The 56,049-nt window shown below is 27.2% G+C and overlaps 2 protein-coding genes across 3 annotated transcripts; both read left to right on the forward strand.

Moving 5' to 3' along the window:
- Positions 1-1,106: 1,106 nt before the first annotated feature.
- On the forward strand, positions 1,107-22,768 carry LOC129967126 (thioredoxin reductase 1, cytoplasmic-like). Of its 2 annotated transcripts, none has more exons than XM_056081812.1 (16): positions 1,107-1,474; positions 2,233-2,293; positions 4,560-4,777; positions 6,302-6,374; positions 6,457-6,525; positions 7,302-7,352; positions 7,596-7,738; positions 10,159-10,274; positions 11,754-11,979; positions 13,041-13,127; positions 13,565-13,641; positions 14,440-14,593; positions 16,094-16,201; positions 18,154-18,249; positions 20,542-20,676; positions 22,099-22,768. In XM_056081812.1, the coding sequence occupies exons 1-16, from the start codon at positions 1,376-1,378 to the stop codon at positions 22,159-22,161; spliced, it is 1,776 nt and encodes a 591-aa protein (XP_055937787.1). In that variant the 5' UTR covers positions 1,107-1,375; the 3' UTR covers positions 22,162-22,768. The 2 variants fall into 2 exon arrangements, with proteins under 2 accessions (XP_055937787.1, XP_055937788.1); XM_056081813.1 differs by lacking the exon at positions 1,107-1,474 and adding an exon at positions 2,988-3,085.
- Positions 22,769-26,758: 3,990 nt separating this feature from the next.
- On the forward strand, positions 26,759-39,460 carry LOC129965899 (traB domain-containing protein-like). Its single transcript, XM_056080167.1, has 9 exons — positions 26,759-26,886; positions 29,162-29,674; positions 31,077-31,294; positions 32,136-32,276; positions 32,362-32,472; positions 33,105-33,244; positions 33,633-33,805; positions 34,776-34,881; positions 36,168-39,460. The coding sequence occupies exons 2-9, from the start codon at positions 29,248-29,250 to the stop codon at positions 36,319-36,321; spliced, it is 1,470 nt and encodes a 489-aa protein (XP_055936142.1). The 5' UTR covers positions 26,759-26,886; positions 29,162-29,247; the 3' UTR covers positions 36,322-39,460.
- Positions 39,461-56,049: the final 16,589 nt, after the last annotated feature.

A 56,049-nucleotide genomic window follows, 5' to 3' on the forward strand; every position in this document is an offset into this window, starting at 1 on the left:
ACTCAAAAATTATAACTTCAAATGTAAACAAAAAATCCGCTTCATACTTGGCGGAGAACGTTAATGGCAGACTGATCGACGAGAGCGGCGCGGATGAAACTTAAATGCCATGCGCAAGAGGTACATGACATGTGACTTTTACGTCACATGAATTGACCCCATTGAAAGACATTGGGGGTAAAGAACTTTCAACCCCTGTAATTACCAAATAAATATAAGGGAATAGACCTCATATCTTCGAGGTCTTGGCCTTATCCAATAAATCTATGCCTTATTGTTAAAAACTACTGATATTTATTGAAAAAAAACAACTAACTGTTCAATATTAGAATTGACAGCTTTCTGGGAAAGTATTTTCTTTCTGTGATTAGATTTCTTTCTGAAGCCTAAGAAAATGATTGTTTGTTAATTTGGAATACTATTTGAAGGAAATTTCACATCTGATAAATAGAAATAATTTATCCCGATATTAAAAAGAATTATAAAAAAAAAATTCTTTCAGAAACCCCTTAGAATGAGAATCCAGAACCCCGGTAAGCGTGTAGATATTGAATTGTAGTATCGCCGTTTATAGGATCACAACCTAATTAGGTTAGAATTAGTGCATAATCAAATATTTTTCTAATGAATCCTTTTGAAATTTTACTGCGAAATCAAAGTAAACAAAAATAAACTGAAAAGGAACAAAGTCATATTTTTATTTTCTTTAGTTGGTGAAATTTATACATTGCTGTTTCTTCGTTTCAAGAGACGAGCTTGAGCATTCGTTGTATCTAGAAACAAATTTTTTCATATAAATAATCTCTAATAAAACGTATTATAAAAATAATTTAATACTGTCAAGCATTTTATTTTTCTCTCATTAATTTGATTACGTAACGAAATAGTATTTTCTGATGGAATTGATATTATATTATCATGAGAAAGTAAACAATAAGAAAAGAAATAAATTCTTTTTTACCTCATATTGGACGCATTTAATTAGTGGTTGATCAATTTCCTTTCTATCAATACGTATAGCGGAAAAATGGGCTAGTCATCATTGATAAGACGTAATTATTACGTCAGAATAGTTTTACGGCTTTCCAACCATGATGCCGGAAATGAGGATTTACCCTACTATTTGGAAATACCGATGTAACCGTAACATCAGATTCGGTTTTAGGTTTGAATACAAGCAGGCGTGCGATGTTGCAGCGCAATTCAATTGTATAAGCGAAGTGTAAATTTTTTTCATTGATTCTTTGAAGTATTTATGTTCCTTTAAAACAATGGATTTATAATCACAACTTCTCACTATAGTTCTTCCCCTTTGAATAATTTTTGACTGTGCAAACACTTTATACTTTAGTATTTTTTAAAAAAAGTGTTTACCATGGCTCCCATTCCAGAATTAGTGCAAGAAGTTAATAACTATATTAATAATAATAATGTGATGATATTTAGTAAAACTACTTGTCCATTCTGTAACAAAGTAAGTACTGATATATTTTAAACTCTTATTTATATGAAATTCCAAATATTGCGTACTTTTACCTTCTATATACGTTTGAAATACTTCCTACTTGTTTTATAATTATGTCATTGGATCATATGTCTATACTGTGCATGTGGCTTGTTGTACCTTGAATTTATTAAAGAAACTATTCTGAAGCTTAATGATCATTGTGGCCTACTTTTATCTGGAATTGGCAATTCAACCGAACAGTTAGCTAATATAGACTTAAATGTCTTAATAGTTTAAATTTTCGATTTTATTTTATTACAAATAAGTTTTTTTAGCATAAATCTGAACATACTGTTTGTTTAGCTATAATAAGTGTTTATTTAAATATATAATTATTCCATAAATAAATATGCGGCAGAATATATAGAAATATTCGACATTTCGAAAATAAAGAGCATACTGAAAAAAAGCATTTCTGCGGAAACGCAGATATCAGATTTTCAGAATCGAATTTTGTCATTTTTGAAATTAATTTTTTATGTAATAATTCTATTATATTTTAATATCTCAAACACTTTTTGTATAAATTTATTCATTTTATTTTTAATTTAATCACACTTAAGGAAATTCAGTTTATTTTGTTTGGAACCTGTGTCATGTCTGTATTTTGTATTCTGTACAGATCTTGTATTAAGCACATCATCAAGTATTTACTATTCTCTTTATAATTTTTTTTCTTTCATTAATTTTATGTTTTGTATTTATATTTTGAACTACTTTTTTAGGTTAAAGCATTAATTAGTTCATTGGGAGTCCAGTTCACTGCTTTAGAATTGGATACATTAGGTAAAAAAATCTTTTGATTTTTTTAAAAATGTCAATGTTTAAATGTTTTTTTTTCAAATTTAGATTTATAAATCAGTTTAGGAAAAAAGGTGAATTGTTATAAATTTGATAGTATAGATTTAGATTTGCTATGGTATGATTTATGTAAATACATGTTCCAGGCATATTTACTTTTTTTTAGTTAATGAGCTGCAGAAGGGAGAGCTAATTTACTTCAACTAAAAATACAGAACTATTAGTTATACTTGTAATTGTTTACTAAATTCAAAAAGGCATCTGATGAAGCATTTTATGTTAATTGTTTTTTGATTGAAATTTAAAATCGTAAATTTCAATCGTAAAATATTTTTTTGAAGATTATACAATGTTTTTACTAAAGTGTTTCTTCAGCTTGGAAAGTTTTTAAATTGTGCAATTAGTTACCAAAATGAAATATACGATGAAAGTAAATGTCTACAAATAAAATGTGTTTTGGTACTTTTGGAGACTTTAAAGAAAATTATTCACTTAAAAATAATTTGAAATATAAAAGAAAAGAACATTTGTAAATTACTCATAACTTAAATTAATTTTGTTTTTAGTGTGTTAAATATCAAAGTGGATATTTATTTTTAAAAATTATCATTCTTGTAATTTTAATTTACATGTTAATTTTTCAATGATAAACATTTTACATATGGTGTTAATTTTATAGCTTAGTGCAACAATATTCAACTTTTCTAAAGGTTGATATGATCAGTATTAGAAAAAAATTTGCTGCCTTTATATACAGTATCACATTTAATATTCTGAGTAAGTTGAACTAGTATTTTCATATTTTATGAAATATTTTTAAAGCTTACTGTACTTTATAAAAATAAGCTATTTCTTTAATTTGTAATGCAGTTCATATTAGAATTCTCTTTATTTAATACTAGTCACCTTTGGCAACTAGCTAATTCCCTGGGAATATTGGTTGTGTTTAATTTCAAGTAAATGCTTTAAATAGGCTTGATGTTTATGATTCGTTCTAGTATTTTTAAGCATCAAATTGTGAAGATAATGGAGCTGTATTATTTCAGTAACCTTACACGTCTTATTTATTTTGTATTATTATTAGCTTTAAAAAAAATGCTGTTAAATATTTGATTAAATTATTAAATCTGGATTTTTTTTTATAGTAGTGAAATCTGTTGTTGAAAATTATGCACAAAATATTATCAGGAAGTGTTTAGGAAAGGATTGTGGTCAATTAAATTAGCTTGGTATCAATAAAAGGATAATTTTTTTAAGATATTATATTTTCATAAGTTATCAGGAAAATACCAAAAATTGACTTAACATTTATTTAAAATTTCAACTTTTCTCAAGGGTGTACATTTTTATTTCCCAAAATATATTTATACTAAATTTAATAGTGTTAAGTCAAGTGATCTGACTTTGATAGCATCAACATTCAATATTAGATTTTTAAAAAATCTTTATCATGAATTTTCTCATTAAAAGATTCTTTTATCATTTATTTTAAAAGGGCTTATTTTTCTTAAATGAAAAATTTGGGAAGCATCATCTGTCCTTAAAAAAGCTTCAAAAAATAACAGAGAAATTATTTATAATTTTCTAGGTCAAAGATAACTAGTGCTACTTGTCTGAAACAGAAAAAAGAAATATTGATCTGACTTTAACTGTAACTTATTTCATATGTTGCCATAGTAACCAAACATTCAAGAATGCCTAAATTTCTTCCTCAGTGTTGCAAAATTGATGTGATAGGTTATTTTCCTTCATGTTCTATATACTTGTTGGATTCTTTTTTTAAAGTTTTATTGAATATAATTTTATATTCCAATTTGATCTATATGATGTAACTTGGATTTTCTTTTATTATTGAACAATTAAAATTTTAGTTATTAGTCTTATAATTTCTTTTTATTCTTTGAAATTGAAATAAAATTTAAATAATTTAAAATCTTAATTTTTTTAAAGGATACAATTAAAAATAATTATTCCTTAAAACATCTATAGAATTCTGTAAACGAATTTTTAAAATTTATATTTTTACAATTTTTAAAGCAATGTATTATTAAATATATTATTGATTCTCAATTAAAATTTATTTATTAGATGATAAGCATTGTAGATAATTTGTCTTTTGTACTTGTTAAGAGTTTGATCTAAGAAAAGAATATATTTCTTGAATCTTGCCCAGTTATTAATATTTGTTCACTTTAAGGTCATTAGAAGAAATATACATTTATTTTACATTTCATTTTGGTTTTTAATTTAGAAAATGGACCTGAGCTGCAAAAAGCAATGGCAGCAAAAGTTGGAAGATCAACTGTTCCCCAGGTTTTTATTCGTGGGCAGCACGTTGGAGGTTGTGATGATACTTTTGCAGCACATTGCAGTGGTAAACTACAGGAGATGCTGTTTCGCGAAGAAGAGAAATATGATTATGATTTGATTGTTATTGGAGGTGGTTCTGGAGGATTAGCTGCTTCAAAGGTAATTTCAATTGATTCACTGAATTTAAATTATTATTGAATATCTCTGTTTATGTAGATTAGTCTGTGGCTTCTACTGTTCATTGTGAAATGTTGCAACAGATTGATGTTCTTTATATTTGCATGAAATATATTTCATTTTTAATTGAATCAAATCATTATAAGAAAAATTTATATTTTTATATGTAAAAATACAAATGATGCCATTGATTTTATATAAACTATTAACTATATTACTACAGAATATGACTTTAAAAACATTTATTCTAGTGATCCCTTTTTAATAGACAAATTTTTCGAAGTCCAATTTTTGAAGAGTTTGTTTTATTTTGACTTCAAAATTATATATTACACATAAACATAGAGTATTAATTATTGATATAATTAAAATAATTGAGTTAATAATTTAAAGTTTGGTTTAGAAGAATTTTAATGAAATAATTTTTTTAAAGATTATTTTGGGAAACTTCTTTTGCTTATAAATGCTAAGAAACATAAAAGAAGGGGGGGGGATTTGGTGATGTTATTATCTTTTATGATTCTATTTGAAGTTTGTATTCATAGCTTCAGACACTTTGTCTGAAGAAATCAAAGTTCTCTACTTCTTGAGATTTAATTTTTTATTATTGTTTCAAATACTTTTCTTGCCAAAATACCAAGCTTATTCTGTAACAAAGTACCTATATTTAAGATAAATACAAGGTGACACAAAAAATGGGAATTTTTGAAATGTGTAGTGGTAGCCAGTGGCAGCACTGTGGAATAGTGACTTTGAGCAAATAAACACTTTGCCATTTTAGTAACTGCAGATCAGTTTTAACGGGCAATAGCGCACGTTCGCCATAAAATGCTTTACGAAAATAGTGATAGTTTGGAAGCTGTGCAGAGGAAGTTCCAATGGTTTTAGAACTTGGGACGTCATGGTGCCATCCCATCAAAACACACGATAAAAAGTTGGATTAATAAATTGGAACAGACTGGATCTGCCCTAATGAAGAAACCAACAGGATGACCAAGAAGTGCTTGTATTCTATAGAACACTGAAGTTGTATGCAATTCTGTCCTACGGAGCCCACAGTGTCCAATTCATAAGCAAACAGCTACAGTTGAAATATCCCAGAATTCTTTATTTAGATTTGAAATTTCAACTATACAAGCTGCAGATAGTACAATAACTGAAGGAAAACAATTATCAGTTGCAATTAGAATTCTGTCAACAAATGATAACAAATATAAACAAGTCTAAGCAAGTTGTGGATGTCAAATGAGGCCCATTTTCAATTTTTTTAATAATATGTGTGATCTATTAATTTTCCAAATGGAATTTATCTGAATTTATTTTTTAAAGAATTATCATTTTTAATTATAATCAATCATTTTCAAATTTAAAATATTTATCTTTTTTAGTATATTATTCAGAAATATATATTTATCAACTCAGTATTCAGATTTTGTAAAACATTTTATACATTTATCTTTTTGTAGAACTATCTATTTAGTGATTTGATGTTCATATCTTTTATAGGAAGCTGCCAGACTTGGGAAAAAAGTAGCAGTTCTCGATTTCGTTACTCCTACACCAGTTGGCACAACTTGGGGTACAAATTCATTTTATATGTATTTTGCTCTCATGTATGTTGTAGATATTTCTTCTATAAATAATGAAATACTGTTTTCCAGGTCTTGGTGGAACTTGCGTTAATGTTGGTTGCATTCCAAAAAAATTAATGCATCAAGCAGCTATCTTAGGTTAGTATTTTTGAAAAATATGTATTCCTTCATTAGTTTTTCAAATGATATTTAACTTATTTAATTTTTGAAGTAGTTAATGTAATTTAAGTAGTGTAATCTTGAGACAAGTCTAAAACTTGCTAATTTGTACAAACACCCAAAATTTGTAAAGTGAAATTCCCCCAAATATTTTTTTTTCATTCAATGTTATGATATACTGATAATTTATATCTTATTTCTATTTTATGTAATTTGTTAAAGGTAGTGAGTTGCCAGAAAGGTAAAAATACACATGAAATTGGAAATTAGATGAAGACTTTGTTTATGTTAAAATAATTTTAAAACATTGCTTAGTATAGATTTGTTATGAATTATTGATTTGATTATTGCATAAAAGTTATATAAACTTAAATTTTATATAGAATATTAATATATTATTGATAATAATATATATAATTGATAATTAATATATTATTGATATTGATGTTAATTCATTATTCTATAATTGATCATTGTATCCAAAATGTGCAGATGCTCTCTTGTAAAACCATAATTTGTATAGATTACATAGTCTTTAAATTTTTTATAAAAATTCATTAATATGTCTGATTAATGGGATTAAAATTTTTATTTTTGAATATTGCATATTTTATTCAAATACATTTCATGGAATTTCCTTATGGAAAAATACTTTTAAATTTAGGTTCAGTATCTACTATTTTCTTAATATTTGCTCAACTGTATTTGATTAATAATTTATAAATTTATCTGAATTTTCAAACATTTCTTTAAAGGCCAGTCAATTAAAGATGCAAAGAGTTACGGTTGGAGTTATGAAGATAAAGGTATGATTTTAAATATATTATTTTAAATATCTCATGCTCAAAGGTTGATAATTTTGTACTCCAATGATCTGTTTTCTCTATCAGCATTTGTAATAAATATTTTATATAAATTATGTTTGATTTTTCATTAATGTTGAAAACAAAAATATCACTTTTATTTTTAAACTCTTGTTAATCTAAAATGTTACTTTTTAATATATTTTTAGAATGATGTAATTTTCAATAGTTTTTTTTTTTTTTTAGTGGAGCATAATTGGGTTGTTATGCGTGAAAATGTACAGAATTACATTGGCTCCTTAAATTGGAATTATAAAGTTCAATTGAGAACAGAACAAGTCAAGTATATTAATGCTTATGGTCAATTTGTAGAAGACCATAAAATTAAGGTAAACACACTTTTAAATAGTTTTTGTCATTAAACTCTTATTTCATTGATTTGGTTAAATTTTTATACAGTTTGAAGCCAAATTTATGTGTTATTATCAAGAAAGAGTTTTTAAAATATGTATCTTATAGGGAAGAGGGTAAAAATCAAATAAAAGAGACTGGATGGAATAATTTGAATACATAATTGTGTATTTATTAAAATTTTAATTCTTAAATTAAAAAATTTTAAATTTTGATTAGCAGCTATATATTTATAAACTAAATAAACGTGAACCATTTGACTCTCCCTTGCAATTTAATGTTACTTTTATGACAAATAAATTTTATTATTCTGATATATGCTTAATTGAATTCAAATTACTCCAATGATGGGGGAAAAAGTGTGTGTAGTATGACGTATTCATTATGAATAAATTTGAAATATTTTGTAATTTTCATGCACTAAGGAACATATTATGATATATGTTCCTATTATGTTATAAATATTTTCAGATTTCTTGATTGTTTCAGTCAAAGTTAATTAGTTTGGAGGTTTTTTTAATCATTTAATAGTATAATTTCCATTTATTGCTTTTATTCAGGGCATTTTGTTAATATGCATTTTTCTTCAATGTTTTTCTGTTAGTGCAGTTTTAGCCAATATTGTCTTTTGGGCCATACTCCCACATCTGCACTTCAGTATTTTTCTTTCTTGCATTCTTGGAAGACTTTTCAGCTAATCAATGTTGCACCAAAATTTCCCTGCATCACTTAATTGAATTTACTTAAACTCTTTCACATTTCTTTAGCATATTTATATAATGCTAAAGAAATGTGAAAAAAGGGAATTCTAATTTCTATATTCATTACTAACCAGCTTTGCAACCTGTTGGTTTTCTAAATTCAGTGGTTGCTAAAAATTTCAATAAAATATTTTCTATTATGACTTTAATGATTGATTTCCTCAGTAAAATATTGTGAAAATTCATATTTTGATTCACATATAACTACTTTTGCAGCCTTATACCATTCTGTTCATCTTGTCATATGTTTTCTTTTCTTTCTTTCTTATTTATTTTTTGTCTATATGCATCCTATTAAGTCATGGAAAAGAGTAGCAGTGCATAAAAATTGGGGCATTTTAGAAAGTGTTCATTATTTCTCGATTCTGAAGTTAAATCTATAATATAAATGCAATTAAATATCAAATTTCATTAAAAACAGAAGACATAACCTCTTCAACAAGGAAAAATGAGCTGAAGATCTATAACTTGATAATCAACATTGTAAAAAATCTGGGATGAAATATTAATTGCAATATTGAAAATGATTTGGGTTTTACTTCATTAATGAAATATATTGTTTCAAATCATGCTTAAAATATTTTTTAAATATAGAAAAAAATATTTGAAAAAAAATTGTAATTTGATAAAAAAAAAAGTTAAAATTTCACTTAAAGAATTCTTTGAAATTTTACCAAAAAATTGAGATGTATATTTCTACCTTCCAAAGTATATCTGTACTAAATTGATTCTTATAAGTTTAAAGTTCTATCTTATGGACTGCCAACACACAAATACCCATACACATTCTCCTTTATTATTAAGTAGATATTTTTTTATTAGAGAATTTCCACCAAACATTTTAATCTGAGTTTAATGCTTCCTGTAAAGAAATAAAAGTAATTATTATTAAACAAATTTCAAATATAAAAACCATGTTATTTGAAATACAAATAGACATTATAATTAGCATTAATGCTTTAAAAAATAATAATTTATTTTATTAATGAAATATGACTTTAAACTTTAATTACAAATACATTTAGGCAAAAATAAATAAATGCTAGGTTAAACTGTTTCTTGCATTTCCAAAGTATCTTTAATTTTGAAATTTCAAACTTAATTCCAAAATCTATATTTAGAATGATTACTTAAGTATAAAAAAAATGGCAAATTAAAGGGAAATTTTTCATTTTCTGTTATGTGTATTTTTAAAAGTAGACTTGCATTTTTGATATTTTGTGGAATCTAACGTTCTGAATTAGATATTTATTTTATGAAATTCAATTCAAAATTTGATGATTGAAAAATATGTTAAGACATTTCATTTAAAAACAAATTGCATAAAAAATAAGTTGTTAAAGATTCCTAGAAAAAGATTAAAGTTTTCTGAGAATCACAATTTCATATTTTTATTCCAGACTTTATTTTTCATTTAGTATTAACACATAATAATTTCAATTAATTTAATAATTTCGACATCCAGAAGTAGCATGTGAATTTCATTCTGTTTATCTTTGCCTTGAATCTTATTTTCTTGTAACATTTATAAATTTTGAATACTTTCGTTGTGAAAAGTATGTAGAAATTTTTATTTAATCAAACATAAGTGTGAGCTGCATTTCATATATTGAATGTTAATTTCAATTTTGTTTAAGGCAGTGGATAAGAAAGGAAAAGAAACTTTAATGTCCTCCAAGCACTTTATTATAGCCACTGGAGAACGTCCTAGGTATCCAGATATTGAAGGGGCTAAAGAATATGGTATTACTAGGTAAGTGATGCAATGGAAATGCTTCTTTGTTAGGTTGGGAAAAAAATCAGTTCAAAGTTTTTATAACCATATGCTTTTAATCTAAATATCTTCCTTAATGTTGAATTGAAATCAGTTTCCTTATATATTATTTCCTTATTTATTTGTTATTAGAAGTGTGTATTAATAAAAAATATATATTTATGTTATAAAATCAATTTATTTGCATTATTAAAATTTTATAACTATTTCAAAATTCTTATTTCTCCAGTTTCTGAGTTGTACAGACACATGTCTATTCTTTTCTGTTCAAGGTTTAATTTCTATAACCTCAATTATTCTGCATTAAGCTGTAATATCACATCAAAAACTAATGCTTGCTCGGCTAAATTTTAACAAAATTCATGTTTCCTCTTTATGATCTCTAATTTCCAACATCCTCTTTTTCTGATTTCTGCCTTGCTGTAGCAAAAGTGTCATTTCCTAATCATAGAATGCTTTTAAAAGGAGCTTTTAACAACTGCTAAAAAACAAGCATTTTACTGATTATGTAGAAGAATAAATTTGATTTTTAGACTACTTCTCTATTCTTTTAATTGAAGAAATATTACATATATAAAACCTTAGTTAAATAAGGTTATGTAATATCTATCCATACAGGAATCCTGTGTAAGAAAACTAATATAATCTCTTTAATAATGGTGTGTATGGGGGGGGGGGGCTTTTGGCTTCAGAGATAGAAAATTAAAAAATCAAAGCATTCTTTAATGACAATTGAAAGAAAATTTAATATTGGCTGCTTAAAGATTAATTGATGATCCTATTATTAATCCTTATAGTTTTCTTTTTAAAATGCCTTAGTTTTAGGGGAAAAGGTATTTAAGATGTTCCGTTTGTTTGTCTAGCTATTCAGTATTAATATCATCCACATAATGTAATTATTGTTACATATCTTGCAAAATGGCAAGGGCAATTAACTGAGATGCTTTAATAGGCACAATTAATAAAAGTAAATATCTTAATAAAATCATTGCCATGCTGAATAATTTAAAATTAATTGTAAAATATTATTAATCATCAAAAAGCAGCTCAAATATTTGCTAGTAGCTTCATATTGTTTAGTTAAGTAACTGTACACATATAATGACTTAAGTCTTTGGACAAATTAAGTGAAGGTGATCATATTGTTCACATATATTTATAGAAAATACTAAATTTAAATTTATTTTGCAAAACAGTAATTACACATATTGATCTGCATTTTTTTAAAATGTCAGGCCAAAGAGTCTTAAATATTTTTTTGATTCAAAATTTGTTCAACAGTATAATTAAAAAAGTATTTTATATTTATAAAAGTATTTTATCCTTGTAAAAAACTTTTAACTGGTCATGTATCTTTTAACATTTTTGGTTATAATAATCTTTTAAAAAAAAATGTCTGATAATTCTTCTGTATTGTTTTATTAGTGCATGTTAATTGTAATGCCTAATCTTTTGCAGTGACGATGTTTTTTCTCTTGAGAAGTCACCTGGTAAAACTCTTGTTATTGGAGCTTCTTATGTTGCTCTAGAATGTGCTGGATTCTTAAAAGGCATTGGCTTGGATGTAACAGTCATGGTCCGCTCCATATTGCTTCGTGGTTTTGATCAAGATATGGCTGAAAGAATTGGAAGCTATATGCAATCTGAAGGCATAAATTTCATTCGCCCTTGTGTTCCTAAAAAGGTAAAGCATGTATTATTATATTTCTGTTAAGAAGAATTGTGCTCTTCCAAGTTTCATAAAATTTTAATTTATCTACGACACACTGCTTCAGACATAATGTATTGTACATTAATACTTTTAAAAACTTTTATGGAGCATATTAATATAAGAATGTGTAAATATTTATATTATGAAATTTTGAACTAATAGATTTTTTTTTTGGTGGCTAAATGTGATGCTTTTTGTTATTATGCTATCTGAAATTGGATTAAGCTGAGAAATAGCTATATATAGAAATTATATTGATTGTTCTTTGCAACAGTTATGTGACAGTTTGTTATAGTTACCTTGTGTAAAAATATCAAAAATTGGTATGGTGGAAAAGTGCAGAATCATGACATCCGACTTTGATATTTAGATATCAAATCCAAATCTGATAATTACGTTTTTAATGATATTGTGATGTTATGATTTAAACACCAATGCAAAATTTCACATATTTAAATAGTAAAAACAGGTGTAAAAGTATTAAAATAATATGGCTATAATGTTTGCTGCAATTTGATGCTTACAAATACTTTAAGGGAATCAGAAATATCAAGTGATATATAAGCTATTTCATTGAAATTATTCACCATCTATGGTAAACTGATCTCTCAAGACATCTAATATTTGAGTAAACTGAATATGGCATAATATTGGTAAATGTCTATTTATATGGCATTGCCTTCTCTGTACATCTTGATAAACTATTTTCTATTATTTTCCAGAAATCCAGAATTTTCTAAATTTATTTGTGGTTTGTTGAAGTGCCATTTTCTATTATATTATATATTATATTTTATGAATGTAGCTGTGATAATAATAATTTATGTAACTTTTTATGGGCAATATTTAAAGTTTTAAATTTTATTCTTCATAAATTAAGGAATTCGGTATGTTATAGTTGCAAAAGACAAGGCTAGATGCAAAATTAATTTTACTGAAGAAAATTTGATGCATAAGAATAAAATGGCTATTTTCTAATTTCAATTATTGCTTGGTTATTTTAATATAATTCATTGTAACAATGTACATTCCAGGTGGAAAAAATTGAATCGGGAGAACACAAATTGAAAGTAACTGGGATCATGCAGTCAGGGGAAGAAGTTGTTGGAGAATATGATACTGTAAGAACTAGTTTAATGCATTTGTTTAAAATGATTTTTTTTTATTATATGTATTTATATTTCTTTAGCTATTGTGGGATAATCTGTGGGAACAATAAGAAAAAATTGTACCACTTTTAAAAAAAAGAAAGAGTAAGGCTATATCTTCTATGTTATATCTTCAAATAGACTGGCTTAGCTTTATATGTAGCTTATTTTTTAAACAACTTTATACAAAATTATGTAAATTTGAGTTAATACTAAATTATATTAATGGATATAATTAAAATAGTAAGATTGATCAAATCATCACATTTTAATGTGAATGAAAATTTTAAATATGGTATAGTCTTTTAAGTTAAGTAATTTTTCTGAAGTTGAAAATTAGTTTACATTGTAAAAAATTGTATGGATATTTAATTTGGTCAAATAAAATTGGCTATATTTTTTTTTTTTAGGTACTGTTTGCAATAGGTAGAGATGCTTGTACCAATAATATAGGATTAGACAAAGTGGGTGTCCAAATTAATACCAAGTATGTCCTTTTCTAATTGTCTTTATGTTGATTTATTGTTGCAAGTTAATTATTTTTAAAAGAAAATTAAAATATTTAGATATTTTAGTCTTGAAGTATTAATCTAAATGATATTTAGTTTCTGATAAAACTAATTGAACTGTATATTGAAAATATTAAGAATTTTTTTTTTCATTTTGTTGATATTTATTTTATTGAGTATCCATAGTGATCAGATATTGATTCATTTAGAATGAAAAGCTGGAGAAAGGAGCAAGATAAAAAATTTTACTGAAAATTCTAAATATGTTGAAATTTAATATTTTACTACCGTTTAATCATTCATCAGAAATATTAAAAATTATTTCTGAGTATGTTTTTGAATTTTGACTTGGACTACAGAATAGTTAAACATTGTAAAATTGAATTTTTTATGACTATGATGCAATTTCTAGATGGAATACTAAATCTAAGAAATCATTAATCTTTTATTTACTTCTAGTTCTATTAAAAGGATTTAAATTCATTTTTTAAGAATTGTTTAATGTGTAGAAAATAAACTATGAATATCAAATTTAAGCTCTGTGTGTTAAAAATAAATCATACATTGCATTTAAAATACTTCCTTGGATTATTATAATTTTTTTCTTTTATAAATTTTTAAAGAAAACAAAATTTGTTTTCTATAACAACGAAATCAAAACTTTTTTTAGAAGCCTAATTTCTAAAATTGTTATCTATGTAGACTTTATTTGTTGCAAATTCTATTCTCTGTTTGAATCTTCATTAATTTTGTGTATATATTAATATTTCGTTCAGAAATGGTAAATTGCCTGTTGTGAATGAACAAACAAATGTTCCTTACATATATGCCATTGGAGATGTACTGGAAGGAAAACCTGAATTAACACCGGTTGCCATTGAAGCCGGTCAGTTATTAGCTCGACGACTATATGCAGATAGTGTTATTCAGGTAACAAAACTAGTATTCGTGTCTTATTTAATTTTATTAATCCTGGATATACCTGAAGTATATATATTGTTGCTGTTATCGAATTTCAACTTTAGGAAGATTGTTTTTTGCTCTTACAGTAAAATTTTATTAAAAGTGTACAAGTTATTTAATGAATGATTTCTGATGTTGGATTGTTTAAGAAGCATTGTTAACAACTTTCTTATTTGCTCATATAAGTTGTAATACTTGCTACTAAAATCCTACTGTAATAATATGCATAATAAATTCTTAATTGGTTTTTTTGCCTGTATTAACTGTTGGTAGCAATTATTTTTTTGTTTTCTTAAAAGAAAAAATTAGGCTTTATATCATTGAGGACAATAGTAATAAGTAACGTAATTTAAACAAAATAAGTGAATAATTTTATTTGTATACCTGCAAGAACTAATGGTATCTTATATTACTATTCATTGTTTCTGGAAAGTATTTACCTTCAAGAAATTGTAAAATAAAAATCATTTGCAATGATTGCCTATGCTGATTACTGAGAGTGATAAAAATCCAAAAATCTGGACAGGATTTCTTAAACCTTTACCATTTGTTACAATTTTTTGAATTCCTCTTCTCCCTCAAAATTAAACTGTTGCTCCATTAATTAGGTTTGTAATCCTAAATATATATATTAGAAAAATTAAGACAGCCAGAAGAAATAATTGTGAATAATAAATGTTAAAATCTTCAACTAAGATTGTTAGTTAATAAAATATTGTAACAAATATGGGTTGTTCATTTTTAAAAAATAAAACTTGAAAAGTCAAATGAAAGCCTTATTTTAAAAAATTTGTCACCACTTCTGGAATTGTATTTAGAATTGGTATATCTGATCTATAATTGTTATTTTTTATAATTCTAGATCAAATATGCCAATATTTTGATTTATTGCAAAGATTAAAAAATAAAAAATCATCTGAATGACATTTAGCCAAAAGGCATTTGTTCTAGTCATCAATTGAAAGCATTTAAAAATTTGTGAAAGTTTCTTGTGGTGCAATGTCTTATATATATCTGGCATTGTATTATATCTAGCATCAAATATAATGATTTATAATTCATTAATAAATATCATTTATGTTATATCTTTTATTCTTATAGAAAATCAAAATGACATATCTATAATGAATCTAATTAACAGTTATTCATTGAATGAATTGGTTTATATGTACTGTGCTCGGATTTCAATAAACTGACCTGCTTCATATGCTATAGATTTATGAAGCTTTTTGTGACACAATTAATTTTAAATGTTTAAGATTTGTTAAATTGAATTTAATTTTTAGAGACAATTTGTTTCTCAAGTTTTCCTGTAAATGATTTCTTTCTATATCAGAAATTCTTTTGTTGTTTTTTATAATCATTTCCTATTAATTATTTGAAATGTTTTATTAATTTGTATTTTTTTTATATTGCATGTAATTGATTTTACATGTGTACATTTTATATAAAACATCTTTCTTTCAGTGTGATTATGATTTCATTCCAACTACTGTTTTCACTCCATTGGAATATGGCAGTATTGGATATTCTGAGGAAAATGCTATTGAAAAATATGGTGAAGATCAAATAGAGGTAAGTTACTTTTTCTAAATGCCTCAATTACTACCTCGGAACAGTATTTTTTGTTTCATTTTTTGCTGAGATTCACTTTTTACTTATTTTGACAATTATTAAAACTTGAATTATTGAATTTTTTAATCAAATTTACATTTTTATAAGTGTTCAAGAAAATGTGAAACACAGGATGTTTTGGATTTGCTTTTTTTCAAAAAAATTTTAATGCCCTTAATACTTTAACTATTATTTACATCCAAATGAATACAATTTTTGGTTTAGTGATGTTAGATGTGCTAAAAATAATTTCACATGGCTTAACAAAATTCTGTTGCTGGAATATTTTAAAAGAATTTTTAGCTGAAACTGACATTACTTTTATCCAATTGGCTCTAGTTTTTGAAATAATTCATGCTTTCTAGATTTTAACTGTCTGCAGCCAATAATGTATACTATTAATTTTAATTTATATATTTTTTGTTTGCCTCTGTTATTGATTTTGCTATATTCATATATTTAATACTATAATAAAGACCGTGTATGTAATCTAAAAGGTTATTTGTCAACACAGATAAATCTTGGACTGCACACAGTTTGCAAAAGCTATTTAAAATATTTATGATAGTAGGAAAAAGATTAAAAGGAAAGTTTGCAATTTAATATACTAGTAATGTGAGAAAATTTGGTAATCACTCACTTTTTTGTTTTATAAATTCAAAAGATTTAATTGTTTATAGAAAAAATTAGAATATTGTGATTTAGAATCAACTAGACAATTTATGTCTCACAGTGAGGCTTTTCATATACTACTTCTCACATCTTTGTTTCATATTCCTTCATTAAATGAAGATGCATAAATTCTGAATTTAATGTCAGAAGTAAATATGAAATATGCTTATCAGTAACTCAATTTTCTGAAGGATTTAATATGAAAATTTGTTCAATCAAGGCAAAGTTCAGTAATTTCCTAAGGATCCAAGTCATTTTCAGGAGAAATAGGAGAGATCTACCTGATTATCAAAGTAATAGAATAATGATTTTTTAGGCAGTTGGAAAACACGTATTATGGCAAATTACTGATAGTCTTTAAAGTGCAACTTTCCCTGTATATAAGAGGAAATCATATTAAAAAAAATACTCTTTCTGGAATTAATTAAATCAAGTTATTTAATTTTCTCATTTTATTGGGCTCTATGCAACATCATGCATCATTAGCATACCAGTGTTGTTTGATATATCTTTACTATTGATATATTTTTCTTTGAAATTTATTTCTTTATTTCATTTATTAATATTGTCTTGAGTTTTATAATGTAAAGTATGTTTGGTACATATTTCACATTTATATATTGATTTATCTTCTTATTTATATATTGATTATTCTTTAAGATTATAATAATTGTATTGATTTCATCTGAGATAGCTTCAATGCAATTTGAATGCTGCATACATATTACTTTTGAAATTTATTTTTCACTTTATCTTGAAAACTAGAGCCATTGTTACAAGAATAATGTCAAATTTAGAATCAAACCACAACATTACCTAAAAGTTATTATAATATCACTATTAGTGCTTAGCAGTGTTATTTCACTGTAACAATCCATCTCTGCCCTGGGTACCAGATTTCCTCTTTATGACTATTGTGCTGGCATTATGAGCAGAAAACTAAGTTGAATTCTAATGACCATTACAAAGAAAAGCAGAAGCTCTAAGGTGCATCCAATATAAACATATTATTCACCAGTTTAATAACATTCATTATTCATCCAAAAGAAAAGCACATTTTTTAAAGCAATTTTCTGCTCTCCTATTTATGACTTGAAAATTTCAGCCATTTCAGATATTCTTATAACATAATAAAATATTCAAAACATTTTGCAAATTTCATGCATTTTAGTAAAATCTTAATTTTTTTAATAACTTGAATAATATTTAAATTAATGTTTCTATTTAAATTTTCCTTTTAGATTTATCATTCAAATATTACACCACTAGAATGGACTATTGCAAAACGGGAAACTAATGCATGCTATGTAAAGCTGATATGTCTTATACCTGAGAAGGTAAGTTTGATTGTGATGACTTTTAAAAATTTATAAAGTTTCACGAAAATTGTATTACGTAAACTAATTATGTTTTTTCAATTTGTGCAAACATTTAAAGCAATAGAAATTATTCATAGTTATGATAATTATATATTTTTAAAGAAATGAATAATTATTAGCCCAAAGAAATGTTTCATAATTCTTATACATGTTCAGTTACTAAAGAAAAAAAATCAGTATTTTTCCCAGCAATATTTCTTTTTTAGTATTAGCTGTTTATTGGAGATATTCATTATTTTAAATTTCACTTAAGTCTGTGTGTGTAATTGAAATTCATAGTTTTTCAACAAAGTATTTTTCTGATACATTAAATCTATGTTATTTTAATAGCATTGGAACCTTTTCTCTTAATTCTGTGAACCTTTCAATGAAATAATTAATAGAACTTTTTTTTAATTTTCAGAGAAGTAGAAAATTATTCAATTTTTTTTCCATTCATTAAAATATTTGATGAAAGAAGTGAAAATAAAATTAATTTCATTGCAATAATGAAATTTATTAAATAGTACAAAAAATATTCCAACAAAATTGTTAAAATTTTTGAAAACATTTCATAATTACCAAACTAGTATAATAAAAATAATTTGTAAATTTTAAAACAATAAAAAAATAATTTTTGCTATATTTTTGTAATTTATGGAAAAATGCAAAATTTTGCTTAACTTTTAATTGAAATATTAAATAAAATTTTTAAAAAATCACTCAGAGTTGCCAATTGCCTCCATTCAATGTATATTTGTATACCACATTTGATGGTTGCTTTGTAGACCATCAACACACATATTCTACTTTATTATTAATGAAGATTATTTCTAAATGAGCTCATTTACATTTTTTTCAGTCCCGTATTTAAAACTTCCATAACCTCAAATTAATATTTTAATTACATAAACAAAAAGTGATTCATATTTTTGGAAAAGCAAACTATTTAAATAAGACTAAATACTCAAAATTTCTAAATAATTTGTAAATTTTTCTTTAAACTATTTTTAAGACTGAATCAAAGTTGTGAATGGAAATACATTATATTTCAGAACAAATTACTTTTAAAGTATTCAAAATACATGAAAAAAAAGGCATTTTCAAAAAGAGTTAAAGAGAAGTAAGACGTGCATAATTTGATTCCTTCACATAAAAATATACCAACTATATTCTATTTCTTGCTTTTTTTTTAATAGTTATGAACAGTTAAAGAAAGCCATCAAATTTTAGATCTCGGCTGTATCTGAAATTATCAGCTCTACCACAAAATGTAATAGGGTTTACAGAGAAATCTCTAAATGTCCTTTTAGAGATTTATTAAATTATCAATATGAAAAAAAGAAAAAAAGAATATCAAAGAAAAAAAAAGAATGAAGAAAGAAGCACAGAAAAATTCAAATGCTTGACGTGTGCATAATACATACTTTATCATTTAGATAGTAGAATAAAAACTCATTGTTAACTGAAAAAAAATATATATATATGATGAGTAAACAATTAATATGTAGAATCTCCTAAAAAAATGGCAAAAAATATAATAAATTAAAAAAAATTTATCCTACAGTACTGTTTTTGGATTTATTTCCTTCTTTAGAATATTTAAACTTGATTGAGCTGTTAAATTGCCATAGCTATTATAAAATTGTCAATTACTATCTTCATCTAAAAATCCAATTTTAAATTGTCATTAAAGCTTTGAATTCAGAAAAATGTTGTACTAACATTCAAAGATTATCCATACTTTCCAACATACTCCAAATAGAGAATTTTTTGTGTGTGTGCATTTTGAGATAAATGTTAAGTAGTTAATTTATTATTCCTTATATAAAATGAAATTATAGGAGATTTTCTCAGGATTCTGATTCATAATATAGGAAAAAACAAAGTTTCTATTTAAAATTCCATATTATAAAAATCTATTGCTTATCTGCTTGTGAGTAAAAGTGAAATTTTTTAAATGTGATTAAATATTAATACCAAAATAAGAATTTTTGTGAATTTTTTAGCATTTTTTTTTCTAACCTAGAATAAAAAAGTGTTTTTGAAATCATTGAATAACATGCTATGAGACTTAGGTTGGTAATATTGAACTATCAATATTTTTATGTAAAAGAGTTTGTATGATTTTGAATATTAGATGTTTGGATACTGAATTTTTGTAATTCTTTTTGATAATGCAGCATTAATGTTAAAGCTCCTAGTCCACAGTAATAATTTAAATTTTAGAAAATAAATTAAAATTTAAATTGTTTTTATTTTCTTTCTCAGGAAAGGGTTATTGGCTTTCACTATTTGGGTCCCAATGCTGGAGAAGTAACTCAAGGTTTTGCACTTGGTATAAAACTGGGTGCAACTAAAGCTGATTTTGATGCTACTATTGGTATCCATCCAACTTGTGCTGAGGTAAGTTCCTTTTTCTTATGATTTCACGTATTAAATTTAAAATTTCAGCAAAAAGAAAAATCTAACTTGGTAATTTCTTATTTAATCATCACTTCTTTAATTCAGTCATTAGCAAAAAGTTAAAAAGAAATGTGAACTTTTGAATACTTTGTATCAATTTGAAGTTATAGTCATTAAGAACTCAAATTGGCAGTATTGTAGAAATTCCAGAATTATAGTCACAATGAGTTAAATAATTCCAATATCTGTAAATGTAATGACTATATTTGATCAGAATTTAGTTTTAAATACCAGATACTTATATGGGGAATAGAATGCATATAAAAGTGAAAATGGATTAATTTAAAAAAATCCTCTTTCTATAATTTTGAGTCCTTTAAAAGCACATTGCCTTTTAATCTGTGCTTTGGCTGTTTGTAGCATTCTGTGTTCTGTTCAGGCTGAGTTTTCATACCTGCAGTTTTATTCATTTTATTTTTGACAGTAAATTCTTAAAGTTTCAGTAAAATAGGAGGGAAAATAATAATTTAATGGAGGATGAAATATTTTCCAAATGGAAACTTAAAATAAAGATGAAGATATGAAGCTGTTTTGAGGAGTAAAATACAGAGAATATATGTGTAAAGATAATATTTTGGTAAGTTCTTTGGGATTGCTGGCTTTGACGATGACCTTTCTATTTCTTCTCGCATATTTTTGCCATCCTTGTGCTAAACCTGCTTTGAATAAAATTTGTTTACAGTGGTTGTGTTACTTCCATATCCCATAACATTTAAAACACTTTTATCGTTTTTAAATTTTATGTATCCAAAAATTGTCAAAGGAATTAAGGTTGTTTCCATTTTGGGGGGCTTCATGAAATGCCAAGATGTAACAAAATGGTTTTGTGAATTCTCTGGAGGTAGGACGATTTTTTTTGTTTTGTTTTGTGTGTGTGTGTGTACTAGAAAAGAATATCTATGTTTTTAAATAAACTTTGTCTAAGGGTGTTGGAAGTAAATTGCTGTCTCAATGAAGGTAATTGTATGAAAGAATGCTGTAACTGTAACTAAGGTAGATTTTTTTGAATTTGAAATGTTGTTTCAGCGCAACAGGCAGTGTTTCTAAATTATAGAAACTTAACTTTTAATTAGCAATTACTTGGACAGCACCAGCAGTTAAGTAGAAAATAAGAATGAACCTTCAAATGATAAGTGGTAGATATTTTGTCTTAAAAAATTAAAAAGTTTTATGATAATGTTTTTAATGAAGAAAAATTGTCTCTTCTTTCTTATTTTGCCCCCCCCCCCCCCCTTGTTTTTAAGCTAATTATATTTTTTATGTATAATTTAATGAAATATTTGCAGCAAAAAAATTGTTTCATATTCATAAACTGCTTTTTATACTTCTGATAATACAAAGTTAACTTTTTTTTTTTTCCAGATATTTACAACATTATCTGTAACGAAAAGGTCTGGAAAATCGACTGAACAATCTGGTTGCTGAGGTTAAATCCTGCTGTTGCCTTTAAAAGGAATGCAATCTCCAGAATATATCTGTAAAAACCCATACATATTTATAATATTTCTAAGTTAATTAATATTTAAAACTTAATCATTTGTTAAGAAACAATTTTACATGCATATGTTAAATGTTCTGGAGGTATTCATTCTGTGGCAACAGTAGGGGATTTGTTTGAAGCAAACTAATAAGCTCCTGGCCTAAACTTATATGATGGCTTTTCTGTAAGCCACGTCTGTGGACAGAGAAGACCGGATGATTCCAGAGAGACTTATTAGCTAATTTCTTTAGCACACCATCATTTCATTATTTCTGAGAAAAATTCTTCAGTTATTTAGAACAAAGTTCTATGACAAGGCAAAGAAATTATATGTGAAAATAAAAGTGCACAGCAATGTATTAATTGTCAATATTTTTCTCCTATTCTAAACTGTTTGTTAGATGTTCATTTAAAAAAAATATTTGCTTGTTAAAATCCATTGAAGAGCTTCTTAAGAAGTATTTTTTTACAATTGTTCATATATTCATAATTCTTCAGTAAACAGTGGTTGAATGTTAACTTCAATTTAATAAATTATCTTTTCAATTTTTATGTTGTTGCTTCTTATTTAAAAGTGGTTGTAGATATTTGTTTATTCTGTCTTTTAACTTTTAATATTTCTAGAAAATTGTGTTTTCTTAAAACTAGAAACTGTATACTGCATTTTTGGGGTAAAGTAGTCTGATTTTTTTTTTTTTTTTCTCATCAAAATATTTAAATGTGAAAATTAGCTGTGAATATAAAACTTTCAGTAGTTGCATTACATTTGTGAATAATTAAATATATTGTTAGCTTTAAATACATATTTTATATTGGATACATTGGGCAACCAGCTAATATAGCAGCAATATCTGTTATGCTTCACTTCATTTGAATCTTACACATAACTTGATGTTCAGAATTCTGACAAGAAATAATTTTTAGCATTAAATTGTGACAGATATTTAAACTGTAATACTTAACAGCTTTACACTTAATTTATTTATTACATACATATATCTTCCAAATAAAGAAATTCTATATATCACGTCATTAAAAGCATAACTGTTTGTGCAATCTTTTTTTTTTTTTTTTTTTTTTTTTTTAAATCGTGCACTGTTTTTTTTTTTTTTTTTTTTTTCTGTAACTTTATTCTTTTTAACTATACAGATAGTAAATACATTCTTTCTTAAATTTCAAAGTGAAAGGAAATCGTATCATTAAATATTTGATGAAATTATGAAAGCAGTTGCATTTTTTTACAGTAGTGAAAAATATCATTGGAAATTAAATTATCAAAATCAAAAGAAATTATATGTTAGCAAGTCATTGCTCTCATAATAAATGTATATAAAAATATATATAAATTTTCGTGCATTGTAAAATGTTGTAAAAATTATTTTTGAGCAATAATATTTTCTTATTTAGCTGTTAACATCACAATTTTTAACTAAAATTCTAATAAAATTTCAAAGAAAATTGCTCCAAGTGCACATTTTAAAGCAATATTTTTGACAAATTTAAAAGCTCTCGTTATTCACCTGTATAATTCCAGCTGACAAACACACAATATCCTTTATTATAAATAGAGATTTACAAACACTTCTACTAAAGATTATTTCTGATGCTTAAAATTAGTGGTAGTTTTATTTATTAAATTTAAAATGAACTAAGTGAATTTGGTATGAAAATGGATAAAACCAACTTTGTAGCTTTCAGATACTGATATAAGTAACTGTTGTCTGCGATTAGTTTTGTTGCTCAAACTGGTGTTCTTTATCAAAACAGTATTTCTAAAAATTAATGCACCTTTAATATGGGCTATAATATAAACATAACATAACATGAAATGTCAATTATTCAAAATCAAAGGGAGGTGTAAAAATTTTTCAGACAGTGTAGCTATTTGCTCTTCATATCAATATTTAAATGTGTACCTTTGAAATTGGAACTATTTCTAAATTGAAAAATGTAAAATAAGCTGTGAAACATGAAATTTATATTCTTCCTGCATGATCTTTACAATTTGGCATTTTATTTACCTTAATTTTTAATTTTATTTGCATCTATTTATTAATCCTTAAGTTGGTGTGGTTATTTTTAAATTTTAGCATCAGCTCAAATTCTGTTTTCATGACACTATCTAAGTTCAAAGTTATGTGGCATTTTGGAAATAACTGAGCCATTAAATTAAGATATTGATCTAACAAATTTAATAGCACTCTGTGTATGTGTTGACACATCAGGCTTTTGTCAGTAGATATTATGTTGTACATTAATGTGAAAATAACTTTTTTATAAATGAATTTTCACTATTAAATTTTTGACTTCTTAAATTTTCTTGTAATACCTTTTTCAGAATTGTGATGATTTTTTAGAAAATGGAACCCATTGACTAATATTGATTTTCAGTGACAATCTTAATAAAGTTTGAAAGTTGTTAACTCTAATCATTGTTATACTTTATATTAGTAATCTGAAAATAAAGTTAAAAATATCTGATAAAGTAATTTTCAATTGAAATTTCTGAAAATGAAAGATTATTATTTTTGAGCAAAATGATGGATATAATTAAAAATTCAAATAAATGGCTATTATAAACCAAAAAAATATAAATTTTTTTTTGTTGAAACTGCTCATTCAAAAATAAAAATTCAGATGTACAAAGAATCAGAAGTAGAGGATTTTCAAGGGTACATCAGTTCAAACTTCAGATTTAATTTAACTATTAATAAACTTTGATGTTGATAGAATTGTAAATGAATGCATTTATTTGCTGTTACTTTCAAAATACTGTTTTAAATTTCATTACATAATTAAATCTATTTGAAATAATTTTAATTTCAAATAAAAATTGCGTAATTTTTTAAAAGTGTATTTGAAATGGGAATTCCTTTTTTTTTTTTTTTTTTTTTTGTTACTCAAACCAGTTTTAGAGAGCATGTAAAATACAAAAATGTGCAACCAGAAAAAGTTTATACATTTATAAAAGAAAATATATATCTAGGCAAAAGCAAAAAGAAAAGAAACATTACTTAAATACTGATTTAATTTAATATTTCATCTTTCCATTATAAAATCATATCCTAATTGAATTTTATGAAAGTTTCTTTTGATTTATAATTTTAAAGAAAACCGAAGATTTCATATAAAATCTTATAAAACTTTTAAAAGCAGTTGACTTATTACTATAGAAAAGTTACTGTATTTTAAAATTCATAAAAATAACTGAGAATTAAAAAAAAAAAAAAAAAAAAAAAAACTTTTGGCTTTGTGAACAAAATTTTTGAGGCAAAATTTTTCCTGTAATTTACTTATTTTTCTACGCTTCGTCTTATGGTGAATAGTAATTTTTTTTTCTTTTCTCTCAAAAATAATAAAAAAAAAAGAAAATTAAACTAAGCATCGTAAAATATCAATCCACTATCATTGAAAAAAAAAAAAAAAAAAAAAAATTCGCTATGCAGAATGATGTACAAATCATTCTGTGAAAGTTCTTCCTGGAGTTATTGTCGAAAAATAGTCAAAATTCAACTTAATTTTCAAATAATTAGTTAAAAAGGGCTTCAAATTATATATTCTTACCCTCCAAAGTGTACGTGTAAGAATTAGGCGATCAGCTAAACTATCTGTTTAGCTGATCGCCGACAGACAGCCTTTCATTTGCATTGTATTAAATATACAGAAATAAAACAACTTTAATAGGCGAAAGTGCATCGCAAAATATTTAATCCACTATCACTCCTTGGTGCGATTTTCAAAATAACCCGATATTGCGAGCTTTACCGTCTGTCTCCTAAAATTTCCTCTCTGGAAGATACCACGTAAGATGAAAGGAAAACGTTCCAAATAAGAGGGCGATTCTGCCCTTTAATAGTAATAATGGTTAAAGAAATTATTTTTCTGAAAAAACTAATGAAATGCTTTAAGTTGTAAAGTAATTGCCAAGCATATATTTGTGTTTTATTTTTTAAAAAATAAAGAAGTAAACAATTAACTTGAATGTTAACAGTATGGGATATATAACAACTTAGGCTGTCATCCTCTAATGTCATTAAGTCATCTTAAAAAATCGCTGACCACAACAAAGCAAAATTCGGTCATTATTTATGTGACAACTTTTGTGTCCAAATAAAAAAAAGCGGGGGGGGAGTCAATGGTTGTATGAAGTCTAGCTTCAACTTACTACATAGCTAATAATCAATAAAAGCAATGACTTCATCCATTCGCCGATAAATGTCTGACATCGAATAAAATTAAAGTTCAATATCGTTCGTTCGTCACTTTCGATATCGCTATCATTAGTATTCAACGTCGAATTACTGCGTAAATTAGTCTTTAATTCCTAATGTTTTGGGAATATATATATATATGTATATATATATATCCTTCTCCTTACAACAATATTTGTAATTAAACAAAAAAAAAATGCTTTTTTTCTTCGGTATTCACGATGTAAATAAAGAATATAATTTTCAAGTCTTTGCTGTAAATTGTGCACATTTTATTCATGATTTCATAATTATTCTGTAACTGTTTTCAAGTGTTACCGAGTAACTGTGACCGGTAAGAAATTTAGTGTGCGTTGTCGCGAAATCGAAAGTTTTACACCAGCTTTCTGCGATCACAATATTGATCATTAGGAGTTTTGTACTAATTTCTTAAAAATGACGTGTTAAAGAAAAGTAATGGTACGTTTGGAATGAAACATTTATTTGTAATAAATCGTTATATTATTTATTTAAAAGGTACTTTATTTGCCTTATTTTATGATATTCAGATTGGTTATTAATTGTTTATAAAACGATCAGTGTTCCTTATTTTTTAAAAAAATTATTTGTTTTTCAAATTGATTGTAAGATAGTTTGATCATTATTGATTATAAATCGAGTTAATGGTAGCTGTATTTGTGCCTATTTTCATATTGTTCTTTTATACGGTTTCTGAAGTTTCATCATAATGTGATAAGAAATTTCATACATTATAGAAATTCTTGTTTAATGTAAACAACTTTTTATTAGTGTGCAGACTAAAAATTCCCAAAAACTATTTTCATTCTAATCGCTTCAAAACATTTTCCAACATACATGACTATTTTTTTTTCTTCATCTATTGAGATAAATAAGTTCAGAAACTAGATTGTTATTATTTTTTTTTATAGTTTCATATTGAAACTTCCAAAAATAATTGTATTCACAATGAATATTTATTAATGCACAACATCACAGATTTTATAGGTTCACTACTGATTTTTAAAATATGGTTATTCAACTTCATTTACTTCTAGCAATAATGTCTATTGATTTGAATGCCTTTCTAAGCACAAATACTATATATTTTTAATTCATATATTGTTATAATTGGTTCTTGAAAATTTCTGCTTGTTTTGAAAATCAAGCATTAGACCTTTAAATCTACTAAGATTCGATATATTTTTAATTTATTTATTGTATTGGATGTAGTAACTAAATGTTAATATAAATAATCAATTCATGTTACAGAATTTAATTTTATACTGATATTCTTTACATTTCTGTCAAATTAAAAATTTAATTAGAAATTTTAAATTTATCTTTATTGTGCTATCTTTTATTTTTTATATACTTTATACCTACGTAAATTAATTGAAATAAAAAATAAAAATTATTGCTGTGCGCCATAAAAATAACCATGAAATGATTGTTAAAAAATTTATTTATCTATATAAAATATGCATGTATTTTCTTATTGCTTTTAACATTTGCATGCTAGCTTCAATATAAGTGCAGGTTTTAATGCTGTGCAAAGTGCATGTTTATTTAACATACTTCAATTATTATTAAACAAAATCTGTTATTTATAGCTCACATAGATATCACTTATCACCTTTATCACTTAGATATTTCATAATAATTCTTAAGCATAGTTAATACGAGAAATGGAGAAATACAGCTTCACAAGTTATTCTACTTACTAGTTTAATAAAAATGCAGCAATATGCAGTATCAGCATAAAGAAATTATATTAATAGCTAAACTCTAAATGTTACAAACAATGCTACCTTATTTTTATTACCAGAAAAATACCTTTCTTAATATAATTTGTATTAAAACAATGGTACATTAAATAATATTTTCTTATTCATTAGTACTAAATAGTGTTAACTGAAAAACGTTTTTTTAAAGTAGGGTGTGGCAAGATAACTTCATCCTCTTAATTATATTCAATATCTTTCTCTGTGTTCAGTGCTTTGTTTTTAAAATCTTCTATTGTAGATTGCCTTTAACCGAGAAATTTATGTTATATTTGTTTATGCTAAGTATTTGTGAAATTTTCCTTGTAGTTTTTTTCTTTGGATATAAAATATCTTGATGCAAAGATATTCGAGGACCCCAGATAAAATCCCATCAGATTAAGTTATAATATTAATGCTTGTCTACGATTAGGGTAATGTAGGAATGATGTAATCCTCTAAATATTATTGAGATATCTTTTGTTCTAAAATATTTTCCTCAGGCTATATGTTATTGAGAGATTTCTCTAGTTTTTGGCTATGGTAGAATGAAGCTGAGTTTTAGGATCCTTTTTTAAGGATTTTAAAACTAAATATTTAACTAATCTTTTTTTTAAAGGATTTTTAATATTTTTTTTTTATTTAACTTAGTGGAAATCCCTGTTATAGAAGCTATTTGATACTAGGTTTACCTTGTATCATTTGGTTTTAATCTTTCATAGTTCAGCCTTCTTTATTTATTTTCCAAATCAATAATGGATTAAGTATAAATTAAGGTTATAGAATTCATAACTTGATTAAAAACCTAAACAAGAATCTGAGAGGAAGGATTTTAGATTTTCAGTAATCATTACATGCTGTAGTTACTTCTTGAAGGTAGTTCAATTAAACTTAGATTTTAGTAAGGCATTTCTTCTTTTGTTTTAAATTTCAGCAAATTATTCTCTCTGCAATAATGTGTTTTTTATTTGTAGGTTCTAAAATTCTTTCAGATAAAAAGCATCTTACTCAGCAGCTGAAATTTATATCTAGTCAGAAATTATATATTACAACTTGCAATATGGATGCAAATACAGAAAACAAAACTGAACCGAATGCTACTCCTAACAGTACATATGCTGAAGTACTTGCTAAAAGCAAAACATCTTCAGTTGATGCTTCAAACAACAATCCCATATCAAACCACAGTATTTCAAATGGAAATGAACAGTTGTTAGGTGTTAATAATTCAAATAATAATGAAGATGGTGCCATATTAGATGATAGTAAAAATTCTAATCAATCCAGTAATGCCAGCTCACTTAATGATAGTTTTGAAGATGCTGAAGATAGTCAATTAGATTTCAATTCTTCAGCTTCTAAACATCTAAGTAGTGATATCAAAACTAGTGAGGAGATAGAAGATTCTACTGTTTCAGGAGAAGTTCCAACTACCAGCGATGATAAAACGTCGAGTGCTTTAGAAATGAATGAATCCAATTCATCTGGTAAGAAATGTATTATTTTTCTAAAACTTTATTAGATATAAAATGTCTAATGTGTATTGTCTTTCACTTGAATGTGTTATTTTATGATATGCATTTAAATTTTTATTAGAGAAGAAATGATAAAAATTTAATATTTTTACTTATTTTTTTAGCTATGCAGAATTTAATTTTTTCATTTTACTGATTGATTTTTTAAAGTAAATATTAAATTTAATGACAAGCTCATAGATAGACACTTTGCAGACTTGGTTAGTGCACATTACAAGGTCTCTCTTTAACTAGACTTGTCAAATTAATTTCCAATTCAATGCATTAATTTAATTAATATCTTAGTGATTTATTTTATATTAATTTTTTGTATCACTAGCTTTGAGAAAATGGATTTGTTTTTAGTTTTTATTATTAAATAAAACGATTTAATATTTATGTTTTTATGCAATGTTATAACTAAGTGAGCATAATGAAACATATTAGAATCTGACGAGCTATACTTGATAAAGTATTAATATTATCCTAATATTTTGATGGAATTCATATTTGTCACATTTTATTTATTTGATTACTAGGAAGATAAAATTTTTAATTGACCTATCTGAGCTTATTTCCAATCTAGTAATCAAATAAATAAGGCAGCTGTCTAATCAGAAATCTACAATTGACTAAGCTTCATTATCTTGATTGCTAAAATTAATAACAAACATGTAAAAATATATTAAAATATCATCAGTAAATCAAAATTTTGAATTGTACTATTAATTCTAAAAGAAATACAGAAAATATTTTTTGAAAATCTATAATGAGGATTAATGAAGTTTGAATATATTTTTGCTTTATTGTTCAAATTAGAATATTTTCTGTATTTTTATTTTTTTTGCTTTCATTTTTTTTTCTGCATTTTGAATAAAAATTGTAATTACCATTTCTTTATCTATTTTTAAAAAAAAATATATAAATGTTTTGTTTTGAAATACTAAAATGTTTGTAAATTTCTTTTTATTAAAACAGAAAATATGTAAATGTCTTGCTTTAATTAAAAAATTAGGTATCTTTTCGTATCTTTTAGGTAAACATATCTCATCCCTTGTAAAATGTCCCACATTGAAAATTTTGTCTATTTTTTGTATAAAGAAAATTAAATATTGAAAAAATAATAGATAGTACACAAATATTATAGTTAAATTCATAAAGGAAAAATAAATTTAAATAGTTCTGAAGATTTAACTCTAAATTCATGGAAAATTCTTGGCTAAAAATGAAAATTATAATGAGATTCGGTTATGTATTCAAATAATATAACATTATTTAAATATAAATGTATAATGCTTTTATTGTCATTTTGGTATTTTTTTCTTACATTATTAAAAATAATACTAAAATTAATCAAAAATATTTTTTTGTGAAGTTGATAGCAATAACAGTGGAGAGGAATCAGATTTGGAAGATGAAAGGAACAATCTAGACACTTTATTCCCTACTGCTTTGAAATGGAAATTTCGTCCTAGTAATCCAGTAGGAAATCTTCCAGAAACTGTTACAGTTCTTGAAACAGATTATGGCTCAAAAGTTTATTTAGTTGGAACTGCCCATTTTAGCTTAGAAAGCCAAGAAGATGTTGCCAAAGTAAGTATTAATATTACTGCAATAATTAATTGATTTTTCTTAAATGAAAGCAAATACTTAAATTTGGAACAGTGTCCTTAATAGTGATTCCCATTAAAAGATTCTTTTTTCATCAGGTGTAAGCTGTATATTTTTCAGAGATTTAAGAAACATGATAATAAACAATAATAATAAGAAAGAAGTAAAAATAGAATACATGGCATTCATTAAGGAATAATAAACATTGAATTTGATTTTTTATACTAATATTGAAAAGTAAAAAGGAATGTTTCTTATTGTAATATCTTAATGAAAAACTAATCACTACCACAAGTTTACTGCAAACTCTATGCTCAATTTTGTAAAAGTTTTTTTTTTTTTTTTGAGAAGATAAATGCATCAACATGCGCAGTATTTACTGCCTTTGCAAACAAGTATTTATAACTTTTTAAATGTTGCACATTATGATTACTTATTATTTATTGAATGCTATTTCATGGTTATAAATGTGAGTGTAATTTGATGACTATTAGTAATACTTATTATTTTAAGCCATTGAAAAACAGATAAACCAAATTTCAAATTTTTATTGATTGCAAATGTTCTATAAAATTATTAATCATATTATAATAAAATAATTGCCTTATTAATCATATTTTTAGTTGATGTTTTTGAAATTTTAAATCTTCTAATGCATTGGAAATATTTAAACTTGTAAATTTTGAAAAAATAGAAAGTTCTTAAAGAAAATCTTCTGCATAAAAAGCAGTATTGCAATAATACTTTTCTAAAGTGCTAGATACTTATGATATATATCTGTAATAATACCTTATAGGATTCTAAAATATTTCTTTATTTCTAGACAATACAAGCTGTCCAACCAGATAGTGTTATGATAGAATTGTGCAAAAGTCGAGTTAATATGTTATCACTTGATGAAGCTACTATTTTAGAAGAAGCCAAAGGTCTGAGCTTCCAGAAAATTGCAACAACTCTTGAACAAGTATGTGCATTTCAGTAAGATTTATGAGTGTGTATTTTCTTTTTAGTAATATAAAAATGTTGAGACTTGCTAATTTTTTTCATAGAATGGTTTATTACAAGGTGTGCTGTATTTTCTTCTCCTAAGTATGTCAGCTCATTTAACCAAACAATTAGGTATGGCTCCAGGTGGTGAATTTAGAAGAGCTTACAATGAGGTAATTAATTGATTTTTATTGCAAATATATTTTTTACTGGAACCTCTCTATGCTTTTTTTTTAAATAAAACATCATTATTATGTATATTATATTTATAAAGTTGAATAAGATACTTATTCAATTTTAAATAAATTTCATCACATTGTTCTAATGCAGGATTCTAAACTTTTTTTTTTTTTTTAAATCTGTTTAATGTCATGAAAAACTTTTATAATTAATTTCTGTTGGATAAATTTTATGACAATTCTGAAATTAGATAAAAATAAGAAAATGAAGCATAATAGTTAAAAGGAATACCAATGAATGGTTTTTATTTATTAAATTTAAAGAAATCAACCAAATCAAAATGATTTTCATATTTATTTTTGTTATAGTATTAGAAATATCTGAAAAAATAAGGTGTGGTGAGACATATTGATGTCAGTACAACTTCAGTATTTATTGTTTTTAAAAATTAGTTTTCTGTTTTGGACCAAAATATAAAAATAAACATCAGAAGTTTATAAAGCTTATGAATTGTACTTAAAATTTCACTAATAATATGAAATTTCTTTTGACAAATTATAAGAGTTGTATTTCAAAATTTGTTTTAATTATTGCTTTTGCCAATATATTATTTATATGTTTTCAGGCCCAGAAAGTTCCTGGTTGTGTTGTTCACTTAGGAGATCGTCCAATTCATATAACTCTTCAAAGAGCTTTGGCAAAATTATCATTGTGGCAAAAAATTCGAATTGCTTGGCATATGTTACGGGCTAAAGGACCTATAAGGTACTTATTATTAGATCCAATATCATAATTTATTCTTAGTTCTATCTCAAATGACTTTGCACTCTTTATTTTTTTTAGTAAAAAATTAGTACAAGTATTTTTTTTTTTCAATCAAATATATGTTGGAAGCTTGATGCTTAATTTATATATTGCTTGTTCTAAAGACTGTTTGAAGTCAAATTATTATTTAAAATAAAATTAAAATGATACAATGTTAGTAATTTTTAAATTAAGTTATTGATCTAGTAGAGCTTAGAAAAAATGTTTTCATATTATTAGATTTCATGAAATCTATTGTTATTAAAAGGTACATTCATATTTATTATTAACTTTTGATAAACAATTTTATTTGTTAATTTATAACATTACAGTTCATTTTTCTCTCTAGCAAGGAAGAAGTTGAACGTTGTAAGCAGAAAGATTTGTTAGAAGAAATGTTAGCTGAAATGACTGGAGAGTTTCCTGAATTAAGTCAAGTTTTTGTAACTGAACGTGACATTTATCTGACCTACTCTTTGCAGATGGCTGCACTTCCTCAACTATCTCCTCATTCACATGAAGGCAAGTTTAAAAAGATGTTTTCAAGAAATTATGTTAAAAGCGTTGGATTTTTTTAGAGCAAATGGTTATAATAAACACTGATACTGTTACAAAGTGTAAAAGTGGGCATGAAATTGCATTTTCCACTGCAAATAGATTATAATGCAATATAAATAATGTATAAATATTTTTTTCTTTTGAAAGAAATTACAGATAATTTTTGGTTTTCTGCTTAAATTTTGCTTTTAAAAAAAAAGTTTATTTGTAAAAAAAAAAAAAAAAAAAATGCTGTTACATTTTGGTTTTGTAATACAGCAGCATACACTGTCTTTTAATTGCCATCATGCCAGTACTGAAGAATAAAACAAATGAATTTCTTTTCTTTTTTAAAATGTTAATATAATGCTCTTATTTTTTCTTTTCTTCAAAGTGGAAAATCTTAATCTACTCCCCCCCCCCCCGCCCCATGAAAGTAAAATTCTCCGGAAACTCTTGTATTTGAGTATGCTTGACACAAAAAATAATTTTAACTATAACTGAATTATTAAATTGGTTATGGTTAAACATGTCATAATAGTATTTCATATTGTCCAGAGAAATAAATCCAATTATAGCAATTATAAAATATATTTTCATGGTAGTAACTTTACAGTAATCCTCTTTCATTGTTGCAAAATTTAAGCATCTATTGATGTTTTTTAACCATATTTTTTTCCATTTAAGTAATGAAATTTGTAAAATTAACTTCTGAGGTCCTTTATTATTCTCTCTCTCAATCAAAAATCTTTTCATTTTTTTTATACAAATTTGTACCCTAAAATACAATTTTGTCTTATTTTAAATTATTTTGTTTTAATCTGTGAATGTTTTTGCCCAAAAAGATTTATCTTGGATTTCCTTTTTTAACATGCAGTATTATGTAATATTTTAGAACTTACTGATTTAAACATACTTCTGAAATAGATATAATTCCCATTTTTCCTTTAAATAGTTGCCACCCCAAGCACTGTTGTAGGTGTAGTTGGTATTGGCCATGTTCCAGGCATTAAAGAAAGATGGGGAAAAGTTAGAGATGAAGATATACCTGCTATTTTGCAGTGAGTATATTTTTGTTTTATGTACATATGGCTGAATTGTCATTGGCTAAGATGGCTTAAGATTGATTACATTTTAAATTTTATATTAGAGTTTAGAAATATATCTTTAACAGTATAAAAATATGCATTATGTGAATAGTTTGAATGTACACCCTCTTCTCTACATAAAAAAGCTATAAAATATTTTGAATTGATAACTGGAAGCATAAGATTGTTTTTTAGAAACTATAATGTATAAATTATATAAAATTTTCTCCTTTTCTTGGAATATTTTGTTTTATCTTAAACTTCAAATAGCCACTTAAAATGGGCTGACCAAATTTTTAGTTCTTGATTATACTATATATCTGATGTGTTAATGTCATGAGTAATACTGTTTTCCATGTTTTGAGATTTTTAGTATTGTGTTTGGATGATATAAAATATGTTAGTATATATAATATCATGTTGGCAGGATGTTATATATATAAATTTGAAATGATACCAAAGATAATTTGATTCTTTGAAAATGCTAATTGTAAAATTTTAAGTTCTGAATTGAGATATTTGCCATCTAGAATGTCAACCGTTATTGATAGTAAATGGAAGAATTTAGGAAGGTAAAGGGTGGGAGGAAAAAAAAAAGAAAAGAGCTTTGATTTTTCTTTTGATTGATGCATTTACAACATAAAATATGCAAATCTTGGAAAGTTCATAGAAAACTTAATTGAATTGTAATGCTTAATATTGTTGGCAGTTATTAATGATGCATTTTTTATCACTTATATCTATAATGAAGTAATTAAAATTTTGATAGAAAATCTCATAAATTAGAATTCATAAAATTTTATTTAAATTTAATGAATTTTTATAGTTTATTTAATTTTTTTTCTTTAACTTAAAAATTATTACAATTTTTTAGCAATGTATATAAAAGTGAAAGCAATATTATTGGAAAAAATAAGCCAATTAAGTTTTCTATCAGTAGCAGCATTAGTCATCCAAATTGTAATTGCTGATGCAATATATATATATTTTTTCATCTAGTATTGTAATTGACAAAATGTTTGCAAATATGCAAAGTATATCTTTGTGGGTGCTAAAATTGTCAAAAAAAGGGGGGGGGACCATTTTTTTATATATACTGTTGCTGTATTTGTGCTATTTGAGAATCATTTTGGCTGCTGTCAACATTATCACATTTTGTAATGATTTTTTTTTTGTAATTTTGTTGATATTCTACATCATAAAAGTATCATTGTTTTGTTTGTATCTTGTTAAGAGATATTTTTATTGTTATGTTTCAGCATTCCTGAATCTTCTAGAACCAGCAAAATCATCCGAAAATGCATCCGTTTTAGCGTCTATGGCCTGGGACTGTATGGGCTTTACAAAATTATCCCAAGATCACTAGTACCAAAGAGACTGTGGCTGACTAATCTCTCTAATTCTGTGTTTTAAAGCATTTCATTCAGGAAATCATTACTAACAAAAGCATTCAAAGTTTATCATATAAAACAGAATCTTAACTATTAATAATGGCCATTAAGTTGTGGAAGTACTGGTCATTTTATACTTTTTTTATATTGAGGATTTGATCAAAAATATACCAGCTATGTACAAATCCAATCAAAATATGCTTGCATTTTATTTAACAATTATTGTGACTGATTAATTTAATTTTTAATGTTATCTCTTTTAAATGAAGACAAGTCCAACTATTTTGTATGCAAGAAAAATTATTGAATCATTTAACTGTTGTACTCATTGTACAAAACAGTACAATCTCTTCAAGATGATAGAAATTAGATTTCACTGAGTTGGAAAGTAGAATTGGGTGATTGAATATATATTCCTTAACTCATTTTATTTTGCTGTTTGTTGAAATTGCTGTATATGAAATTTGTTTGTTTGTGTTTCTCGATCTTCTAGCATTAATTATTTGAATAATGTCAGAAAGTGTATATTTTTTAAAACTAAAGACACATAACATATGAAGTTATCATTGTAGGATGTATCACCAAAGTATTTTTCATGCTTTTATTGAGTATTCTCACAAAATGCTGCACAAAAACATGCAGATGCTGTTCAAGTTTTTTAAAAATTACTCTCAAATCGTCATTTTGAATGTACCCATATATGAAAATTTTTGTATCTGTGATTTTATCAGTATATCATATATGAGGGTTACTTTCCATAATAAATTTAATGGACACAATAGTCTATTGGTATGGGCTTGATTTTTTTAATGAGAGAATTCCAAATTTGAAATCTAAATCTCCCATTATGTGATTAACATTTTTTGAGGATAAAACATTCTTCTTTTGGTGCGATACTGAAGTTTGGCATGGGAATATCAATTCGAGTAATCTGACCACGGTTCATAATTAAGAGATCCTTGTCCATATAACCTTTGTGTTGCTTCCGAACAGAATATTAATAGAACTAATCTCTACTAGTAATAAAGATGAATGTGTGTGTATCAGCATTCAACAGACCAGAGTTTGAACTACAGCTATTACATTTGGCACATATGTTTGGCACATATAGGATGAAAATGTGCATCTCGAAGCAAGTTTTAAAATTTTTTAATTAATTTAAAGTTAAGCTGAATTTTGGTATTTTGCTGCAGTAACTTGCAAAAAAATTTTTAGCACTAAAAGGAATTTTACTTCTTTTTAAAATTTAAAAAAGAAAGTCTTTTTAATGATGCTAATTTAAAAGGTGTGTGAACTTTTAATAAATTTTGGTTGGCAATTTTTAAAAAATATTTTTTGTTTAATTTTTAATAATGGAGTAAATTGTTCCTCTGAAATTCAAATTGTTTTCATTGTTTCATAATCTAATCAATCACTTGATTTTTTGTCATTGTTAAAAGTTAAAGTATAAATATTTTGTTTTGTGTCTGTGTAGTTTATTACAGGATAGATAAAAAAAGTGAGCACATTACTGTAAAATTTTTATGATAATTGAACCATACATTTTTAATTTTCTTGATGTCATTGAACTGATATCCATTGGAAAGGTACATTTACACAATGAATGGATCATATGCAAAGTAATGCATCTTGAATATATGGCAATTTCATGGTGTAATGGATACAAATTTATATCTGAATAATTTAACTAAATTTAAAGATAATCAATATCTTTGGGGAGCTGGTCACCAAAGGCATTTCATACATAATAACATGGAATGATTCTTGTATCACTTTGGCAATTTCCTCTTAGACAGTCATAGAACTCTGCCTTTTTCATGTAAAAGCAGTTTTCATAAAAAATGGTAATGGCACTTGCAGTGACCATTAATTTTGTAAAATTGTATTAATTTTGTACATTAAGGAAAGCTGGACTTGTCAATCCATATAATCATTAACTATTCTGAAATCAGAGTAAAGGTATACTCTTTATTTCAAAAAATCCCATTTAAATATATTTTAATAATTTGCATTATCGTATGAAAAATGTTGAAAATTTTTTTTTTCAACTCGTATCTCAAAGGTTTTTCTTTTTTGGTACTAGTTTCTTTAAAACTTTATTCATCTTTTGGATATTTTCCAAAATGCATCATATTGTCTTTTGTTGTCAAATATTGCTGGTCTAATCTTATAAAAATATGCAGTCATCAATTTACTTTTCAGTTGTGTTTATGATTATGTTTCCAATTTATTATAATTCTTTATAGTAATTTTGCTATCTTTATATCAAAAATACAAATAATTGATTATTTGATCATAATTTTAATAAAAATCCTTTCACCTATGTTCAAAATTTAGATTCAATTAATTATTTTGAATTTGCTGGTGTTGCCATAATAGGATACTAAACATAAGAGATTGTACTGTACTTAATTCAGCAAAGATTATAAATACTAATTTTTTCCCCCATTTTTTTTTCTATGTGTATTTTGAGTTAAATTTCATTGAAGTTCCTTTATGTAATGCTCAATGATAAGTCATTTTAATTGCAAGTTAAAAGCATTGTTTTATTCATTTATTTTTTAATAAATAAATGAAAAATTTGAATTAGAAGAAATCCTTATTGTATCTAATTAGTAAGAGTTGTTATTTGCATCTGTTGCTTTAAAATGTTAAAGAATAGTTGAATGTTGCATAATTTACAAAGTCTATATATAACTTTTTGTTAATTGTTCTTAATTTGCTTTAGAAACCACCAATTTTGCATTGTTTATAAGCTTTAAATTTTGGCAATTATGTCACTGTGTAGAAACTTTTTTTCCTTTGTTAACGATAAAATAAGTACTTCCAGAGTGTAGTTTTAAAGATTTGGTTTCATTTTTTGTAGGTGTCTGGAATTTATGTGTATGCATGTGTGTGTTTGTTACAGTGAAGTTCGTATTTTACATGAAGCAGAGTTAATGTTCTGCATTCCTTTTCATGTCCATTTATTTTACATATTGATAAAAAAAATATTTGATATAAACTTCATAATAATAATAATAGCGAAATGTGTAAGTATGCCATTATTCATTGAACAATGACATAAAACAAAATTATGTATCTGAATCCCATGAATAGCTTTTTTTTATTTTCTTGTGTTCATTTGTTTTTGAAATTGATAAAAATTATATTTGAATTTTTGAATCATATTTTCTTGTTGAAGGGACATACTCAAAACTCTTTTCAGTTTAAATAAATTGGTGAAATTATCATTCCCTCATGCAAATAAAATATATTGGCCAATTAAAAAAAATAACTAGAAATTTTTTATATTGTTGCCAGTTATCAAGATATTTTTGGTTTTACTCTACTTAGCCTTTTTTTATTGCTTTTTTATTGATGATGCATAATTTGTTCATCTAGTTATTTGAAATACTATTGCAATGTTTCTTTTATTTGCTAATTTTTGTTGCATTTAAATAGAGAATATGTATATATATGTAAACATTAAATTAGAGGAATTTTTTCAAAATATATATAGAGATATTTATATAAACATTATAGAAATTTGTGTGTAATTTTTTTTATCTCTTTTGCAAAAGTTTTTTTTATTAATAAATTTAGAATTTCAATTTAATTTAATTTAATTTTTTTTTTGTAATTGTGAAAATATTATATGATTTTGTAAATTATTAAAAAAATTTTCTTAAAATATAAATGATTTTAAATTGTTATTTGAATTGAAAAAATAACTGTTATGCATTGATAAGGAATGTTTTTATTATAACTAACTTTTGGATGCAGATTGGTATGAGAAAAAATTATTTTTTAATGTCACAAATGTTTGATTATTTCATTTTGGTTTTTAATTATTTTAGCATTTTATTTAACTGATAAAAATGGTTGTAATCAAAAACAAAGTTGTAAAAAACATAAAAACGTTTATTGAATCAGTGTTTGTGAATATTTTATTACTATTATTTTAAATTATTTTTTAATGTATTGTTTTTACATTTGATTAATTGATAATTTGACTCATAATGATTAAAAATACAAATATTGAGGTTACAAGTTAATTGTTTACCATCTGGTGAATTACTTAATGAGAATGAATGGTACTGGGATATAATGGGATTTTTTAAAAACTATAATTCTTATTAGTGGCATAACTAAGGCAAATGGGCGCTAATTTTATAACTATTTTTTTTCTTCCAATTATCATTTTAAACGTGTCATGATGTTTTATCAATGCAATTAACAGAGACTAACATTGACCCCCATGTATATAAACTCCTTGCCTCCCTTTCTTCAATTACTGTACCACTATTTCTCATATCTGAAGTATATAAACAAAAATATTGTAATTATTAAAAAAAATCACCTTTTAATCCTTTCACATTTTGATATAGTACACTGTTTACATATGGGGGAAAAGCAGATGTTTTGGAATTACGCTTCTGTTTATGTATATGTGATAACTCACAATTATAGCAAATTATATATATGAAATTTGGCATATTGTCCTTATTGCAAATTTATATTTGTATCAATTTTCCAACTAAAATACACGAATGGAAGAGATATTTCATGTAAACGTATAATAAGGTTTTTAATGTAAAATGAAACTTGAAACAAAGTGCCCGAATGATGGTGGAAAGAAAAACTTGCAATTAAATTAAATTTAATGTTATGTAAGTAGCTAATATTGGTAAAATTATAAATACTTTTTTAAAAAGAAACGGGGCAACGAAGAAGATATAGTTCACTGGATGTACTAAAGAAAGTAGCATCATTGAGAAATAATTATCTAAATTTCAGAATTTGTAAAAATAGTTTTATTGAATAAGGCAACGAAGAAGATATAGTACTGTTGTACTATAGTTTACTGCTGTGCTAAAGAAAGATGGCAAAGAAAGTAGCATCATTGAGAAATAATTATCTGAATTTCAGAATTTGTAAAAATAGTTTTATTGAATAAGGCAACGAAGAAGATATAGTACTGTTGTACTATAGTTTACTGCTGTGCTAAAGAAAGATTGCAAAGAAAGTAGCATCATTGGAAAATAATTATCTGAATTTCAGAATGTGTAAAGATAGTTTTATTGGATAAAGTGAAGGTAATTTAATTTTTATTGGCTGTTTTTATTGATTCTGTTCCAAGAACAGTTGATTATATAACACATTGTCACAAGCAATTTTATCCATACATAAAGAGCTTTCATCTGTTGAAGTGTTATATAAAATGAGAGGAAACCATGCATGATTCTTTTTTTGAAAATATTTTTCTTCTTAAAATCTAAGCAATCTTTTTTCTTTACATATTTATTTACTTCATTATTGTTAAGAATTAGAGTTTTCTGACTTCTATTATGAATTAGTTATTATTATTATTTCTTTTTTTGATATTTAACAATTTTTGATTATCCCGCTGCTTTTAGTGCCAAAATGTGTAAGAACATTCACAAAGAAAACCAATGAAAGTGGCCTTTCCGAAAATTTCGCGCATACTCTGAAGTATCACCTTGCTATCGCCTCCTTCCCCTAATAAGAAAATTATTAAACATCGCCACTAGTGCACGGATTTTAATATCTAGAGTCCCGCGCATGAACGTTTTGTTCCTCGTTGTATAATGAAGAAAATCCAAGCATGCATTTAGAGTAATTTTGTGTCGATCGACTCGAAATTCAATTTTTTGTAAAAAGATCACATATCACATTTCATTTATTTCGTTTTGAATGATCACATTTACGTGAATGTACAGAATGTACTGTACATTTTGCTGCAGATCTACACTTTAAATTCTAATATTGTGTACCAAATTATATATATATATATATTATCATTTTACAGTTATCGTGTTCACTTGTTTTTGGACAGATAGACAGACATACAATATTCTCGCCTATGAATTTCATTCAAGATTTGATAGAAATATATTTGTTTGAGGTACAAATCACGTACTAACTTTCACCCAACTAGCTGAAGGCAATTTTGAATTATCTTGTTCACAAACAAAAAAGAGCAGATGGATAGAGAGACCTGATTAAAAAAAATTTTTTGTTTGAGATTCAGGAGATTTGAAAAAGTTTAGTATTAAAATTTTTTCACTATCATAGTAATATGAAACTAGATACAGAGGTTTTAAACCAGAATACAAGTAAACAAAGACCGCTGGTTTATAAAAAATTGAACTAATTATCACCAAATCTAGAAGCGGCTGTTTATCAAATCATAATTCTACGTGAATGCCCCTTATTGTGAATCCGATTATCATACAGGTACCAAAGGCAAAAGAATGTTTAAAAACATTATTGTCCTAATAACTAATTTCAATAACGAATTCAATGGATTATAAAATAGTAGGACAATATCAATATTTTATCAAACATAAATATTCAGGTTCATATTTGGTTCACTTAATTGCAATATGTATAAAGTTGGATACAGTGCTATGACGAGTCAATTTTACTTATAAAAATGAGTGTGTGTTGGCGCTCTACAGGCTACACCAACTGATTTATGATTTACCAAATTTGGAACATAAATACTTTGTAGGAAGGGAATGTAAATCTCAGAGTGATTTTTTTGAAATTTCAATTAGATTTAATAAAAAAAGTTAAGCATAATTTTGACGTTCTTCCGAAAATATTACGGCACAAAAATGATTTTTACGTCATCTTAAAATTCAAAAAAAAAAAAAAAAAAAAAAAAAATTCTGTGATATCAGTTTTTTGCCGTATAATTTTTTTTTATATGTAATTGTTTAAAAAATATATTAAGCTTCTTTCCCAGCTGAACTATGAATGAATATCAAACGTTTCCCGAATAATTATACAAAAATATAAGTATTCTGGAATAGTACTAAAGATAATGATAAATGTCCCTATTATAATTGTTGATATTTTTACTTTTTTGTTTTACAATCAGAATTACCATTTTGTGCATAACTCAAAAATTATTGGCTAAACTAATTTCTGGAAGGCAAACGTTACATTTAGTTACTTTTCGGAAGAATCTGTAAAAGATTTAAATTTCTGTTTAAAATGCGCTTAACATGAAAAATGGTAAATTTTAATTTCTTCGGTTAGAAGTTAGATTACATTGTTAATAGAAAATAGCAAATGTATCCATTTTTTGCAAAAAGGTGAGCTTACAGAAAATAAGTGAAATGCATTGTAAAGTAGACATAACGGCTTAAAGTTTCTAAAAAGTATGAATTATTTATCGAACGAAATTTATTGACTAAAAATATTTTTTTGAAAGAACCATTAAGAGCAAATTATTCAAAATATTAAATTAAAAATCTTAGTGAGCATTCATTCCGGTGAGGAAGCTTGTCACCAAAGGCGATTAGTAATAAAGAAATAAAAATATATTCACAAAGTTACTGAAATAATAATAATAAAAAAAGTAATTACCTAAAATGAATCCCTAGTATTCTGATTTAGTTCAAAATACATTGAAATAAGGAAATTATTAAAAGAGGGGCCACATAAAACCCCGTTCCCATAGTCTGTGTTCGCCTTGTGTTCGGCGCACTTTGCCCTCTTTCCCCTTATTTGTGCTTATCCAAGGCTCTTTGATGTCTGCTCATTTTACCGACAGTTTGCGGGAAGCTTCTGACCGACGTCCACAGGCGAGAGTGGTTCTACAATGGGCCATATGGAAGATTTACAATGACAGTACACTCCCGATTATCCGCGTATAACAAAAATCGCGGATAATCCGAAAAAAGCTATAAACGAGTATAGCAAAAGAGAAAACAGTCATTCCAACTTTGAAAAATCGTTTTATGTACAATAAAACATAAAATAAACAGCAGAAAATGTTTAACTAACGCTTTATATTTTAGTATATCACTCAAAACTAACCTAAAATGCATTTTGTTAATAAAAACAGAAAAGTGCTTTGTATTTATGGGAGGCGTCAAGGATACACAGAAAAATTAATACATATGTACTGTTTTAATACTGTAATGTATTATGTAATTGCAAAAGTATAACTGTAAAACTATACCTTTTTGAAGAAATCAGTCATTTGTGTTTGCTTCTTACTTTGGAAGCATTTTCTCGTTGCTTGGAAGCAAAAAAAAAAAAAAAAAAAAAAAAAAATACTTAGTGCGGCAGGCGCGGATAATCGGGAGTCTACTGTATATCCGTAAAGGCAATGGGCCGTGGGAACGAAGCTTAATATATTCTGCCTGAAGCAGGAAAACGTGAAATCTGCTACTGTCTAGCTATGACCATATGTAAAGATTGGTCATTCCAAGTCAATTCATTGGTCATTGGTTAAAGGTGTTATGTGGATGCTGATAAAAATGAACGAGTATACAGTGTATAAGTGTCTAAAATTACTGTTGGAAATCTGTACATTTCTTGACCATTGCCGCACAATAATAAAAAACCGCCAAGCACAAATTAACTGGACTTACTCGTATCTCCTGAAACATAAATGATCAATCGACGATCATTGGAAATCAAGGCAGACTTGTTAAATTGTTTATTGACGACAGCCGAAACTAAAAGATTAAAGAACGCTTTCTTTTAAAATGATGATATTTGTAAATTGGGGGTGTCTTCTTTTTTAAATTAAATGAATTGTAAAAATCTTTCAAAAGTTTTGCAGGAAAAACCGCTGAATATACAGCTAACAAATTCGACCGGTAGTTATATTTTAAATAAAAGGTGTTCACTAAAAAAGGGTTTTTGAAAATTTTAATATTTTTTTAGTTAAAATTTAATTGAAACTTGATATTTTTTAGTAATTTAAAAATACATTACTGCACAAAATTTCAGATTAAAAAAATTAGCTTTTCAATAATCCGTGTGATAAAAAAAAATGAAAATTTAATGTATAATGGCTTATAGTTATTTTATTATTCATTTTCTATCTAAATACTAAATAGTCTGCTTTGTGAAGATGTTTTTCGCAGTATAATCTTTAATTAAAAAAAAGGGGAAAATTTATTTATTATAAAAATATCTAGCTTTTAGGAGTTGCTTCTGTTCTTCTGTTGGCTAGAAGTATTTCTCATCTTTTATAAATTTGATATATTTTCATGTATCTGTAAACTTAATTTAGAAATTAATACTGAATATTATTGTAAGAGCGCAGACGATAAAATAAATAATGCTCTTTAATATAATAATATTTTAAGTGGGATTTTTTTCTATAATCTGCATGATGTAAAATTCGTTGCCCACAGGATGTAGTAGCTGATACAATCAAGATAGGTGAATCAAACTTAAAACATTATCTTGCTACAGTTTTGCTCTCAAATTTCTTTTTTTTTCTTGGGAGTGTGTGCCCTGAGTCGGAAAAACGTATTTTTGAATTATATCTGCCTAAGAACACGATAATTCGAAAACGCTATGAGTTTGGGTTATGAAATTTGATATGAAACCTTTCCATCAAACTTTTAGACTTCTATTGAGTTCTGCACAAAATCCATTCTCAGGAGGCTTCGCCATCTGACTATCTGAGTACATGTGAACTCAATAACTACAAAATATAAGGAACTGTGGTGAAAGCTTATAAACCAAATAACAACTACGCTACCCGAGCAATTGCTTTTGTATCATGGTTATGTTACTGGACTACGAACCACAAGGTCCCACATTCTATCCTCGCGCATCGCTCATACCAATTCGCCACATTGGTGACCTCTGACGATGAACCTTCAACCTTCATACAGCTGTTGTGGCGCCATCTACCCGCAACCAAAGTCGTCAGACTCACTTGACGCAGCAACAGCAACCACTCGCACACACACGCTCACCATAACGCTTGACGCTACTCAAATGGGTATAGGCACATTAGAATCAACAGCTGATACATCACCACTCAACAGCCATATCGTTCGTCTCACCTCCGACTCACTGGAGGGAGATTCTGTGGTGAAAGCTTATAAGCCAGTTAACAACTACGCTACCCGAGCAATTGCTTTTGTATCATGCTCATGTTACTGGACTGCAAACCACAAGGTCCCAGGTTCTATCCTCGCGCATCGCTCATACCAATTCGCCACATTGGTGACCTCTGACGATGAACCTTCAACCTTCATACAGCTGTTGTGGCGCCATCTACCCGCAGCCAAAGTCGTCAGACTCACTTGACGCAGCAACAGCAACCACTCTCCCACACACGCTCGCCATAACGCTTGACGCTACTCAAATGGATACAGGCACATTAGAATCAACAGCTGATACATCACCACTCAACAGCCATATCGTTCGTCTCACCTCCGACTTACTGGAGGGAGATTCTGTGGTGAAAGCTTATAAGCTAGTTAACAACTACGCCACCCGAGTAATTGCTTTTGTATCATGGTCATGTTACTGGACTGCGAACCACAAGGTCCCAGGTTCTATCCTCGCGCATCGCTCATACCAATTCGCCACATTGGTGACCTCTGACGATGAACCTTCAACCTTCGTACAGCTGTTGTGGCGCCATCTACCCGCAGCCAAAGTCGTCAGACTCACTTGACGCAGCAACAGCAACCACTCTCCCACACACGCTCGCCATAACGCTTGACGCTACTCAAATGGATACAGGCACATTAGAATCAACAGCTGATACATCACCACTCAACAGCCATATCGTTCGTCTCACCTCCGACTTACTGGAGGGAGATTCTGTGGTGAAAGCTTATAAGCTAGTTAACAACTACGCCACCCGAGTAATTGCTTTTGTATCATGGTCATGTTACTGGACTGCGAACCACAAGGTCCCAGGTTCTATCCTCGCGCATCGCTCATACCAATTCGCCACATTGGTGACCTCTGACGATGAACCTTCAACCTTCATACAGCTGTTGTGGCGCCATCTACCCGCAGCCAAAGTCGTCAGACTCACTTGACGCAGCAACAGCAACCACTCTCCCACACACGCTCGCCATAACGCTTGACGCTACTCAAATGGGTACAGGCACATTAGAATCAACAGCTGATACATCACCACTCAACAGCCATATCGTTCGTCTCACCTCCGACTTACTGGAGGGAGATTCTGTGGTGAAAGCTTATAAGCTAGTTAACAACTACGCCACCCGAGTAATTGCTTTTGTATCATGGTCATGTTACTGGACTGCGAACCACAAGGTCCCAGGTTCTATCCTCGCGCATCGCTCATACCAATTCGCCACATTGGTGACCTCTGACGATGAACCTTCAACCTTCGTACAGCTTTTGTGGCGCCATCTACCCGCAACCAAAGTCGTCAGACTCACTTGACGCAGCAACAGCATCCACGCACACACACATGCTCGCCATAACGCTTGGCGCTACTCAAATGGATACAGGCACATTAGAATCAACAGCTGATACATCACCACTCAACAGCCATATCGTTCGTCTCACCTCCGACTCACTGGAGGGAGAGTCTGTGGTGAAAGCTTATAAGCCAGTTAACAGCTACGCCACCCGAACAATTGCTTTTGTATCATGGTCATGTTACTGGACTGCGAACCACAAGGTCCCAGGTTCTATCCCCGCGCATCTCAATCCGCCACAGAACTAATTGAATAAAATGTGACATACAGTTTTAGCGCTTAAATTGTAGATCGACATCTGACTTTGAACCAATCAGTCAAAAGATTGACCATCTGTCTCTCTATACCTTCACAAGCATGCAAATTCAGTGCTTTAAATATGCAACAAATGTGACAGTAGATGTCCAGTTTTGATTCGAATGGATCGAAAAAAGAAAGTGTCTTAAATGCGTATTCGATTTTCCTTTTCTACACCATAAAGTACATAACATTCATATTCAAGACATCGAAAGTAAAATTCTGAAAACTGGCGGCTCTCACGGTCTTTCCGAAGGTTCACAATTTTGTGACAAGGGGCACAATAACATCTTTAATGAGCATGTGAGAAAGTGTCGGGGAAAACAATATTGCTGGTCATTTCTGATTTTGTTCAAACTCTCCTTATGAGATAATGTCCGTCTTAGCATGAATTCAACATTTTTTGTTTCTCTTATTGATACTTTTTGTTGTTTTGTCTATCGCGCAGCTGCTGAAATATACTGCCAAGATGGTTGTATTATGTATAAGATAACTTGGCGATCTTGGCGTAATCTGAAACTCGCCAAGTAAATCAGAAGGTCGCAAAAATATATACCTTCTTATCATTGTAAAATTAGAAATTTTGTTTAATTCGACGTAACTTTGATCTGAAGCCACTAGTTTCTCGTTGATTCAACGATATACCTGAAATTCCACTTCGTTTCCTGTAGATTTATCAAATCTCCATAAATTTATTACAATGAAATTTTGCCATTTAGATCTCAAAGGCTTCCCAAAGTAATGGCTTCCATTTTGGCGCGTTGTACTATGCAATAATTTACAATAGAATAATTGCTATATATATACAATTGTATTTCCTTCACTTGTAAAGTTTATTTCTGAGAATTGCAGCATTGTTTTCTATGAATGCCAAGTTTTATTAAGGCGCTGTCTACACGGAACTGCCGAATAAATTAAGAAACCGAAAGATGCAGTTTTTAATGGACAATAGTTGGGTAATTTTGTGTGATAGATGAGTTGCCTCGAAAGGAAAGAGGCCAAATATCGAAAGCTATTTCCTTTCTACGTTATGAAAAAGGAAGGAGTGACAATTTATAATTACAAAATAAATCGATGAAATATTTCCAGAATTTCGTTTTAAAAAGTATGCCTATTTGAATTGTATTTTAAAATATATATATATATTCTTTTTTTCTGTTTTTGTTTTCTTGTGCATGAACGTATAAAAAGAGAAAATATTGTATTTGTCAAATAATACGACTTCGAGATTTTGATGAATTTATACATTTTAGATCCATTCTAATCTGAAAAGCATATTTTTGGAATTATATCTATCTGTGGACATGTTTAGCTCAAAAAGCGGTCTATCCTTGTACTATGAAACTCAAAACAACATTCAAATGCTTTTCAGAGTCAACATTCAAATGCTTGACTCTGAAAATAAAATCTGAGTACTTGTATCGTTTAAGGTCTTGCCCAAAGTCCATAATTTTTATACGGGGGAGGGGGAAAAGGAATAATACCTTTATTAAGGAATCGGAGCGAGAAAATTTCAAGAGAACATACCCGATGCTTTAGTGTTGTATTTTGGGTTTCTTGTTACTGATTTTTTCATATTGTAAATTCAGCACCCTCCTACACATATACACACTTGTATAAAGTTTGAGAGAGAGAGAGACACTCACGGACGTCTAACATATTAAATATTCATTAAAATCTGGATTTCTAATTTTTTTGAGATTTGAAGTATTTTATCTTTGTAGATTTGGTATTCGAGTGTGCAAATTTGTAGATTTGGTATTCAAGAGTGCAAATTTGTAGATTTGGTATTCGAGAGTACAAAAACTGATGTAATAGTTTTGTATTCTTTGGATTCACAGAATGAATTCACGAAATTCTACGATAGCTGGTGTGATACGAAATGCTTATCCTCAACAAAATATGTTTACAATCAATAATTCAAACTCTAGGGCTCTGTGATGACTATCTCTATTGAAACTCAGATTCTCTGATTAAATTGAACAATGCAGACATACCGCAAATGAGTTTAAAAAAGCGACAACAAAAGCGGAATGGATGTTTTGGCACTTTTTATGTTAACTACGACCCATTTTCTCTTCTGTTTTGAAATTCACCCAGAGAATAATCAGGTTCGGATGTCATTTTTCGCCATTGTTGAGTGGGATAGTTATTTTATTTTTGACAATGACATCATTAGTTTTTAAACTCCCCCTTTCTTATTATTTGAAAGGCTCATTGAATTCCAACCGCGTGCTTGCGACAAAATCACCTAAAAGCACAATAGAGATAGCTGTCTTGACCAGGAATAATCACTTTCATTATACTTTCGTACACCGCAGAATATTTAGGGATTGGCTTTTACGTAATTTTGTTCTCGGGTTATGGTCAAAGTCATGATGATAATATTGGACGGAACGGTTAGTTATCGTAGCTTTTGAATAGTTGTAACAATTTTCATTATCTTTTTCTTTCCATCTCTAAGTTTATTGCTCTTTTTTTACGGAGTTGCGTAAATTTTGATTTGAATAAAATACTTTGTTTTAACTGTGCCCATGTGTTTCGTTATCTGCTTGTCTTTATATTTATATTCTATGACGTATATAAGGTTAAATAGATATCAGTAGATGTCAAAGCTAATTGGAATTTTTTTCGTTCATGTTACGTGCAAGAATGCATTAGAAAGTTTATGAAATATCTAAAGGAGTTTTCTTTTCTAATGTCTTTTTGAAGTTGGAAAGCACTTATACGATAGTTTTCAAAGGCATTAAAATAATTTTAATTTATTTAAGATCTTAACTTCCAAAGCTTCCTTAGTTAGCTAGACTGTAAGATCTTAGTTTACAAATCTAGTTTCCTCAAAGATGTGTACCTTAGCTTGGTGCATGGTATTATATGTCTAATGTCAAATGTCCCCCCCCCCCCTTGGAACTGCAGATATAAAATAGAAGCTCAGGTTGGAAGTTGATAGAACAAATTAAACATAATTGTTTCTGCAATTTTTTTCAGAATGATGCCAATACATGTTCACGTGAAACATCAATTTAGTTTCGATTCTTTTGCGCATCTTACAAGAGACCATCCTATTAGCACAAAATGCCGAACAACATCGTGGAGATATTGTACAATATATTGTACTAATAGTAAATCATGTTAAAAGTGCAAAGTTGTAGCATAGCATAAGACAGTGGGCAACTGGATGTCAGATGGCATGTGCAAACATGTTTGTTATGTAATTGTGACTTCACGTGAATTGACGTGAATACGAATTGTTTATATGCTTTTTATACAAATTCAGAAATTCAAGATTGGACAGTGCCTGTGCGATCTCGATGTAATATGGCTTATATACTTTTGAAGGCAAAATGACGGAAATCATTGTCAAACTTCAAAGTCCAAAAATTAATATCAATTAATTAAAAATTAAGAAAATTTTAGATGTCTTCCAGCCATATTTTCTAAAAATATTATCTCACAAAAATTGATTAAAGCCAAGTATTTCTTTTTTCAGTAAGGCCAGTTTCATTTCAGTACCTCTTCCTCCAATTAAAAAATGAAATCAAATTGATACACAACTTATAACAATGATTTATTATTATTATTATTATTGAAATAAAAAATCTGGGATTTTTAGCAGCCAAAATAATTTTTTTAATTGCTATGATGAAGTTTAAACTAATTTCATTATTTCCTCAAACCATTCAGTCGCGTGTTTTTGTCAGTGTTAAAATTAAGGTAAAAAATTGCTTTCTTTGGACCAAAGCAGAATTTTTACTTCTAATTTTATTTCGTAATATATTCATTTTTTAATCTTCGAGCGCAGTGATTTGTAGAAGACTGATTTTATTAACTTCATAATTTATCAAATAACAAGGCGAAATTTTGAATAAATGCATTCCATATAATTTAAAAGCCAAGAAATCCAACAATCAGGACGAATAAGTTGATTATTACAAACAGATCTTATTCATGAAGCTTTAAAAGAATTTTATTCTCGAAGAATTAATTTTCAGTTTAAAAAATACGGATTTGAGACATATCTATTTGCTGTTACCGAAAGCATGAAGGAATTAGAACCATGGAAAGTAGAGAAAGCATATGTAATGCTTTCAAATGATTCGTCATCCTGTTCCTTAACCGATTTCAATCGCAGCTATTTGAATAGAATGAAAATCATATTGCCACATTTTTATCAATATCACATTAATATTATTTTGAAAAAGAAAGAAAAAACAACGAATTCTATTCTGACAAACGATAAAAATAATAGAAATAAAACAATAGAAATTGTCGTTTGAAAGGAAAAACGAAAGTAAAATAACGACTTCTATTAGAAGAAATGTTCGTTTGTCAGTTAATTATCGTTATAATATAAGAATAAGAATAATATGATTAAAACTTTTTTTCCTGCTTCAACTCGGTGAGTATTTTTTTTTATTTAATTTGAAGAAAAATATCATGTTTGATTTTTTATTCATAGTTTTATTTTTAAATAAAAGAGAGTAAAAATAAAAAAAAAAACCTTCTAAAATAGGATTTTATATAAATTTACTTTAAGGTAGCATATAGTTTTTAAACATGATAGAAGAATGGAATTTTAATTCCATTTATATTATATTTTACTTTATAATAAATATCTAGAAGTTTTTTAAAAAAAAGATATTGATTGTGGCGTATATCCTACATAATATTATTTTCTATTTCACAATTGTAAGATTTTGTTTCGGCGTCCATATTTTCCATAAAAAATATTATCTACTTTCTATTACATTAATTAATACGTGTTTAAAAAAATGTATTTTAGATTTTTAATTTTTGCATTTTAATCTTTAATATGTTTTATAATTCTTTATTTCGGTATTTTGCAGAATGTTTGTCTCAAATCCAATTCCATATGATATAGAATCAAAATTTTATTAAAATTAAGTGATTAATTGATATCTAAATTTTGAAAGTTTTAAAATATTACACATTTTTACTGGAAATATATACAATTATACAAAATTTCAGAATTCTTTACTTTTCCCTTCTCAAGAAAAGGATTTTTAGAAGAGAAACCTTTCTTTTTTTAATCTTTTGCTCAGAAAAGTGTCTTTTGATTAATTATTTTGATTAACAGATGATTTTTATTCAAATAACTTGCTTACAGAGAGAAAAGGTTAAAATAAAGAGAGTTTGAATTACCAAAATCACAATGCGATTGTACAAAAGCGATGTAAGATTTCCAATTGGCACAATGTGAACCACAGCCTCTTAAACGGTGCAAGGCATGTAGTTCGTCTATGAGCGAGCTATCTAGGAAATACAGAAGTTACATATTCTCGCCTATTCTTTTAAATACTTAGATAATTTATGCTTAAAATAAATCTACGAGTACTTCATATTAACTTCCACTTTGACAGTAATGCATCATTCAATTACAATAGCGCTTCCTTTTTTTATCTATCACTTTTTGTTCCTAAATGGAAGATTACCCAAATGTAGATCAGAAAATTCGATCTGTATTCCTCGAGGCATTCTTGGACACGGCGGCTAACAAGTGAGAGATAGAGATAATAACCCCATTGTCTACAGGTGGTTGGCGGTTGTGTCATTCGAAATATTTGATCTGTTCCGGTTGGATGCTAGTTAAGAGCTCTCGTGAGAATTGCTAGTTGAAAACTCAACTGTCTTGCCCTCGACTGCAGGAAATACCCACTTCGAGTCAGAGGAAAGGAAAAATGAGAGGGATTTATTTCAAAATCAAAATAAATAAACAAGGAATTCTAATGGCAAAGTGTGGAATTTTGCCAATTATTTTTATTCAATGCTTAGGAATGGATTATTTTATGGAGTTCTGCAGTTTCTCTTGTTTTAAAAAATCAAAAACTACCCGATGTCCGAAAATAACTGTCGATAGTATTTAAAGATGACTTGTTTTCCTGGTAACTTCTTATATACGTAGTTATCATAATTAAAGTATAAGTGTACATGACGTCTTCAGCCATCGCCAGTGCCCTTTTCAGGTTGAACTTAGTACAAACTCTTAAAGGAAACAATTTTCAATATATTTTGTAAATTAAATTATAAAACAAAAGAAAAAAAATCGTAAAAATTAGGCCTCAAAATTGTAAAAACAACAACTGAACTGCAAATATGTAATAATTTAATTAAATGTTAGAAGTGAAATGTTACTGTTTAAAATATATTTCTGTAGTAAAATGCTCATTATATTTTCACATCAAGCTTAAAAAGTTCTTTTATTTAGTTTTTATGCCTATTTCACAGCGCAAATTCAGCTTGCAGTACACGTTTGCTCCTGGTTGCGAAATTTTAAATTACTACGGCTTTCCTTTAAAGAACCGTATTTCTATGGTTAAAGTGTATGTATGGTGTCACTTATTTGTAATATTACTTCCCTACGCAGTGATCTCCATGGTAAGGCAAATTTTTGCAGACAGTTTTAACGGATGCTGAATGGATGCCTGGTCCATGATCCTTGGACTTGGCGATGAATTTGGCAACTTTGGAAATAAAATGAAGACTCAGGATATTCAAGAATTTTAGCGATATCTCGATTAGGAACGAAAATATGACATCTTTCTTGAAACTACCTTACTCTATCTAGAAAAAGCTGAGGGAATTGGAATCAGTAGTAATTAACGGTTTGAAATATATTTTCTCACAATTCTAGACACCTTTTATGTTTCTAATTTTTACTCGAATTTGATTTTTCTGGTGATTATAATTTATGCAGTACTGCGATCTGTAAAAATACGCACTATTTTTTGCTTGATTAAATTATTTAACCCAACACTTTTTATATATGATTTCTGTACAGAAGTGTAAAAGATTTCTAAGTAAAAATAATTAAAGTATCGAAATGTTTTGGATTAAAAAAAATCTAGCCTGTATTTGTTTTTAAGGAAACAAATATGTTTTAACTTTTTAACCATAACGCGTTAAATCTCAGATAGCTAAATCAAGGATTTTTAAATTTTAAATAGCTAACTCAAACAAAATCATACAATAAAATTAATGTAAGCGGCTGAAAATATATTAATAATTAATTTGCTCTTTTTTAATTGTTGTTATTTCTTCTATTAACTATTTTTTAATCTACATATAATTAATGGTCCACGTGGGAAAAATTAAAGTCAAATAGTCACTAAAACTCTAAGAAAGACAAATTTCGGTGACATGATTATATAATGAACGGAAACAAAAGATGCTTAAAAGTTTAACTATGACCGATAAGGAAAAGCTGGATTCTAATTTAAGGCTGCTAAATTTAGACACGATTTGTGGCATACGATCTTTAGCTGGGAAATGTAGAGATTAGCGGCATTAACTATACCAATAGCAGTTAGATAGTGCACATGTACCGCCCTCGATGTAAAAATATTGGATAAGTCCTCCAAGGCACTTTTGTTCTGCAGTTCCTTCACAAGGAAAGATTCAGAGGTACGTGTGCACTACTCAATTGCTTTGAGTATTCTTCGCGTTAGTAATTTTTTTTTCCTTCGACTAATTTCTAATAACTTTTACCGACAAAAATTAAATGTGCGCACCATGCTTTGAACGTTATTTAGCTGTCGTTATAGAATAACTGAGTCATGGTTGTAATATGAATTGACAATACGCAAATCTAATTTAATTATAAAGCATGCAGTTTTAAATGAGGTAAAAAGTTATAAGCTTTAGAAATTGTCATTAAAAAAAATGCTTTGCATAATTCGCTTCCCTAAATTTAGAAATATTAATCATTATTTAGAAATATTAATCATTATTTAGAAATATTAATCATTGTGACCAATAATTTTTTACTGTAGGTTTTGAAATAAGGACGAATGGAATTATTGGCACTTACGTATTAACGCCACTGCAGCTACAGATTTAGCGTTTTTTGCGATAATGCGCCAATAAAGAGCAATCCTGTTGTTCGCACACATTTAAAAACTGCCAAATCTGTGTCTGCGGTGGCGTTGAATTTTGAAAGTGATTGGCGGCACTTAAAAGCCGCCAAATCTGTAGCTGTTGTGGCTTTAATACGTAAGTATCGAATTATTTTCTTCCCATTTTTTTTATTAGTAACTTGAAATTAGATGAATATTACATATTCAAATTTTTTCCGAAATTGTTGTATAGAAAGTTTCTGAGATTTCAAACCTTTAATATATCAAAAAATATCGGCTTATTTACTTCCTAAACTCATTGAGGATATATTGTAGGTTTACATATATCCTCAAATCCTCCCCCTT

This window comes from Argiope bruennichi, chromosome 4, assembly GCF_947563725.1.
Source record: "Argiope bruennichi chromosome 4, qqArgBrue1.1, whole genome shotgun sequence".
Taxonomy (NCBI): domain Eukaryota; kingdom Metazoa; phylum Arthropoda; class Arachnida; order Araneae; family Araneidae; genus Argiope; species Argiope bruennichi.

Coding starts and splice junctions, on each gene's coding strand:
- LOC129965899 (XM_056080167.1), top strand. CDS start 29,248: ATGGATGCAAATACAGAAAACAAAACTGAACCGAATGCTACTCCTAAC. Junction 32,277..32,361: donor TTGCAACAACTCTTGAACAA/GTATGTGCATTT, acceptor TTTTTTTCATAG/AATGGTTTATTACAAGGTGT. Junction 34,882..36,167: donor GATATACCTGCTATTTTGCA/GTGAGTATATTT, acceptor GTTATGTTTCAG/CATTCCTGAATCTTCTAGAA.
- LOC129967126 (XM_056081812.1), top strand. CDS start 1,376: ATGGCTCCCATTCCAGAATTAGTGCAAGAAGTTAATAACTATATTAAT. Junction 1,475..2,232: donor CTTGTCCATTCTGTAACAAA/GTAAGTACTGAT, acceptor CTACTTTTTTAG/GTTAAAGCATTAATTAGTTC. Junction 14,594..16,093: donor ATGCAGATAGTGTTATTCAG/GTAACAAAACTA, acceptor TCTTTCTTTCAG/TGTGATTATGATTTCATTCC.